General features: G+C 36.9%; 2 protein-coding genes and 1 non-coding gene across 3 annotated transcripts; all 3 read left to right on the plus strand.

The window, feature by feature from the left end:
- The first annotated feature begins 12,350 nt into the window (after nucleotides 1-12,350).
- On the plus strand, nucleotides 12,351-13,730 carry LOC136232894 (tropinone reductase homolog At5g06060-like). The gene is made up of 5 exons (XM_066022363.1): nucleotides 12,351-12,502; nucleotides 12,581-12,788; nucleotides 12,867-13,083; nucleotides 13,161-13,267; nucleotides 13,366-13,730. The coding sequence occupies exons 1-5, from the start codon at nucleotides 12,438-12,440 to the stop codon at nucleotides 13,552-13,554; spliced, it is 786 nt and encodes a 261-aa protein (XP_065878435.1). The 5' UTR covers nucleotides 12,351-12,437; the 3' UTR covers nucleotides 13,555-13,730.
- A 13,969-nt stretch (nucleotides 13,731-27,699) lies between these two features.
- Nucleotides 27,700-29,255, plus strand: LOC136232893 (tropinone reductase homolog At2g29170-like). The gene is made up of 5 exons (XM_066022362.1): nucleotides 27,700-27,857; nucleotides 28,053-28,260; nucleotides 28,335-28,554; nucleotides 28,635-28,741; nucleotides 28,889-29,255. The coding sequence occupies exons 1-5, from the start codon at nucleotides 27,766-27,768 to the stop codon at nucleotides 29,123-29,125; spliced, it is 864 nt and encodes a 287-aa protein (XP_065878434.1). The 5' UTR covers nucleotides 27,700-27,765; the 3' UTR covers nucleotides 29,126-29,255.
- Nucleotides 29,256-45,910: 16,655 nt separating this feature from the next.
- Nucleotides 45,911-46,017, plus strand: LOC136234444 (small nucleolar RNA R71). Its single transcript, XR_010691328.1, has one exon. It is a non-coding gene; the product is annotated as a small nucleolar RNA R71 (small nucleolar RNA).
- The last annotated feature ends 26,072 nt before the right edge of the window (nucleotides 46,018-72,089 follow it).

Here is a 72,089-nt window from a genome sequence, read left to right on the forward strand (position 1 = left end):
ACTAAAATCTCTCTAATTCTCTGCATATCTATATCTAAAAGTTCTACAGAATCTAAATTAATCCCTAAAATCTCTCTAATTCTCTGCATATCTATATATAATATAAAACAGTAACGATGGAGCTGAGGTGTCACTTCCTCCATTTTTACTGATAAAAAACGTAATATAATATATAATATTTTAATTTTAATTATATTATTATATTTATCTATAAAAAGATTATTTTATCCGTACTATATCTAAGAGTTCTACATAATTAAAATTAATCCATAAAATCTATCTAATTCTCTCCATATCTATATCTAAAAGTTATACAGAAACTAAATTAATCCCTAAAATCTCTCTAATTCTCTGCATATCTATATATAATATAAAACAGTAACGATGGAACTGAGGTGTCACTTCCTCCTTTTTCATTGATAAAAAACATAATATAATATATAATATTTTAATTTTAATTATATTATTATATTTATCTACAAAAAGATTATTTTATCCGTACTATATCTAAGAGTTCCACAGAATTAAAATTAATCCATAAAATCTATCTAATTCTCTCCATATCTATATCTCAAAGTTGTACAGAAACTAAATTAATCCCTAAAATCTCTCTAATTCTCTGCATATCTATATATAATATAAAACAGTAACGATGGAGTTGAGGTGTCACTTCCTCCTTTTTTATTGATAAAAAATATAATATAAAATATAATATTTTAATTTTAATTATATTATTATATTTATCTATAAAAAGATTACTTTATCCGTACTACATCTAAACCCTAAACCCTAAACCCTTAAATTAATTCCTAAAATCTCTCTAATTCTCTGCATATCTATATTTAAAAGTTCTACAGAATCTAAATTAATCCCTAAAATCTCTTTAATTCTCTGCATATCTATATATAATATAAAACAGTAACGATTGAGCTGATGTGTCACTTCCTCCTTTTTTACTGATAAAAAACATAATATAATATATAATATTTTAATTTTAACTATATTATTATATTTATCTATAAAAAGATTATTTTATCCGTACTATATCTAAGAGTTCTACAGAATTTAAATTAATCACTAAAATCTCTCTAATTCTCTGCATATCTATATCTAAAAGTTCTACAGAATCTAAATTAATCCCTAAAATCTCTCTAATTCTCTGCATATCTATATATAATATAAAAGAGTAACGATGGAGCTGAGGTGTCACTTCCTCCTTTTTTATTGAAAAAAAACATAATATAATATATAATATTTTAATTTTAATTATATTATTATATTTATCTACAAAAAGATTATTTTATCCGTACTATATCTAAGAGTTTTACAGAATTTAAATTAATCCATAAAATCACTCTAATTCTCTGCATATCTAAAAGTTCTACAAAATCTAAATTAATCCCTAAAATCTTCTAATTCTCTGCATATCTGTATATAATATAAAACAGTAACGATGGAGCTGAGATGTCACTTTCTCTTTTTTTTACTGATAAAAAACATAATATAATATATAATATTTTAATTTTAATTATATTATTATATTTATCTATAAAATGATTATTTTATCCGTACTATATCTAAGAGTTCTACAGAATTAAAATTAATCCATAAAATCTCTCTAATTCTCTGCATATCTATATCTAAAAGTTCTACAGAATCTAAATTAATCCCTAAAATCTCTCTTATTCTATGCATATCTATATATAATATAAAACAGTAACAATGGAGCTGAGGTGTCACTTCCTTCTTTTTTACTGATAAGAAATATAATATAATATAATATATAATATTTAAATTTTAATATTATATTTATCTATAAAAAAGATTATTTTATCCGTACTATATCTTGGAGTTCTATAGAATTTAAATTAATCCATAAAATCTCTCTAATTCTCTGTATATCTATACCTAAAAGTTCTACAGAATCTAAATTAATCCCTAAAATCTCTCTAATTCTCTGCATATCTATATATAATATAAAACAGTAACGATGGAGCTGAGATGTCACTTCCTCCTTTTTTACTGATAAAAAACATAATATATTATATAATATTTTAATTTTAATTATATTATTATATTTATCTATAAAAAGATTATTTTATCCGTACTATATCTAAGAGTTCTACAGAATTTAAATTAATCCATAAAATCTCTCTAATTCTCTGCATATCTATATCTAAAGGTTGTACAGAATCTAAATTAATCCCTAAAATCTCTCTAATTCTCTGCATATCTATATATAATATAAAACAGTAATGATGGAGCTGGGGTGTCACTTCCTCCTTTTTTACTGATAAAAAACATAATATAATATATAATATTTTAATTTTAATTATATTATTATATTTATCTATAAAAATATTATTTTATCCGTACTATATCTAAGAGTTCTACAGAATTTAAATTAATCCATAAAATCTCTCTAATTCTCTGCATATCTATATCTAAAAGTTGTACAGAAACTAAATTAATCCCTAAAATCTCTCTAATTCTCTGCATATCTATATATAATATAAAACAGTAATGATGGAGCTGGGGTGTCACTTCCTCATTTTTTACTGATAAAAAATATAATATAATATGTAATATTTTAATTTTAATTATATTATTATATTTATCTATAAAAAGATTATTTTATCCGTACTATATCTAAGAGTTCTACAGAATTTAAATTAATCTATAAAATCTCTCTAATTCTCTGCATATCTATATCTAAAAGTTCTACAGAATCTAAATTAATCCCTAAATTCTCTCTAATTCTCTGAATATCTATATATAATATAAAACAGTAACGATGGAGCCGAGGTGTCACTTCCTCCTTTTTTACTGATAAAAAACATAATATAATATATAATATTTTAATTTTAATTATATTATTATATTTATCTATAAAAAGATTATTTTATCCGTACTATTTCTAAGAGTTCTACATAATTTAAATTAATCCATAAAATCTCTTTAATTCTCAGCATATCTATATATATAATATAAAACAGTAACGGTGGAGCTGGGGTGTCACTTCATCCTTTTTTACCGATAAAAAATATAATATAATATATAATATATTAATTTTAATTATATTATTATATTTATCTATAAAAAGATTATTTAAATTAAATGTAAAAATAAAATAATAATATTTAATTGATATAGCACCTTTATATCATTAATTGTAATTATTAGATTATATTTTTTGTTAATATTTATGTATTAAGATGAATCCGTGCATCGGACGGATCAAAAACTAGTTAATTAGAATAATGGACTTATTATAGAATAAATAAATATTGGAATCAATAAATAAAGGGTAACAATGTCTTTTTTCTAATATCCTTAATTTCTATACAACTTTTTAAAAAGACATGTAATATGAAACGGAGGGAGTATTTACCTAAACAATTTTGATTATCATTATTTTTATCTAATTACTTAGTTATCTTTTTAATTAGTATTATCTATATCATCTACCTTTTTCATTTTCATATTATTAAGATACCTAACATGTAGGAATGGGAAAGTTATGGGCTAAAATAGAAAACAAAAAAATAAAATAATGAAAGGATGGAGAGTCAGATTCACGTGAAAGGCAAGAGGATAGAAGAAGGATTTCTCAATTTTTGGGGACAGCTCCATTATGAGCTGAATTTTTGGGACATTTGAAAGACAAAAAAAAAATGAAAAGAGAAGGGAGTGGGGAAGAGATCAAGAATGGGAGCTGTCCCATGATTTTGGAAAACCAAAACCAGAAAATAAAAAGAATGAAAAAGAGCAAACGGATAGGGAGAGAGCTTGAGTGAAACTAGCTGAAAGTGGGTGAAACTAAACCAAAGTGCGTGAAACTGAGTGATCTAAATTTGTTTTCTCTAAAACAAAACTCGATTTCCTCCTTGCTTCCGGGATTTGCATCTTCAACAACACCAAAAATGTTTTAAATCCTTCACCTTCATTTTATTTCCCCAAGAATAAACACCTTGTTCTAGGTTCACACAACAATATTTCAAAACACCTCCTTCTAGGTTCACAAGAACATCAATATCCCGTGAAACAACAAACCAAAAGGCATCAAAGTGTCTTTCCACCCATCTGGAATTCTCGACTCATGTTAATTTGTTCAGGGCTCCACACTCCAAAAAATTGCTGACACGTGACAAGGAGTCGATTCGTCGTTCGTGGGTTTCGATTGCCGGATCTCGTTCGTTGCGTTCATCGGAGTCTACCTCTACTCAAACGTTGGATCAAAGCTCGGAATGTAACTCTCTAAAGGGTATTAAACCCTCCTTGAGGTGTATACGTGCTTTTAATTTCGTTTGATTGCGCATCGACTTTAGAATCACATAATTTTAAAAATGGCCTGTATTACTTGATTGATCATCACTTGGGCTCTGAATCCTGGACATCAACCAAATCTGACTTCAATTGTTTTGTTGTCAACTCTACTGATGCTATTACTAATGAGTGTTCTGAATTGGAGTTATGGCACAATAGACTAGGGCATGCTTCTTTGAAAAAATTGCAACCTATAACTTATGTTAAGCCATTTGTGAAGTTGAATTCTAAAATCTGCCATTGATCATTTGAAAACTATGCTAGCTCAAACCTTTCACATGAAAGACCTTCGTCCTCTACACTATTTCCTTGGTATTAAAATCAACAGATCAACCTCTGGCTTCTTTTTTTTTCAACACAAATATACCAAAGACATTCTAGCTGAATTTGGTGCTCTCCATGCCTAACCACTTCTATTGCCCATGGATAGCCATGTTAAGCTCACACCTGATAAAGGTGAGCCTTTATGTGACCCAACACCTTATCAAAGGTTCATTGGTAAGCTTATCTTCTCACCATAACCAGACCAGACATCTGTTTTCCGGTTCAGCTTCTTACCCAATTCATGCACAAACCAACCACCGTTCATATGCAAGTGGCCAAAAGACTTCTCAGATATCTGGGTAAATTACATACGTGGTGTACAACATTTACCCGTAATCACACTTTAGTGTACAACCAAAATTTTGTCACACTAAACTGTATAACATTTCACTAAATTGTACATCAAATAAAAATGACTGGTCAATGCTCAGTCAATATGCAACCTCAGCTTTGACCGATCAAAAAGTCAAAAAAATTCAACCACTTAATATAAAATTACTTCTACACCCCTATCTCTCCATATCTTCATCTTCTTCCCTCTATTTCTTTCTCTCTCTTCAAATTTCTTTCTCTCTCTAACCTATCTCTTTGAATTTCTTTATCTCTCTAACCTCTCTCCATAAAATCAATACCATCAATTCTTTGTAGGAAACTTCAAATTTCTTTCTCTCTCTATCCTCTCTCTTCAAATTTCTCTCTCTCTCTAACCTCTCTCTCCATAATGGCAGGTTCAGAACTGAACCAAAAACATAACTATCATATACATTGATGTTACTTATTGTATTTGAAATTTACTTGAACCACATAGTGCATCCTAATCTGATCCACATTGTAGAAAATAATAATAAGACAATTAGAGAGGAAGCAATTTCAGTCATATATACGAGTGTAATTATAATCTGCAAACCTTGGGGGATTTTTACGCTTTTGGTTTCCCCAGGGGAACAACTACGCCATCGCCCAATATCTTGGCACCGGAAGGATCTGGAGCAGTAGCGCCAACTCCTTTTGTGCTACAGTAATTAGATTCAAATGTTTAGCCTTGCATCAACTTCGAAAAAACGATAATAGAAAAATACATCATTCTATCTCATAATTTGTGTGAAAGAGAAAGAAATTTCTGGTTTTGTCTTCATTACATATCACTATCACATTCAGAACCAGAAAAGGGAAGAACAAAGAAGAAGAAGGACCCATTTTGGCTAACAGTATTCGAATTCTATCCTTGGTATAAAAAACAGATTTGAATAATCTTAAGAAGAAGGATCCATTTTGGCTAACATGAATTGATTTTTTCTAGGAAAATTGGAATAAGAAAATGATTGAAGTCAATCATGGACGCACAAATTACGGACAGGGACCTACAAAGATTTGATGGTATTGATTTTATGGAGAGAGGTTAGAGAGAGAAAGAAATTCAAAGAGAGAGGTTAGAGAGAGAAAGAAATAGAGGGCATAAGAGAAGATATGGAGAGATATGGGTATAGAAGTAATTTTATATTAAGTGGTTGAATTTTTTTGACTTTTTGACCGGTCAAAGCTGAGGTGGCGCGTTGACTGAGAATTGATTAGTCATTTTTACCTGCTGTACACTTTAGTGGGAGGTCACTAAAAGGTTGTACAGTTTAGTGTGACAAAATTTTGGTTGTACATCAAAGTGTGATTACGGGTAAAGGTTGTACACTACGTATGTAATTTACCCCAGATATCTTGTAGGTACTATAAATCAGGGAATTCTTTTAACTGCAACATCTGTTGCTCAGCTTGTTGCTTACTGTGATAATGATTGGGCTAGTTGTCCCACTACTAGGAAATCAACCACTGGCTATTGTATATTTTTTGGTGATTCTCTGTTTCTTGGATGGCTAAGAAGCAATCTATTGTGGCTCATTCTTCTGCTAAAGCAGAGTATAGAGCAATGGCCTTGACTGCTTGTGAGGTTTCTTGGCTTAGCAGCTTATTGAAGGACATTGGTTTGAAGTTTCTTCCTATAACAACTTTGAATTGTGACAACCAGGCTGCATTGTCTCTTACTGCTAATCCAGTCCTTCATGAACGGACTAAACATATTGAAATAGATTATCACTATGTTCGTGATCAAGTCAAGACCGGTTCTATTCAGCCTGCATATGTTCCTTCTCATGCGCATGTAGCAAACATCTTCACCAAAATTTTGCCTGTCAAACAACATCAGCAACATCTCCACAAGCTGGGAGCTTCTTCTCATCATCACTCCTCCGCTTGAGGGGGAGTATATATTAAGGGATATAAATGTATTTATTATATTTCCATGAGTTGTTTTTATTTATTTACTATATTAGTTCTTTTTTATCCTTTATTAGCTTTGGTTAGTTACTTTACCATAGTTGGTATATTTTGTCCTGTAGCTTGCTTTGGCTCTTTAAAGGTGTAACGGTACTATCTTATTTTTCATTAATGAAATACGCCATTGAGCATTCATCATCATTTCAACATTCCTTTGTAGCATCCGAGTATTTTGCTCTTTAATAAATGAATTAATGCAATCTAATGGGACTTGAATAATAGAGTGATATGATTAATCTGAGTAATAGAATTCAAATGACGGCTATTGAATCTAAGTAACAATGATTCTATGATGGCTGATATCATTTTTATTCTAGATGAGATAGAAAAAAAATTAAGAAATATACTACTACTGTGATTCAAAGGACTCTATAATAGTCTCTAATGTTGATTCGAATAAGGACCTGGCAGCTATGTACGGGTAGTTGACAACACTGTTATTGCTGAATCTTTTCATATTGGTGGTGCTTGGAAGGATTCGGCAAGTCTGTGTGCGATTGCGATTTTTGTCTTTGATGAAAATTATTTCTTAGAACTGTTTTGGTGCAGGAGGACTTTTATTTCAACAGTCCCTCTGCCACTCGGTTAAATTACACAGGCCTGATATATTGATTCTTCTTGAACCAAGAGTACCGGGTCCTGATGCGTGTGCGGCGCCTAGTAGGACGGTCGGTAAACTACTATTGTTGCTATTGTGTGTGTTACGGTTATGATCTTTCTAGGTGCTTTAGTTCTACTAGACGCTACGTAGGGGCAAGTGTACCCCGTCGTATCAAGTAATAAATCTGGTTAAGACCGGGTATCGAATCCGCGGGATTTATATCTACAAGTATTAAACTACTCGGTTCTATTCGTTATCTAAGCGGTGAATACTTTAGTTTGGTTTGGGTGACAACTACAAACTACTCCTAAACTATGGTGAAATAGATTTATATAATTCAAACTCTAAGGAAGTGATACGGGTGACGATAAGTTATAATATATAAGAAACAATAATTCTGAACATATATGAATGATAAATTACTCTTGCTAAGACGACTATGTGTAGACCGATCGACTCTTGAAGTGCTTAGACTACGTGGTTCCTCCTAAAGGCGTGTCTAATGCAAGGGATCAGAAACTAGGGCCTGTAAGTTCTGTGGCTTATCAATTCCTACGGTTTCCGAGTTGTCAATTCTGGTAAGGCAACTCATATATGGCTCCCAAAAGGTTTTGGGATTCGCATCCCCCTACACAATAATCAATTACGAGTATCAAAACAAGCAATAAATATCAACATGTATAGAGAAACGGAAATTGCAAATCATATATTATAAATATGGAACGCGTAAATGCGGAATACAACCAAGCCTAGTACATAGAAAGAGTGCAAGCTAATTAGCAAGTAGAAAGGGAAGAAGAATCAGCAATTGGAACTAGCTAACCGGACTCAAGGCCGTCTCGTAGGACTTGGACGTGGAACTCTCGAGCTTGGTGGAAGAGGATGGAACGAAACTTCGATGGAGTGATAGAATAAATGTACAAGCTCTCAAGGTGGTAGAGTTTTATTACATAAATTCTGAATGAATGAAATGAGTGCTAATCACTCTTATTTATACACATCAAGTTCGGGGGTGAAATCGTAAATACACAAGTCACTTGTAGGATTTCACAATGTTGATGCAGGTTTCACATGGCACGCCCCGCGTGCTAGGGAGTGTGCCCCGCGTGTCTGGCAATTGCCCATTCCGTTGAAGATTTCTCTTACGCGTGGATTGGATGTAGAAGAGTTGACTCAACCACGCCACGCGTAGATCAGGGTACGCCCTGCGTGGTTGAGTCTCTGGAACTCAAGGTTGAACCTTTGCTCCTTCACGCTCCGCACAAATCTGGGGACGCCCCGCGTGGTTGAGTCTCTGAGATTTTATTCACTATTTCACACTTTGCACACGTGGCGTGCTACGGGGTACGCTCCACGTGGTTTTTGTTGACTTGTGGGAATGCATAGGTTGACTACCGTGGATCATTGGGAATTGTACAGTGCTGACGTGTCACACGTGGAATGGTGTGTTTTACGCCCTGATAGGGGTCAAAAACCCATATCTTTAGGTACGGTTTTTAGGTTAGTTTAGTCTAGTTTTCCTACAATAAGCGAGCAATTCTCGCGTTTTTATGCATGTGTGTGTGATAGTTGTGCTTTGTATGCATCATGTTCACCTTTTGTAGTTTGAGGTCGTTTTCTAGTTGTTTTTGGGCAAATATGGCCAAAATAGCACATATGTTAACTTTCAATTATTTATTATGGCTAATTGATCCACCAAAAGTCTCACCAAACAGAGTTTTCACTCAAATCTAACGACTGGTGGGTCAATTTAGCCTTTGGACTAACATTGTTTGGATTTTATGTGCGTGTGCAGGTTAAAACGGAATCAATTTCGGTCAAAAATCGCATCTCGGGGACCCTCCGACAGTCGCTCGGCGAATTGGGCATGTCCGGAGCGCAAAAAACTGCCCTTTGTAGGCCAGCTCGGCGAGCTGCGCCTCGGGAATCAGTCTTTTGATTGATTCCCGACCCCACGACTCCATGATTGCGTCCCGACTCTCCCACCCGCAACAGAAAACAAATCCAATTAGCATCGGGATTCAAACACAACTATAAATAGGACCTTTTTATTGTAAATTAGATATCTTTCATTCTTGTAATTTTCCTTAGCTTTCACCCTTGAAGAATCCTCTCCACCTCCTCCATCTCCTTCAACCTCTATTGAAGAACTTCTGAAGCTCCGTGCACCGAGGATTATTCAAGGTCCGTCCTTAAGTCCTAGAAAGTCAGCTGCAGGGTAGACAGGTTCCCTGAAAGGGATTTTCTCATCTCTTTAATCTAATTATGTTTTTTCCCCTTGATACAGTCTATGAATCCTAGGCTAATTGTATCTGCGTAACAATGTTCTTCACCTTTAATAATATTTTAGCTCTTATTTTGTTCAATGATTTATTTGTTTAATCTTTGTCTTACACTTTATTTAATTGGTTTAACTCATTCAAAAGCCCAAAAATCTAGTTGGCACATATTGTGAGCTGAATCTGACCTAGTCAGAGCCTAGGAGATTGACGACCTCTTAGTTGATTAAGCCCAAATTGCTGAGCGTTAGACCTAGTTTCGGTCTTACAAGGGAATCACGCACTAGGGACTTCAGAAGGGTAAGTAGGGTTAATCGCCTTGAATACAAGTGACTTAGATTAAGTTTTTAATCAATTGACCTAATAATCTATCTTCATTATTATCGTTTCACACCATGTTTCCTCGGGTAATTGCATTAGTGAAAGATCACATAGGAGTAGTTTAACTTAATTAGGCGTAGTTTAACTTAATTAGAATTAGAATAACTTAGCTAGGAGTAGAGTAATTCAACTAGGAGTAGATTCATTTAATCCAAACAAACTCAAAACCCACACAGCTTAGATAACACCTGAGACCCAGTAGTTCGATACTTGCAGGAATAAATCATGTGGATTCGATACATGGACTTGTCCATATTATTACTTGATAACGACGGGGTACACTTATCCCATAGTGAGCCTTCAACGGGAGGCGCATCACGCCCCGCATGGCTTAAATCCCAATGCTTCATTTGTCCGTTTTATCCCGTACCTGCAAAATACGACTTACGAACACCGAATTAACTTGGTGTTTTATTTTTCTGAAATTAATCAAAAGGTAGGAAAATTTACCAAAAGTACAAGTTTTATTTTTATTTTATTATTTCTTCGAAAACACGCTTATTTTTGTAATTAAACTTAATCATTAGCTCAAAATAAACCGTAAATCACGCTAAAAGATATGAACAAAATGTCCTTATCATGTGCACAGGCAGACATCCTACGAAGGAAGATGGGTTTCTCTTCTATTGAAATTATTGAGTCTAACAGTTTTCGTGGAGGTATTTGGATGTTTTGGGATTCCACGAGAGCCTTGATTGAGGTTCTATTCAGAATGAGCAATTTATTCACTCCAATATTACTGTCTTGAGTGGCCGTCAAAATGGTGTTGTTTTTGAGCTGTCTACAATTTATGTTCGACCTCAAGGTAGTGCTAAAAGAAAATTCATGGAGGATCTTTCATGTGTGGCTTCAGCTACTAGGAAACCTTGGGTTATTCGGGGACTTCAATTGTATCAAGTCTGCTGATGAGAAACTTGGGGGGTCGCGCCTTGTATCCTCCAGGTGTTCGATGTTCTTTAATTGGATCAATTCTCTTCATTTAATTGACCTCGGGTTTGTTGGTCCGCCCTTTACATGGTTCCGGGGTCGAATGTCGTGCACTAGGGTTGTTTGCTAGGGCTCTCTGTGATGTGTCGTGGCGTCATACCTTTCCCAATGCGGTGATTCATCACCTCCCGCAGCGTAATTCTGATCACTCTCCCATATTACTGGATTTTCTGGATGATTATGTTAGGGGTGGGAGATTCCAGTTTCGTTTTCAAGCTGCGTGGTTTGACCAACAATAGAATACCAAAACATTTGGCAATATATTCTATCGGAAGAAACGGCTGCTTGCACGTCTTGCGAGTGTACAGCGACGAATCTGTCAGGTTGCCAACGGTGGCCTCTTCAAACTTGTATGAAAGCTCTCGAATGAACTGTCTGCCGTTTTATTACAGGAGAAGTTATTGTGGTGTCAGAAATCCCGAATTTAGTGGATTCGATGTGGGGATCGCAACATAAGTTTTTTTCATATGTCAACTGTAATACGACGAAGATGTAATAGAATTGACGGCCTCCAGAATGATCAGGGAATCTGGATTTGAGATGCAGCTTCTCTGAAAGAACTCGGAATTTTAATATAGCAATGCTGTAAAATTGGGTTGGCGGATTTTGTTGGAGGATTCAACTTTTTGGACTGAGTAGAGGTGAAAACAGAGTAGAGATAAAAAAAAAAAAAAAAAAAAGACAGGCCTGAGTATTTGACGTGGTGCATACCATACCATTTGTCCTCTCTAAATCAGAAAAATAGTAACCTCAAAAAGTTTTAACCAAATTTCACAAAGAACTATCCAAACCGTAAGTTTAATTTGTGTAATTAAAATTGGTTCAATTTTAATAATTAATGAATAGAAATCTACGTGGGTATAGTTTAACAGAGAAAGCAATTATCCAAGTAAACCTTTAAACATTGATTACAATCACATCTCATGACATCCCTTTCGCACTAACATTAATCTATTTTCAATACCACACTTTATATATGGTGTATCTATCTTGGAATTGATGAAACAACGTACGAAAGATAATTGTATGAATTTCCTATTTAATTAATTATATGAATGTCATATATTTTTTCGTACATATAATAATGTGTTTATCACAATTGGGTAAAAAATGTGAGGCCTTGCTGCTCTATTCTTTTGTGTACTCTCATACTTGTACTGTAAGTCTATAAATGTTTGTTTGGTTTCCAAGGAAAAAGCACACTCTTAAGGAAAATGGATGGAAGATGGTCTCTTCAAGGAAAGACTGCTCTTGTTACTGGCGGCACTAGAGGACTCGGGTCTTTTCTTTTATTTATTACTCCTATTACATTACATAATATTATTCTTTAGAGCTTCCTTGACATGATATGATATAGGTATGCAATTGTTGAAGAACTAGCTGGGTTTGGGGCCACCATACACACCTGCTCCATAGATGAAACAGAGCTAAACAATTGTTTAAATGAATGGAATATTAAAGGGTTTCAAGTCAGTGGTTCAGTCTGTGATGTAACCTCTAAACCTGCAAGACACAAACTCATGGATACGGTTTCTTCTGAGTTTAATGGCAAACTTAATATCCTTGTTAGATTCTTAATCTTCTCTTCTCTTTCAACTTATTAACTTTTTTGCTAACTCACTTATTTTATTCGTTGAAATTAGATAAACAATGTAGGGGTTAACATATGCAAGCCAACTCTGGACTTCACAGCTGAAGATTACTCATTTCTCATGTCAACAAATCTTGAATCTGCTTTTCACTTGTCGCAACTTGGACATCCTCTTCTCAAAGCTTCTGCTGCAGGAAACATTGTTTTCATGGCTTCCTCAGCTGGCCTCGTCTCCATATCTGTGGGATCAATATACTCTGCCACAAAAGGTACAAATTTTATGCTCTAGATAAAAGGAGAGGAGAGGAGAGGATTGTCGATGTTTGAATATTGAATTGCATTGCAGGGGCGATGGTTCAGCTGACAAAGAATCTGGCATGTGAGTGGGCTAAGGATAATATTAGGACTAATTGTGTTGCACCTTGGTTCATCAAAACTCAACTTACTGAATCTGTAATAAACTTCATCCCTCTCAACCCAACCTTCTAATACACTTGCTTTTTGTTAAAATAATTTGGGGTTTAAGGTTAATTACTTGGATTGCATTGCAGTACTTTAGGAACGACCAGTTCTCGGAGGCAGTAATAGCTCAAAATCCGATGGGACGAGCAGGAAACCCAGAGGAGGTATCAGCATTGGTTGCATTCTTATGTCTACCAGCAGCCTCTTATATAAATGGCCAAACTATTGCTGTTGATGGTGCTTCTACTGTTAATGCCTTCTTTTTCAACTGGAATTAAACAACAAAAGACCTTCCTTCCTCACTACACAAATCCTATCTTCACCTATTGAATCCTTTCTAATAAATGCATCATCCAAAATTTCTGTATGTCTTAGTGAGGAGCAGGAAGGAATTATAATTGTATTTATTTCAGTAATACATTTTTAATTGGTTATGCCAATTGAATTTCAGTAAGCCATGTTTCTTATGATAAGGATTGAATATCTTGGCCACAGGTTAACATATATCTTCTTCTTTTTTCCAATTGGACCAATTATTATAGATCTTACCACAACAAAACATCCAATCAGGTCCAGGATAAAATAATAAATAAAACAAAAAAGTTGATCCTGATCTCACATGAATCAAGGAAAATGAGTATAGGATTACATGCAAATATGGAACGTGGATCATCATATATATGAATTAATGCATTGTGGTAGAGAGAAAATGGGGACTTCAATAATAGAGTGATAGGATTGAATACGAGTGATAGTGTTACAACCATTTTTGGAATGACCATTGAATCAAAATGATAGTGTTCGGACCATGGCAATAATAAAGGGCCATTGACCCTCCACCCTCTACAAGGTTGTAAAAATGCTAAGCGCTACTTAGGTGGATAGAGCTTTTGAGAACGGATGAAACTCATTCACTAAATGGATTGTTATATAATTGGAAGACTTAATTTTAATAAAATAAAATTTATTGAGGATAACTCTTCACAACTCTCATCAAAATGCACTCACTCACATCATTTAATTATATAACTTTAACTCAATTTTTCTACATACATCACATCTCTTCATGCTCCTATATTTATAGGTGGGTTCACTCATTTTAAACCACACTTTATGTTGGGAGTGGAGAGACTTTATTAGCCGCAAATCTTATTGCTAGAAAACCAACCATAAAACATACAAAAAACCTAAGATATTTATTTTAGAATATCTAATAGTTTAGTCTAGATAATTCTAGTTAGTTGGTGGTGAACATTTTCTTTTAATACTCCCCATCAACACCGACTTCATTTAATCTCGTACTTACTTAACATTTCAAGTTGCCTTCTTAACTGTTCGAATTTTGCACCGTTAAGTCCTTTTGTAAATATATCAGCAACTTGGTCTTCAGTCTTCACGTACTGCATCTTGATATCTCCACGTAAGACCTTCTCTCTTATGAAGTGATAATGAACCTCGACATGTTTGGTTCTGGCGTGGAACATTACATTTTCAGTCAAGTGAATAGCTGACCGATTATCACAATATAACAGTACCGAGTAATCTACTGGCTGATGAAGATCATTCATAAGTTGTATCAGCCAAGTACTTTCTTGAGCTGCTGTTGTTGCTGCTCTGTACTTTGCTTCGGTACTTGATAATGAAACTGTAGGTTGTCTCTTGCTGCACCAGGATATAGGTTCTGATCCGAGACTAAACACATAACCTATAGTCGAACGTCTTGTGTCATGATTGATATCTCCCTAATTTTTAGTGTTTTTATTAGTAATTTAGATTGTTTTAATTTAGCTTTTGGTTAATTTTGGTGTTAATTTGGTAGTTTAGAGCTAATTTCGATATTTTACCCTTCTCATGGCATGATTAGTGTTTTCAGGGACCTTGGGGGATCATTCGAGCATTTTCGGACTAGACTAGGGACCATTGGAGCAACTCTTGGACTCACCAGGGTTTTCTCCTAAACTCTATAGGGAGATATCTCTTTTGTATTGGCATCAGTTATTCACAATGTAGATCATTATTAATTTTAGCTCAGTTTTTAGAATAGATTTCAGATACATTTTTATTTTAGCTTTTCCAGCTTTTTATTAGCTTTCAATTCTGCTTTTCTTTCCTTTGAAGAACAATTGACGGGTGGAGGCCAACCTTTATATTTTGTAATCGGATCTGATAAAACGAGTTTTAGATTTCTCTTCCCCTATTTATCCTTTACTATTATATTTGATTGAGGATGTTTTCATTTAATCATATTTACCTTGCCTATCTGATTGGTTTGTCTATGAACTAATCACCATCTAATCTGGGATAGGGATGAGACTGATTGTATGATTATGTATGTTTAGGGATTTAGGGTTTATATGATTGTTATTGATTGATTCATTTATGCATGCTTAATGTCTTGAGACCGACAGGATATAGGATTATAGACAGATATGAGACCGATAGGAGATTATCTAGTCTGAATTTGTATGAATTGATCTCGCTAAGACACTAGGAGTGCGGCTTCGTGTCTGGACTACGGCTTTAGTCTTAATCACCAGAGAACCTAATGCTTTACAAGAATATATAACTCTTCACATCTCTCATCAAGATGCACTCACTCACATCATTTAATTATATAACTTTAACTCAATTTTTCTACTACATACATCACATCTCTCCATGCTCCTATATTTATAGGTAGGTTCACTCATTTTGAACCACATTTATGTCGGTGGTGGAGAAGCTTTATTAGCGACAAATCTTATTGCTAAAAAACCAACCATAAAACATACAAAAAAAATCTAAAATATTTATTTTAGAATATCTAATAGTTTAGTCTAGATAATTCTAGTTAGTCGGTGGTGAACATTTTCTTTTAATATGGACCACTGGAGAAAAACAAGCTCAGAGTTGTTATGAATGACATTGAACCATCCCATAAAGTCCGAGTCACTAAGGATAAGATGCTGCAATTGTTTGTTTATCTTTTAGTACAATGGTAGCTATCATTACTTTTCTTGATGAGCACACATTGATTCCGTATTGATAACTTGTCGGATCCGATTTGATATTCTCTGTCAGAGTTACCTGCAAAACAGAACCGGAGACAGGATCTCCGGGAAAACTCTCCGACGATCAAGTCAGTTTTTGTAAGAAGGTTGGTAATTTGACAATAGTATTGCGGGGAAAATTGTGAGCCTACCTCCCCCCTTATTCTTAAGACCTTTTATAGGTGTTTTTTGGGTAACCGCCGAGGGCGGTTACTCCTTAGTGGGCCACGTTCTGAGGGCGGTTACCCCTTTTTAGGCCATGTCCCTTTCGTGGCTTTCATGGCAACGAACGTGGTTCTGAGTGGGAGTCTTGACGCTCCGTTTAGGAATTCGGGGCGGTTTACTCGCTGTGCCCGCTTCCTTCATTCGGGTCCCGTCCAATCTTAGCCCATGGGGCTTTAATATGGGCTGGGCTTGCGAAATGAATATAACCCGTTTTGGGCTTCACGGATTATCACATGCCTCCCCCTTGGTCTAGCAAGAGCCCTTTTAGGGTCTTTTTATAGGGGACGCTTCGTCTTTGTCCGATTATTTCAAAGTTTTGAATTTGTGCATTTCCCCTCTTTCGTTTTCTCCGGCGTCAACCTTTTAATTCCATTACTTCTTTTCCGGCGTTGACCTCTTAATCCCGTCACTTCACTGTGTTGTCTTTTTCATGTAAGTTTTTCTTTTCACATTTGTTCCTTGTTCGGCTTTTTGCTTCTGTTTTCCTTTTATCGATCATGTCAGACCTCGACTTCGCGCCGTTTGACGACGATTATGTCCGCGAGGTCTCTAACGAGGTCGAAGAGATGGTTGAGGAAGCTTCAACCAGCTCTCCTGGGTGTAATTTTCATCCCACCGACTTCCTTCATCTGGCGAATACAACCGACGAGGGTTTAGGTTTTGACCCCAAAAAGTTGATTCCGCCACCTGTCCCAACCCCTCGTTTGTTACCAAAGAAGGACAGGTCGGGAAGTCTGGTTTGTCAAGAGACAATCGATGATTTGCGGGAGCATTATCCCTGGCTCCGAGGTCTCGAGACTATCATTCCTGGGGAGGATAGGGGACCGGGCGATTACCCAAAGGGGTACTTCACTATTTTCGTGGCCCAGATTATCTGCGGCTTCACTTATCCGCTGGCGGATGAGATTGCTTCCGTCCTAGGCGGTTACGGAATCGCGCCCGGGCAATTGCATCCTAACGGCTGGGCCGATTTGACTCTGGACAAATTCTTGGCGGATTGTTTGGAGGTTCCCTTTTCGCCCAAAATCTTCTCCAAGCTCCACCATTTCAAAAGCTCGGCGGGGTATTTCACTTTCATCCGCCAGAGCGGATACTATGGTTTTGACGAGAAGCTGAACAAGATCCGCGAGTGGGATCGATCTTACTTTTTTATCAAGTTTAATGAGGAAAACCTGAACTTCCTTCGTTGCTGGAGCCGACCCAACGTAAAGAGTTTGAACTTCGGGTATCCCAGCAAGGAAGAATCCGTCGTTATCAAGTTCCTGAAGAGCACTCCTCCTTTTGTATGGACATACAATCATGCCTTTCATATACTAAGGAGCCGAGTAGCGATTGCATACCGCGAGGGGGATCGCGTTGTCTATATTCCTTATCGCGTTTTTGTGTAAGGTACTTTTTATTTCCAAGTTGATGGTTTCTTTTAACCCTTTGCAGGGGTGATCCTTTATCTCAAATTGCTGCAGATCGGGAGGCTAAAGCCCTGGCGAGAAGAAAGAAGCGGATGACGGAAACCGCTTCCGTTGTAGGGGCGGATCCTTCTGGAGGGACGATTCCTTCTATTGGGGCGGCTTCCCCGGTTAGGGCTTCCGCTTCACAAGGTCCCGCTTCTGCCTCCGAGGATCTTCCTTTAACCAGGAAGCGGAAGATAAGTGCGGATACAGAGTCTTCTCGTTCTAAAAAGAAGAACGCTTCTGTGTCCCTTACTGTTGGCGGCGCACCTGTATCCGCCTCGTCTAAAGGAAAGAGCAGTACCCCCATTCACGAGGTATCTTGATCTACTCCCTCTCGTATTGCTACTTTTTCCTCATGAGCTATCTGCCGTTCTCTTGATATTTTTCTTTATGCTTTTGCAGCCAATCCCCGATATTAGCGGATGGTGGACTAGGACTTTCGGCCTGGCCGTGAACTTCTCTTGCAAGGATATTGTATCTTCCATATGCAATGTCCTCGGGCGACTTCCCTCTGCCTCCCGTGTGCGTGAGCAAGTACCGCTCCCTACTGCTGTGGAAGGGATCGAGAAGCGTTCTATAGAGGTATATTATTGCTTTGTCCTTTCGCTTTCAAATATCTTGTGTTCATTGTAACCGCATATTTCTATTCGCCCATTTTTATTTGTGAGACGTGTTATATGCAGATTATCAATTTCGCTGAGGGCATTCTCCGAAGGGATGCAAAGCGAGCCAAGGAGTTGGAAAGTCTTGGTACGGAATTGGCGACTCAGAAGTCGCTTTATGATGATGTCCAAGGGAAGGTGAAGGTCCTAGAGGGCACCTGTCAGAAGGCCGTGGGCGAGAAGGAGGAGGCCCTTAAATCCCTTCAGGCCAAGTCCGATGAACTGCAAAAAGCCCTCGACGACCTAGCTGCTTTCAAGGAGGCCCAACAGAAGAGGGTTGAGGAGATTTTGGCTGAAGATGGCGCCCGCATCTACTGGTATGGGGAGCGGATTCATGCGGCTTATGAGCACGGGCATTAGGGTCTAGTACTTAACCGCCCCAAAGTTCCCATCCCTGAAAAGGATTTAACTGGGGAGTGGGATAAGCTGGAAGCCGAGGATGCTGATATGGATGAGGTACTCTTCTTAGATTGGAAGAGTCTTCAGGATCCTCCGATTAGCTGCGAGATCCCTATTCAGCCCGCAGAAGGAGAGGCACCCCAAGCCGTTTCTCAACCTGTGCAAGAGGTACCTCTCACCGAAGAGGTTACTGAAGCGGTTACCGATTCAAGGGTTGAGGATTCGCTTGAAGTAGATCCTCCTACCGGAGGAGATGAGGGAGTCGCCGCAGTCCAGGAGGGCATTAGGGGCGAAGGAGAGGAAGCTGTAGCATAGCTTAACTTATATTTGGACTTTTGTATGTAAAAACCATGTAACAAACCGCTCTGATATATATATTTTCTTTCGGTTGTTGCTTTTCATATGTGTGTGATTGTCACTTTTTTGCCCTTTTATATGTGCCCTTTGTCCTTTTGCCGACTCCATATTTGTGTTTCTTCATAGCTAGGGTGGCCAGACCCTTTTTGCAATTTTGAGTACTCGTTTATTCGCTTAATTTTATGCCTTAACTTATAATTCTTCTTTCGAAAATAATCATAAGTTTTGATCATAAGGTTTTGCGAGTGATGCGTAATCATGCATCCGCCTTTCTTTAACAGGCAACACATTTATGTGTTTTTGATTTTAACCCTAAGGTTTTTTGCGAGTGATACGTAATCAAGCATCCGCCTTTCTTTAACAGGCAACACATTTATGTGTTTTTGATTTTAACCCTAAGGTTTTTTGCGAGTGATGTGTAATCATGCATCCGCCTTTCTTTAAGAGGCAACACATTTATGTGTTTTTGATTTTAACCCTAAGGTTTTTTGCGAGTGATGCGTAATCATGCATCCGCCTTTCTTTAAGAGGCAACACATTTTTATGTGTTTTTGTAAAGAATCCGCATTTTGTTGTAACATACTGAGTGAATGTAATAACTTTTATTGATGACGAGAAAAAGTTTATTACATATGTACACCAATTGTGCGGGATCGAAGCCTCATTAAAACCTTTTATCAGAAAACCCAGTGGGAAAAACTCATAAAAGGAAAAAGAGTACTCGTCATTTCCTCGAACTACTCGGCCTTTCTATATAGGCGTAGATTCTCGAGATTCCAGGTGCGCGGGAGCTTCTTTCCACTCATTTTTTCTATTTCGAAAGTGGCCGATCCCATCTTCTTGGATACTTTGTATGGCCCGATCCAGTTGACGCCTAGCTTGCCTTTGCCATCTCTAGACTGTATTTTATCTGCTTTTTTCAAGACCAAGTCGTTTTCGTTGATCATTACTTTTCGCACTCTTCTGTCATGGTATTTCTTGATTCTATTGCGGTACATTGCCATTCGCATGTAAGCTTTTTCTCTTCGTTCCTCCACAGAATCCAAAGCATCTCTGATGTTGATAGGATTTTGTGTGTCGCAATAATAAATTGTCCGATCTGTGGGCGACTTGATTTCAACAGGTAGGACTGCTTCGGCTCCATAAACTAGCGAGAAAGGTGTTTCGCCTGTTGCTGCCTTTACAGAGGTTCTGTATGCCCACAACATATGGGGTATCTCATCCGCCCAACCTGTTTTTTTGTCACCTAGCCGCTTCTTGATGCCTTGAACCATGGCCCTGTTGGTAACCTCCGTCATACCATTTGATTGGGGATGGTTTACAGAAGAAAAATGATTCTTGATTCCCATGCTTTCGCAGTATGTTTTGAACTTGGCACAGTTGAACTGGGTGCCATTGTCGGTTATAAGCTTCTGCGGGATCCCAAATCGCATGATAATGTTCTCTCGTAAGAACTCGATCATTCGCTCAGGTGTTTGTGCGGTTACTGCCTCCGCTTCTACCCATTTGCTGAAGTGGTCCACTGCGACTATCAAATACTTCCTTTTCTTTGTTGTTTCTGGGAATGGACCCACTATATCAATTCCCCATGTTGCGAATGGCCACGCCGTCATTATAGTGATTTGTTCAGCTCCGGGAACATGCTTCTCATTCGCATGGATTTGACAGTTGTGACATTCCGCAACCATCTTCTGGGAATCTTCCACCACCTTGGGCCAGTAGTATCCCATCAGTTTGACCTTTCTTGCCAATGCCGCCGAAGCTTCGTGCGCGCCACAAATTCCTTCGTGTAGTTCTCGCAGCATATAGTCTCCTTCATTGCGACTAACGCATTTCAACCATGGACATGTGTACGATTTCCGATACAAAGTTCCATCCCGCATTGAGTATCGTGCCGACTGCCCAATTATTTTTCTGGCTAAGCTCTTATCAACCGGCAAATCTCCATGCTCCAGATATTGACGGATTGGCATCCGCCAATCTTCATCGTCTTCCAGTTCCTCGATGATCATAATCTGATCAACCTCGAATGCTGGTGCCGATTTTATTTCCAAGCTGCATGCTTTTTGACTCCATGGTTCTCTACTTGCCGCTGCTTTTGCCAATTCGTCAGCTTTTGCATTTTGGCCTCGTGGAACATGCACCATCTCCCAAACGACTCCCTTGTGCGTTAACTCTTGTGTCAATCGGCCGACTACCTGATGGTATTTTACGAGCTCCTCCTGTTTCACCAGATAATTTTTTGTGATCTGGTTTATCATGAGTTTGGAATCGCTGTAGATTACCACTCTTTCTGGGGTGAGTTCATTGAGCAACTTCAATCCGCATATCATTGCTTCATACTCTGCGGCATTATTGGTAGTTTTGAAAGTTAATTTTGCTGCATAGCACAGGCGAATAACCTCCGGGCCCTTGATGACGACTCCCAGGTGAATTCGTTCACGAAATCGGCGAGTACTTGGCTCTTTAGCGCTGGTCTCCCTTCATAGCGAATATCGAATTCTCCCAGGCGAATTGACCATTCCATCAACCGGCCGAATGCGTCAGGTTTCTGTAATACCTTTCGCATTGGGATGCCAGTTCTCACAATGATATTATGCGCCTGAAAGTATGGTTCAATCTAGCCGCCGTGGTTATCACTGCGAGGGCCATTTTGTCCAACTTCGAATACCGGAGTTCTGCATCCTTCAGGACTTTGCTCACGTAGTACACTGGATATTGTTGCCCTTCTTCTTCTCACACCATCACAGTGCATATCGCCATATTGGTGACGGATACGTAGAGAAATAAATCTTCTCCATCCTCCGGCCTACTCATTAAGGGCGGATAACACAGTAATCGCTTTATCCCCTCGAATGCTTCTTGACAATCCGGCGTCCATTCAAAGGACTTGGATTTTTTGATGGCATTGTAGAAAGGTAGACATCTCCTAGCTGAGCATGATATGAATCGCCCTAATGCCACCAACCGCCCATTTAGTCTCTGTACTTCTCTTATGCTCCTCGGTGTTTTCATCTCCATTACTGCTTTAACCTTCTCGGGATTCGCCTCAACTCCCTTGCCGCTAACAATGAAACCCAGGAACTTTCCCGCTCTTGCTCCGAATGTGCATTTCTCTGGGTTCAATTTGAGGCCATATTTGATTAGCACTTCCAGGATTTCTTTGATATCCTGCGGGTGGTCTTGCATTTTCTTGCTTTTGATGATCATGTCATCAACGTAGATCGAGAAGTTCTCGCCGGATTTGTCTGAAAATATCTTGTTCATCATCCTCTGGTATGTTGCTCCCGCATTTTTCAATCCAAAGGGCATCACCTTGAAGCAATAAGTCGCCTGGTGAGTTATGAACGATGTTTTGATTTCATCCGCCTTCTCCATGGGTATCTGATGGTAACTGGATTTCACGTCGGTGAATGATAAAGCTTCATATCCTGCAGTTCCATCTACCAATATATCAATGTTAGGAAGCGGATACATATCCTTCGGACATGCCTTGTTCAGATCTTTGAAGTCGACGCACATTCTGTACGTTCCATTTGGCTTTTTGACTAGCACCACATTGGCTAACCACTCCGGATAGGTGACTTCTCGAATTGCATCTGACTTTAGCAAATCCGCCACTGCTTTTTCAATCGCCCTTTGCCGCTCAGGAGCATGTCCTCTCTTTTTCTGTCGCACTGGGGTTGCACCTTTGTCTACATTCAAACGATGGGTTGCTACGTCTGGACTTATTCCTTTCAGTATTTCATTTGGGGCGGCAAATGCCGACTCACACTGGACCAGCACCTCGGCAATGGCTTTCTTCGTTTCTTCGGGGAGGCCCGTCGCTATTCGCACATTTTTGTCGCTTGAGATGGCGAATAGTTCCGTTTCTCCCAATGCTTCCGCTGACAACTTCTCCTCTACCCTATCTTCCTCGTCTGGCTTTGGTTCAAGTGACAATGTATAGGCCTGTTGAGATACAAGTTGATCACCTTCAATTATGACTCGCCCTTGGTGTGTTGGTAAATGTAATGTTAAATGCTTCATTGAGATGAGCGACTCCGTTTCTGACAGGAATGGGCGTCCCAGAATTATGTTGTAGGCCAATGGGAGATCAACAATTGCGAATTCTAAATCACCTCGCCATTTTAGCTTTTTATCGCCCATTTCTGCCTCCAACACCACCTGTCCATTTGTTTGAGAGGATTGACCCCCAAAACCTGTTACATCCATGAATGTATGTTCCACTCGCTCGTCATTAATTCCCAACTTGTTGAATGCAGTCCGAGTAATAACATTACAAGAACTGCCAGTATCAATAAGGACCCGCTTGACGTCCCATCCTTCTACAGCCATTGTAATCACCAAAGCATCCGCATGCGGCTCCGTGATTCGCGTGAATGAGTAATTGAGGGCATCCCCCTATGAGTGTTGCTTTTTTCGCTGTTCACGGCGAGCTCTTTTTGTTGGAGGCTCATAGATCCCTCCGGCTATCACGTTTATCACTCCTTTTTTCTGCTTCTTTTCGGGTCTTGCCTCTTCTTGATGTGGTAACGTTGCTTTCTCGTCACTAGTCTTCTTTCGTACAAATTGATTCAGCTTGCCCCTTTCGATCAGCCTTTCAATCTCCTTCTTCAATTCATAGCAATCGTTCGTGTCGTGGCCGTTCAGTCTGTGGAACCTGCAATATTTGTTAGGATGTCGCCCCAAACTGGTTCAACCTTTTACCTCGGGGAACCGCACATCATTCTTCAGGGGGCTCTTTTCGATCCAAAGTAACACCTCCTGGCGAGTCGTGTTTAATGGTGTCTGATATCCGCCACTTTGAAAGGGGCGATCGCCTCTTCGAACAAAATTACTTTTGGACTGGGTCTGGCGCCGATTGTCCGAAGTGGATCTAGCGGCATCTCTTTCTCGCCGGGTTTGAGCCCTATGTTCCCTGTTGACATCATCCACTTCCATGAATTCCTTTGCTATTTTCATGAGTTCGGCCACTGTGCGCGGCTTGTTGTGGATGATTTCCTCCCGCATACTCCAATCTGTGGTTCCATCTGCCATGATGTTGCGGATGCTCACGATATCCGGGTTTTGCAATCGCACCAGAATATCGTTGAATGCGACAACAAATTCCCTTAGGGAATTATAGTTCCTCTGTTTGATCTCCTTCAGCTGCCTATCCGTCACATCCGCTGCTTTACAGCCCACAAATTTCGCACATAAATCCCGACTATATTGATGCCAATTGTGAATAGATTCTGCGGGTAAAGATCGAAACCAATCAGATGCGGCTCCGCCCAAAGTTGTCGAGAATAACCTGCAAATGATGCTTTCACTCGCTCCTGCAACATCCATTAGTTCTCTGTAGTTCCTGACATGAGCCTCAGGATCAGAATTTGGATCCCCATAGTATTTAGGTATCGCGGGCGCTTTGATTCTATGATCTGGAATGAATTCCCGCAACGAAGGGGCAAAAGGTGAATCGCTCTGGACCTCTGCTCTCGGCCTAGGCGAGTACCCCATTCGCTCCATCATGCTTCGTAATTGATCTTCTAAGTCAATATCGGGTATTCGCCGGACTTCTTCCATCCGCTGCTGGTGAATTCTGGGTGGCATCCATCCGCCCATCGGTGTTGAGACGTGTGCCTGTTGGGGGACTAACCGCTGTCCCGTTATAGGATCAAAGTTCCATGTGTGCTCTCGCCCAGGAGTCATCAACTCCGAATGTCTGTGAGGAAAAGGTTCCACTTGCTGTAGCGGAAGAGTGCCTTGCACTCCTGGCAACGGTTGGGATGGCTGCCAGGTCGGATGTATCGTCGTAATGAGATCTGGGTGCGAGTAGTTGCTCGGGTGGCTGTGTGGGTTTGTGCGACTACTCTGGCCCACTTGATTTGGCGCCTGAGATGGCTGCGGGAGGGCCGATATGACAGGGATAGTCGGTGATTGTGTTGAGATAACCACAGGTTCTTAAGGAGCAGCCGCCACGGCGTTATTGTGTTCGGCGAGGGCAGTTAGTAAATTAATCATTCGATCTCCAGCCGCCTGGCTCATGTTCGAAGCCAAGACTTGTCCTGCCATCTGCACGAAATCACTATTGGACATTTCCATCTCAGTTTGCACTTGGACTTCCAATAAGGGACTCAATTGTCCCGAAGGACCCGATGAGCTAGGCACCACAGGCTGTGTACTTGCAGGTTGCGAATTCACAATCCGTGGTCCCCTAGAGTTCACACTGGTTGATCTAGTAGTAACGCCGGTCGTTCGTGATGGTTCTGACATGTTCTTCGCGTACCTTTAACCAAATATTGGTAAAAAAAGGTCCACGTTCACCGCACCAATGATAATTTGCCGGATCCGATTTGATATTCTCTGCCAGAGTTACCTGCAAAACAGAACCGGAGACAGGATCTCCGGAAAAACTCTCCGACGATCAAGTCAGTTTTTGTAAGAAGGTTGGTAATTTGACAATAGTATTGCGGGAAAAATTGTGAGCGTACCTCCCCCCTTATTCTTAAGGCCTTTTATAGGTGTTTTTTGGGTAACCGCCGAGGGCGGTTACTCCTTAGTGGGCCACGTTCTGAGGGCGGTTACCCCTTTTTAGGCCATGTCCCTTTCGTGGCTTTCATGGCAACGAACGTGGTTCTGAGTGGGAGTCTTGACGCTCCGTTTAGGAATTCGGGGCGGTTTACTCGATGTGCCCGCTTCCTTCATTCGGGTCCCGTCCAATCTTAGCCCATGGGGCTTTAATATGGGCTGGGCTTGTGAAAAGAATATAACCCGTTTTGGGCTTCGCGGGTTATCACGTATATATAACAAATAGTGTTGTAAGTTTTCTTTTGAGATAGAAATACAATTTCTAATTTCCAAACATCTCTTTTATGATGGTATAAAGGAATATAAACTCTAACTTTTATTTTACAAGCTTAAAAGTGACTTTTATTTTGTATTTCTTTTGAAATAGAAATACAATTTCTAATTTCCAACCCATGTTTGATTTTTTTAGATTGGGTTTGTGTTTACTCTTTTCAACACGAACTCGAAAATGACACGACTCAAACATTAAATTGTCAGGTCTACATGGCACAGATTAGCCATGTTTGATAATGAGTTTTTTAGTGTAAAATTAGAGATTTAAGCCACTGTGGAGGTTTTAACTAATCAAATCTCTAGTGGTAGTGTTTGGTGAAGAAATGTTTAAAAAAACTCATTGGGTCTAAAAAGTTAATTTTGAAAATGTTGGTTTTATGAGTTTTTCATTTAGCTTATTGCACCATCTTTTTCTAAATACATTTTTACCTCTAAGTATTATTCTTTAACTCCAAATAAAGATTTTACAATTTAGTTTTATCAAACAAGCTTATATAATCAGATAGTCAATTCAGCTAATAAAAAAGGAAATCAACTAACAGTTAATATAATTAGTTAACGGCTAACAACTATTAGTTAAACATGACCATAACAAACAGTAAACAAAGGAAGGGAATGAACGCAATGTAAAAAATAGAAATGAAAATAGCATTAATAGTTATAGAGCTAAATTTACGTTATTCGTACATTTAGATTAAATCCACATTTCCAAAAATATATATATATATATATACATTAGGGTTAAATTTTTCGTTTACCCATTATTATATGATTATATGTGCAGGTGTAATTAGGGATGGCAACGGGTACCCTACCCGTGGGTACCCGGCACTACCCGACCCTAATGGGACTATTCGTACCCTGTATAAAAGGGTATGGAACGGGTACGGGATCAAAATCATTACCCATTAGGGTAATGGGACGGGTATGGGAAGACCCCCTAGGGTACCCGTTACCCGTCATAATTTTTTTATATATTAAAAAATATTATTGCGTTTTAGATGTGAGATTTGAACACCAACTTTTTATTTTTCGACCATTAAGTGAGACCACTAAGCTATTTTATTTTTATTGATTAAGGTTTAATTTGTTCAATTTCTAGATGGATGATTTATTAAATTTATATTTGTTAAATTTGTAAATTTTTTGTTTTATTTATTGATTTTTAACGGATAAGGGTACTCGTGGGTACCCGTGAATTAAATGGGACGGGTATGGGATGCAAAACATATACCCGTTAGGGTAATGGGAAGGGTACGGGTAATTAAAAAATAAACGGGTAAGGGTTTGGGATTGACACTACCCGCGGGTACCCTACCCGTTGCCATCCTAGGTGTAATACTACCCTATATCTGGCTGTCCCTGGATGATGATGCCAACATTGAAGTGGTAACCGATAGAACCAGTAGCCGGTCATCACGCACAACGACTTGTATGACCAATTGAGTTTAGTTGTTGATGCTATTATTTCACTTCATTTACTCTGCTCAGCAAAGGGCTTTTTTCTCTTGTCTTTCCTTATGGAGTTAGATAGCAGCAGAAGCAGAAGCCGATGCCGATGGTCTCTTCAAGGGATGACAGCTCTTGTTACTGGTGGAACCAAAGGAATTGGGTACTTTACTTTTTCCTTCTTTATTTTCGTTTCTTCTCAGTCTTCTACTTTTAACAATAAATTGTTGGATTTTCTCTTATTTGAATTGACTTAATTTATTGATGGCGATTTCGAAATTGGTTAATCGGAAATATGTGTTTTCAGTTTTGTTTATATAAGAAAGAAAGTTTGACGAATTTGGGGGAATTCATTCAGGCATGCAATTGTGGAGGAATTGGCAGGACTAGGGGCAAAAGTGCACACATGCTCTCGCAATGAAAAACTGCTCAATGAGTGCTTACATGAATGGGAAAGTAAGGGTTTTAAAGTGACAGGTTCAACATGTGATGTATCTTCTAGATCTAACAGAGAAGACCTAATCAACACTGTCTCCTCTTTGTTCAATGGGAAGCTCAACATTCTTGTGAGTGAGTCTCACTTCCATTTTGTTTTATTTCTAAATTCTAATTCACTGAAACTCATCAATTGTGGGTTCAGATAAACAATGTGGGAACAAACATAGGGGGAAAACCTACAGTGAATTACACAGCTGAGGATTTCTCATATCTAATGGGCGTGAATTTTGAGTCAGCATACAACTTGTGCCAACTTTCACAACCTATTCTTAAAGCTTCTGGACAAGGGAGCATAGTTTTCATATCTTCACTTAGTGGAATTCTATCAGTAAATGTAGGATCCATATATGGAGCTACCAAAGGTAATTTTATAAACAAATTGCCCCTTCTTCCTACTGATAATTGTAGATTCTTAATGAGTTGTAAACATGTATGAATGCAGCTGCCATGAACCAGTTTACTAAGAATTTGGCATGTGAATGGGCAAAACACAATATAAGGGCTAATTCTGTTGCTCCTTGGTTCATCAGAACTCCTCTTACTCAACTTGTAATATCCTTTCCTAATGCTTATGCAGTTTATGTTTGGTTTGTGCTATTTCTAGCCAAGTTTTTTGTTCAATTTAGTGACATCTATCAAAGTTAGAAAAAGACTTGTTTAAAGCAATTGATCTTAGTTTTTCCATATTGATTGTAGGATTTAGATCATGAACCATTATTGAAGGCGATAACCTCGCGGACTCCAATGGGACGGGTAGGAGAGGCAGAGGAAGTGTCTTCAATGGTGGCATTCTTGTGTCTGCCTGAAGCATCATATATAACAGGACAGACTATTTGTGTTGATGGAGGGACGGCAGTTAATGCATTCTACTTCCCATTCCCAACAATAGAATCACTACAACCCAACTTTGAAACACCTCAAGACACTGTGTAAAATACTTTTTCTTGTTTTCTTTTTCTGCTGAGGAAGGAGGATACAATTTTATTAAAATAAATACAGAATACATGAAAAAGCTCCTTACAATTCTTAAATAATAAAATACTAGTACAACTTATTGGGATAAATTTACAACTAAACCATTATAAATTCCTACAACACTAGTAAGGGCCTTAGCTTGTCTATATTAGAGATTTTGAGTTCTGCATCGTTCTAGTGGACTTCAAATGAGGGAATGAAAAAAAATTAAAGGGTGTCTAACCGATAAAATGGAGCCAATAAAAAAAAATGGGATCTAGACTTTATTTTTGTGACTTTCTCAAAATACCTCAATCTTTCATTTTCTTCTTTCTCTTTCTCTTTCAAATGCACGATTTTTGTGGGTTCACCCAAAATGGCTTCTCCTCCTTCCACGGAGATCTAACCTGCAAAATCTTCAACACGTTTTCCCCACCTCTTTCTCCATTCTCGACTAAGACAGCATCATCTACAGCCAATCCATTAGACCACTATCTTACTCACACAATTCATTTGGAGAAATTAAGGCGGGCTTAGTTATGTTGTAATCTTTAATAATAAGCTGTGGAAATATATAAGTCATAAAAATCAAAAGAGGGAAAAATGAAAAAATAAAAGGAAACACAATAAAAATATAAAAATTAGGAAAATTAGAGTATAAAAAATAAAAAATAATAGAAAAAAAAATTTTTGGGGGAAATAGAACGGAGAAAACTGAAAAAGAAAATATGAAAAAAAAGGGAAAATCGAAAATCTCCATCCTAGGATTTAAATGAGAAGTACTGTATTAATCTATCAAAGGTATTTTAGTGGAATTGAAAATATTGTGTATTAAAGTTAGACACATGGAGGAACAGGAATATATTACTAGAGCAGAGCATTAGCATACCCTGATTGATTTTGACAAGGACCACTAACAAGCCCATAAGACTTTTGAGACTCATTTCGGCCGAAAGCTTTAACCCCCTTATTAAGGCGAGATGGTCATTTTATAACAGTAAGGGATAAAATTATAGAGGCAATTCTCTTTTCGTTATTAGTATTCTAACTTTAATGTTAGAGAAGCCCACCTCAACAGAGATCCAACACCTCGTAATTCAACATTGTCGGATATTTTTATAATGTGACAGTGGAGCTTACTCAATGAAAGCACCGCCCAAAATTCTTAGCTTAATAAATCTTCCAATGTCATGGAGGAAAAATTGCTCCAGAACTCTGATCGAGGTAATCTTAATCCTCCCTTTGTGAATTCAGAAACCAACCCACATTCTTTACTAAACTTAAGCGGAGATTGTGGAAACACCCCTAAGAATAATGACCACGACTTGGAGTGGTAAATTGCACCAATATCAGTCAAGTTTGGGATTAGATAAAAAAAAAAAAAAAAGTCATTCAATCTTATTTCAAACTGGTCATTTCACACCCATTTAGACAGAAAAAGTCAGTGACGTAATAATCACGCTGGAAAGAATTTTGTGATGTATAATATTACAATCATGTGGCAATCACATGTATGTCAAGTGGCATCTAAAAAATAATAAAAATATATATTTTTTTATGATATCACGTCATAGTTTTAAAAAGTTAAATTAAGTAAATAATAAATATAATTTTTATTTTTTCTTGTTATCTCATTGTCATCTCATACCTAAAAATCAATCATTTCCAATGTGAATGTTCTAGTACAATTCAAGTCATTTTTTCTATCTGAAATGGTCGCCTTAACTTTATTATATATGATTTCAGGACATACCTCCTTTCAAAACAAATAGGATTAACTTAAAATTACCTTTTCAGTAATCAATTAATGCACCATCACATAACCTTTCAGGATCGAAATTCTCAGCCTCATTCCAATATTTTTGGATCTTTTCTTATAGCTCAAGCATTAACAAGTACTTTACTGTATTTTGGAATATGAAATCCATAGATCTCCTATTCATCTTGTGATTCTCTTGAAAGTAAGACAGGAAGAGAGCTTCTTTGATTACCAATTTCAAGTAATTTACTTCTCCAAGTTTTGCTTCATGAACATATCTTTTTTCTCTGAAAACTTATCTTAAATCTGCTTGTACCTTTTTCATCACTCTTGGATTTTTTAGCATTTTTTCCATTGTTCCTTCTACTTATGTAGATGAAGTCTCACTTCTAGCAATGAAAATATCCTGAAACTTAATAGAACACCCAAATATTGCATAAAATTAAGGGTAAATAATGTTAATTTCAAGTGCCTTCACCAAAGACATAGGTTAATTGTTTCTATAGTTAATGAAGTTTGAAGTTAATTTCGAACAGGTTACTGAATTTTATTTTGTTTTAATAAAGTCAGTGAACTTTTTTAAAGAAACTAACACTTTATTAACTCAAATAAAAAAGAATAACATCGCTAAGAAAATGAGGCAGACAGGCCCACTCTCCACAAGCAGACATGGAACTAATCGTCCAAGCTAAATAATGAGTAGCAGAGTTTGCTGAAAGTTTAACAAAAGAAATTGAAACATTATCTAGCTATCTAATAATAGAAACACAATCTGTGACAACATCAGCCGGGTATGATAGGTGAAGTGAAGGCTTACTAATTGCTTGCACCATAGAGTGAGAATCTGAAAAAATAATGACATTGTTATTGTTTGTAGACTTAATCCACGATAGAACTTTCCGAACGACAATAGCTTCGGCCAAATAGGCTAAAAACACCCATCCACAGTAGCATGATAAGAAAAACCACACGAACCCTTATAGTCATGTAGCAGAAAACCTATCGAACAATACTCCACCTCCTTAAAAATCCCTACATCGACATTATATAAAAATGATTAACTGTAGACACTGCCAACGTGAAGGACCTGAAATCATGGAGCTCGAGCTGAAAATACGAAGCGACTACGTGAACTGCTAGTCCACCAAATCTCGTCTAGCAAGCTGAACGAGCTCGGCAAGCTGAATCTTTTTCTTATCCCACGCAATACAGTTCCTATTCTTCCATAAAGTCCAAATAACCTTAGCTATTTCAGTAAGCACATGCGCCGAAACCATATACAAAAAATTATTAAGCCAGACCATGAAATCACCAATCATATCCACACGATTGGCCCCAAATTTAGAAACCAGACTCCTTTGGCCACCGGACAATCGAAAAACACAGGACCCTCATCCTCCCCAACCGAATTGCATAACGGGAAAGGTTCATTTGAGCACTACACCTTTTAGAAAGATTAGCCATCGTAGGAAGAAAAGAAGAAAATAATCGCCAAATGCAATTTTAACCTTAGTAGCCTCGTTGAGATCCCGAATACGAGACCAATTAATCGAGCCAGCAAGAAGAGTTCCTTTCGGCTTGAAATCTATGTTGGTCCATTGTGATATGAGAAAAAGTTCCTAAGTACGGGTTAAAGGAACTATTTAAAATTTTAAGTATTTAGGCTGACTTGTTACCATTATGAGTTATAGTTTTTCACTTGATTCTTAGGACATTGATATTGGGTATGGTCAGAGGCAACTTTAGTTGATCAACAACTAAAGTTGTATCTAACGTTGAGTCAGGAAATAGCACTTGGAAGTTGTTGGTGTGCCCTAGTTCATAGGCATTGGTTCTTATAAAATGTATTTGTGTCACATTAATAAAGGCATTAATCTAGTTCATTTATATCTTGTGCTATAATATGAATAGAGAATCCATTGATTGATAATCGTAAAACCATATCCCAAGTCCATTCTATCATAGGAATGATTAGGAACACATTCTTGTATATTCGACGACTGTATGGTAGTAATTGATACTAGCCATAGCACTTGATAAGTCAGTTGTGAATATGGGTACATGTGACTGGATCGATCCGCTCGAGAAAACTACATGGTGGTTGTGTCATTAGTTTTCTTAAGTACGTCTCTAACTGTCTTTAGACTAGATTTCATTATAATATCAATGTGGGATCCGGTTCACTTTGACATACGCCTAACAGGTCTGTAACAGGATGCCAAATATGGGTATGATTGGGTGAACAGGTGAACACATTAGTATTGATAGTGAAGTGATGGAATTACCACTCACATAACAGTGAGATGATATCACAGGCCACTTGATAAGTGAGATTGATAAGTGTGTGGCCACACCCTGATAAGTAGTTTACTTATCTGATTCATTAATCTACTTAAGATCAAGAAATATCATAAACATTAGAGAGGATGACAGCCGTCATGCCTCTAGTTTATAATATCGATATCAAATGGTAAAAGACGTTAAGAGATAACTACAGGGTCTTTGCATCTTTAGACTGCTGAAACTCTGTCTTAGTTAGGGGCAGTAATGGTTTGCTAGAACCCACTTACTGTCTGTGAGCCATAAGCCCACTGCTAGCTAAGGACAGACCCATAGGATCGTGCACATCGAACATCTGAGTTAGAACTTATAGAACGGTACATTGGAGAGATAGAATTTATTAATTGATTAGCAATAAAATGTCAAGGTAATTAATTAGTGGTTGATTAATTGATTAATTGATACTTTGTATCAATGTAATTAATTAATGGTTTTAGGAGTTGAGTATTTAATTGATTAATTAATTTGCGGAATGTAATTAATTAATTTGTAAATTAATAATATTGCATTCGGTGAATAATTAATTAAACTAATACGTTAATTTATTAATTAGTGTTGTTTGTTTAATTGGGGTAATTAAATTTAATCTAATCATAATTAATTGCATAGAATAAATATTATTGGTATTTATTTATGTAATTAGATTAGGATTGGATTAGTTTTGTAATTAACCAATTAACCCTAAACTAATTAGGTTTAGGAATACACTATATATATAAATTAAAACACTCTAAACCTAATTAACCCTAATATACTAATTCGGCCACCACCAAGATTGAGAAAGAAAATCAAATTGATTTTCGGCAGCACCACTATGATTCATATAGTGGGATTTTGGTAAAATTACACAATCTCTCCAGTTGTTCTTCCGTTCTTCGGCTAGCACCGGTTCTGGCTCGATAGCTGTTCGTGCACCTCACTACGGAGATCTTACTACTTTGTGGATTCTTCAGCCGTCTCTAAAAGAGACAATCCGGGTAAGTTTTCACCCTTAAACGGATCCAAAAGGTTTTATTCAATCAATGGTTAACGGACATAGATCAAACTCAAAGGGATTAGAAATAAATTTTAAACCGTAATTCCGCTGCGCTACAGTTGATTAACTTGCAATAATCCCTAACAGTAGTATCAAAGCTATGGTTTAGTCCTTGATTGAAATATTAACATGATTTGGTTTTATTATTTTTCCAAATCAAGTTTTTGAAATTTCCTATTAATTCCTCGTGTAGAAATTGTTCTAGGAAGTTTTCAATTTTATTTATGTCTATATTTTTGGTGTGTTTGGTTAAGAAATTGTTTTTAGAATAATTTAAAATTAAATAAAAAAATACAGCAGCGTTTTTTGTTTAAAAAAAGGAAAAAAAATAGTTTCGGACACGGAATAGCAGCCCCGTCGCTGTCCCGGGTCCATCAAAAATTCAGGATTAGCCTAATTTTGGATTTAACGAGACTGATTTTAATCTTTAAAATTTTTCACGTGTAATTTCAATAAAATCAAGGTCCTAATACCGTTTAATTTATTAAACGTGTTTTGAATGAAAATTAATTGGTATTAAAACGTTTTGATTGGCATGCATATTTAATTTTAATCGAATTGACAATTTCTGTAAAATTGAATATGGTTAATTTGTGAAATTGGCCCAATACACCGTGACACCGGTTTAAATTGGGAGGGCTAAATTTTAGATATGTGACGACCCTAAAATTCAGTGGGAGCAAAATTATAATTTTGCATACAAATGGATGTTAACCGTTTGGGCTTTTATGGGTCTTAGTCACATGTGGTAAAATTGGCGATTTCACCCTAAGTAACGCGGCTTAACTTTATTAGATGATTTTGGAATGCCATGATCATGCATTATATTTATATGTCTTACCGTGGCAGCAATGTGTTATAGAGTTCTATGGGCCCTAAATTAAAGTTGGTTTGTAATTTAATTTATTTTGGGAAATATGGCCTGCGTGCCATTCTTTCATTAATGTAATTTTAGAATAGGTTCTATTCATAAAATTGTAATTGGTCGTGAAGAAGCCCAGATGGTCCAAGCCCATGGTGGGAGCCCAAGGAGACTTGAAGCAAGCCCGTGAAGATTAGATAGTATATCTAGTTTCACTAGGATGTATTATAAGGCCCATAGAGTCTTTATGTTTATTTTGATTATACAATTGCTTAGTATAACATGAAATATAAGTAGCAACGATCACCAGATCATCACCCGCGATAATTATATGTTGAAGTCGTATCACTTAATTAATCCGGATATTGAAATATTGAGTCGTTTAAAAGTGCTTTCCAGATTCACACCTCTTCCTCCCAGGTAGTGCTACAGTGTATGACGTGCCCTAGCAGGTATGCTGTAGTAATTAGTGGGCCGTCGAGGGTTAGGATACTTCGGTATGGCTAACACGTGTATGGTGGTTGGACTCAACGTGGGTAGCATTAGCTCAGAGCAGGCCCTAAGCACAAATGGGCTAAGTGTCACAAAGCCCATCAAACCAAGAGTCCTTGTGGAGGATTGGATAGTCTATCCTACCAAATCGTTAATGGTCGATGGCGGAGCCCTAGCTCGGTCGATTATTGATAGATTGTGGATCTTGGTCAAGACAGCTAAATAAATATCATCAATAACGAATTAAAATGGATTATTAATTTGATCTTTGGCTTAAGCCCTTTATTCTAACTCTAATGTAATTTTTCCACGTAGATTAAACTCCATATCAGAATTACACGAAAAGAAAATTAAATGGCTGCAACAAGCAACAACTCACTCAGACCACTCCTGGAAAAGGAAAAGCTTTCAGGGAATAATTTCCTTGACTGGTCCATGAACTTGCAAATAGTTCTTAGACACGAGTCGAAGGAATATGTGCTGACTGCTGCCTTACCAGCAGCTCGTCCTGCAGGTCGGGGCGTAACCGCTGATCAAATGGCGGAGTACGACTGACATGTTAAGGATGACAGAGATGTGTCATGCATTATGCTGGGTACCATGGTTCATGATCTTCAGAAACAGTTCATGGAGCAGCACGCCTTCGAGATCATGGATCAACTCAAAAGGATGTTCCAAGATCAAGCTCGTCAGGAAATATACTTGACAACAAAGGTGTTATGCAGCACTACGATGCAAGCCGGGACTTCTGTTAGCACACACGTGCTAAAGTTGAAGGGTTTTATTGACACATTATCAAGGCTTGGCTCACCAGTGCCTGCACAACTAGCATTCGACATCATTCTTGGATCACTTCTGGCATCCTACAATCAGTTTATCATGCACTACCACATGCAGGGCATTGATAAGTCTGTAGTAGAATTGCATGGCATGTTGAAACTTGCTGAGCAATCCTGCAAGAGGACTCCAGAAGTGTTGCTGGTTAACAAAGGGAACGCACCTAAGGGAAAGGCCAAGTCTAAGTCCAAAGCGAAGGCCCAAAAGGACAAGCCCAAGGCTAGGAAGGCGGCAGCTTCTAAAGGTAGGTTGGCCTCAGCAGATGATATCTGCCATGAATGTAATGAGAAGGGACACTGGAAAAATGTGTCCAAAGCTAAGGGAGAAACAGAAGAACGAAGCTTCTGGTTCAGGTATTTATGTTGTTGAATTTAATCTGGCTATTTCTACATCTTGGGTTGTAAACACTAGATGTGGTACTCACATTTGCTCAAATGTGTAGGGACAAAGAAATAGGAGATTGTTGGGATCTGGTGAAGTGGATCTTCGAGTCGACAATGGTGCTCATGTAGAGGCCTTAAAGATCGAAGATTATTCTTAGAGATACCTAGTGGATTAGTTTTAGAAATTAGAAATTGATATCTTGCACCTGCAATGCGCAGGAATATTATTTCAGTTTCTATGTTGGATATTTATGGTTTTAATTTTAATATTGGACGTGGTATGATTTCTATACATCGTGGCAATATTGTTTATGGAACAACATTTCTAGAAAATGGTTTGTATATCCTTGATCTAAAACGTAGTGAATCAATCTATAACATAAAAGCTAAAAGGATTAAGACTAATGAACTGAATCCTACATATATCTGGCACTGTCATCTTAGCCACATGAATGACAAACACATAACTAGGCTTCACTCTAGTGGAGCGCTAGGGTCATTTGACATGCAGTCTTATGACACGTGTGAATCTTGTTTAAGAGGGAAGATGACAAAGGCGCCTTTCACCAAAACTGGTGTAAGGGCCACGGAGCTGTTGGAGCTGATACACTCAGATGTATGCGATCCAATGAGCACTAGTGCTAGATCTGGTTTTCTGTACTTTGTTACATTCACAGATGACTATAGCCGGTATGGGTATGTGTATCTGATGAAACATAAATCTGAAACTCTTTTGAGATTCAAAGATTTCAAAATGAAGTAGAAAATCAACTTGGAAAGAAAGTAAAAGCGCTTCGGTCTGATAGAGGAGCGAATACTTGAGCCAAGAGTTTGTCTTATTCTTAAGAGAGTGTGGGATTGTATCCCAACTCACTCCTCCTGGTACACCCCAATGGAATAGAGTGTTAGAAAGGAGGAATAGGACCCTGTTCGACATGGTCCGCTCAATAATGAGTCAAGCTTCTCTCCCTATCTCCTTTTGGGGATTTGCTTTGGAAACTGCTACTCATATAATTAACAATACACCGAGCAAGGCAGTTGAAGGAACGCCGTATGAATTATGGACGGGCCGAAAGCCCAATGTTTCCTTCATGAAGATTTTGGGCTTTGATGCACACGTCAAGAAATTGATAAGTGGCAAACTAGAGTCCAGATCAGTTAAATGCCAGTTCATGGATTACCCTAAGGAAACTAAGGGTTATTACTTCTACAACCCAACTGAGAATAAAACATTCGTGGCTAGGTTTGCAATCTTTTTGGAAAAGGAATTCCTTTCCAAAGTAGAAAGTGGGAGTGATATTGATCTCGTCGAGATTCAAGACTCACAAACTCCTGCAGCTTATGCTGAGGATGCTTTTGGAACCGATGTAGATCCTCAAAACATTGAGGAGGCTAAACCGGTTATACAAGTGGTGTTTCAAGTAGATTCGTACAGAATTCTGATGAACCTTGTGTGTATATGAAATTCAGTGGGAGCATATCCACTTTCCTAATATTGTATATCGATGACATACTGCTCATTGGAGGCAATATATTAACACTGCAAGATCAAGCAGTGGTTCAGTAAATGCTTCACAATGAAAGACTTAGGAGAAGCCGATCAAGATCTACAAGGATAGATCCAACCGACTTCTAGGCTTGAGTTAGGCATCGTACATAGACAAGAATCCATCATGTACTCTATGTTGTGTACAAGGCCAGATGTTGCGTGTTGCATGAAAACATGACTAGTCGGTGCCAGTCAGATCCTGATAAGGAACACTGGAAGATAGTCAAGGTAATCCTGAAGTACCTCAACCGTACCAAGGATGTTTTTCTTAGTATTTGATGGGTAGGAGGAATGGCAATATCGGGTTACACTGACCGAGGTTTTAAGGATGATAACCAGTCACATACTGGGTATGGATTTCTCCTGAATGGCGATGCCATTAGTTGGAGATCCTTAAAGTAGCCAACCATTGCCAATTCTATGACGGAAGCTAAGTACATCATTGCATGCGATGATGCAGAGGAAGAAGTTTGGATTAAGAAGTTCATAACTGATTTAGGAGTAGGTCAAACTCTCTTAAGATCGGTTGATGTTTTCTGTGACAATAATGGGGTCATAGCACAAGCACTGGATCCCATGTCACACAAGAGATCCAAATGCGTACTTAGATAGTAACACCTTACCCGGTGACATTACATTATAGAGGGTTGACACTGAGAACAATGTCGCTGATCAGTTTACCAAGGCAATTGGTAGTACTAGATCTATAGTATTTAGGGCAATACCCGCTTGGAACTAGTTCAAGTGGGAGACTGTTGGTGTGCCCTAGTTCATAGGCATTGGTTCTTATAAAATGTATTTGTGTCATATTAATAAAGGTATTAATCTAGTTCATTTATATCTTGTGCTATAATATGAATAGAGAATCCATTGATTGATAATCGTAAAACCATATCCCAAGTCCATTCTATCATGGGAATGATTAGGACCACAGACTTGTATATTCGACGACTGTATGGTAGTAATTGATACTAGCCATAGAACTTGATAAGTCAGTTGTGAATATAGGTACATGTTGTATACATGTGACTGGATCGATCCGCTCGAGAAAACTACATGGTGGTTGTGTCATTAGTTTTCTTAAGTAGGTCTTTAACTGTCTTCTGATAGCTCCCATGTATATGAGGATTTTAGGATCATTTGGGGTCGTTTTTGCCTTATTTCTGCTTAACCGCATACCAATCTGTTATTTTTTAGCTAGAAGTAATGATTTCCGTTATTTACGGCATTCTCTGTATTTTCAGGTGCTTTTTAGGACGTTTTGAGCATTTCAGGACATTTCAAGGGCCACCAGATCAACTGCTGGAAAGTCCACGAACCCCTCTTGGACTCATCTGTTTCGGTCCTTGCTTCCAGCAGTTGATCTGGTGGCCCTTGAAATGTCCTGAAATGCTCAAAACGTCCTAAAAAGCACCTGAAAATACAGAGAATGTCGTAAGTAACGGAAATCATTACTTCTAGCTAAAAGATAACAGATTGGTATGCGGTTAAGCAGAAATAAGGCAAAAACGACCCCAAATGATCCTAAAATCCTCATATACATGGGAGCTATCAACCCCCCCACAGTTGAGTCTTGCTTGGCCTCAAGCAAGAAGGAGTCAAAGGCAGCGAAATTTCAACGATCAGCTCCCATACATAAACAAGGTTCTATTGTGCATTAATAATCCATACGGTTTCAGACTACTCTAGTTGCAATGTAAGAACAGAGTGAACCTCATATAAATTCCCCGAAAATGATCAATTAGTTTTATCGACTAACACTTTGCGAAGGTGAAAGGCGAGGACTAAGGTTGCTAGCTCACAGGTGGCCGCTCTTACACTCAAGTGTTTGGGTGTCATAAGAATTTGGTGAGCTCTCTACAGTGGTATTGCACAAAATGGTCAAGTTGGAATTGCATCATCCATCCGGTTAAAATTACGCATCACAAGTAAATAAGATCCGAGGTCTTTACAGGGTTGTACAGTAGGTTAAGGTTTGGGGGTAGTAAGGAGGTAATTTAGGCAAAGAGTTAGTGACTCAGCTCAAATATTGGCACTGTTTCCGCTATGTGCTGGTTAGAAGCTCAAGGTTGTTTTATGTTAGTTCTGGAAGCAATTGGAGTATGCCTTTTGTTCTTTCCTCTACAACTTCTTTGGTTCAATTTTTTTTTTTTTTTCTTTGGAACCAGGAGTCAATATGAATAGGCTACTGCTTCACTTTTAGGATTACAACCTTTAGTGATAGCCGGGTGATGGCTAATGGAAATTGAAGGATATGTGCATAATGATTCAAGTTAAGTCACTTACTCGGGAAAAGAAAGGTATTTAGGAAGGCTAAGGGCTTGTAACGAGGTGATCAAAGGAAATGGGACACTGAAGCTCAAAGGGGCTTATCCAATGGAGTTTGTTAAGGGATTTTGGTCTGAGCAAAGACTGGGCTATATTCATAAATGGCTAATCCTAGGTGCCTCATCATTTCAAGTTCACTTATAACACAACATTCAATCAGTATTGGATGCAATTCCCATGAGCATAATGACAATAACTGTAATCCCACACCTAAGAGGTCGATAGATCCTACAAATGAGTCTAACATGACGACCTTCGGCTCTAGCTCACAATTTCATGGTTATTGACAACAATCCTAGCCTCGCCTAACGCCACGTTCCATGTCAATCTTAGCTAAATACCCTCTTAGGGGACTCACATGTTGTTCACAAGTTTTATACATGCAACGATTTCACTGAACTTTTAGACTTTCAAGCACACTTTCACTTGTAATGTTAGGAATACTAGACGCCTCAAAAATCAACCGCCTGAGATTCCCCCCCTTTAGACAAACACAAAGCATAAATGTACAAAAACAAAGCAGAGCAAAAACAAACACAAAGCAGTGCAAAAACAAACACAAAGCATGCAAATGATAAATGTACAAAATACCTATCCTATTTTGTCTCCCCCCCCCCCCACACTAAATTATGCATAAATGTTCCAAAATATGCATATGAGAAAGCAAGGTAAAAGCAAGGAGAGATATAGGATAGTATAAACTCCCTTAGTGGGCGTCCGTGTAACGCAGTGTCTCCACTGCGCCCAAGTCATCTTCGTAGATTTTAAGCCGCTGCCCATTGACCTTAAACGGGGGACTGTTCCCGTTTGTGATTTCCACTGCTCCTGAGGCAAATAACTGGGTGACCTCGAATGGCCCATACCACCTTGATTTCAACTTGCCCGGAAATAATCGTTGTCTAGTGTTGTATAGCAACACCTTATCCCCTACCTCAAAGTGACGTTTGATTATTCTCTTGTCGTGCCATCTTTTTGTTTTCTCCTTGTAGATCCGGGAACTCTCATAGGCACCAAGCCTAAACTCTTCCAAAGCATCCAACTGTAGTAAACGGTTTTGTCCTGCAACTCTTGCATCAAAATTTAGAAAACGTGTAGCCCAGTAGGCTCTATGTTCGAGTTCGACAGGGAGATGACATGCTTTACCATACACTAGCCTAAATGGGGACATCCCAATTGGTGTTTTAAATACGGTTCTGTATGCCCATAGTGCATCATCCAATTTGAGAGACCAATTATTTCTAGAGGAATTCACAGTTTTTTCGAGGATGGCTTTGATTTCTCTATTAGAAACTTCTACTTGCCCACTGGTCTGAGGGTGATACGGGGTTGCCACTTTATGAGTGACCCCGTATTTATGCAAGACCTGTCTAAAAGCCTGGTTGCAAAAATGTGATCCGCCGTCACTGATAATGGTGCGGGGGGTGCCGAACCGTGTAAAAATGTTCTTTTGCAAGAACCGGATGACAGCCCGCGCATCATTATTAGGTAAGGCTATAGCCTCCACCCATTTAGAGACGTAGTCTACGGCTACAAGGATGTACTCGTTATTGAATGACTTTGGGAAAGGACCCATAAAGTCTATTCCCCAAACATCAAAAATTTCACAAACTAAAATGGGTTTCATAGGCATGGCATGTCGTTGTGAAATGTTCCCAGTACATTGGCATTTATCATAATTTTTAACAAAATCAAAAGCGTCACGAAAAATGGTGGGCCAATATAGCCCACTCTGAAGTACCTTAGCTGCAGTCCTATCTGCCCCGTGGTGTCCACCTACCTCTTTGGAGTGGCAGAATGCAAGGACAGAGGCAGTCTCCGCTTCTGGTATGCATCGGCGAATAATATTGTCACCACAGACTTTGAACAAATAGGGGTCATCCCAAAAATATTGTTTCACATCATGCAGGAATTTTTTCCGCTGTTGGTAGGAAAACTCGGGTGGGACCACCTTTCCTACTAGGAAGTTAGCAAAATCAGCGAACCAAGGTACGTGTTGTATTGCCAACAGGTGTTCATCGGGGAACTTTTCCTGGATGTCTGCAGTCGTTTCCTCATTCTCTTCCTCCTTTTCCACTCGGGAGAGATGATCAGCAACCACGTTCTCCACTCCCTTCTTATCTCGTATCTCCAAGTCAAACTCCTGCAGCAACAAGATCCACCTAAGGAGCCTCGGTTTCGCATCCTGCTTAGAAAACAAATACCTCAATGCGGCATGATCAGTGTAAACAATGACTTTGGACAGCACTAAATATGAACGAAATTTCTCGAGGGCAAAAATCACAGCTAATAATTCCCTCTCCGTGGTTGTATAATTTACTTGGGCATCATTAAGGGTTTTACTAGCATAAGAAATTGGTTGGCAAATTTTGTCCACTCTCTGCCCTAAGCATGCCCCTACGGCTGTGTCGCTGGCATCACACATTAATTCGAAGGGTAAGTCCCAATTGGGGCTAACCATAATGGGAGCTTTGGTTAATTTACTCTTCAATGTATTGAAAGACTCTAGGCATTCGGGTGTGAAAACGAAATTGGCATCCTTCATTAGTAATTGGGTCATAGGCTTGGAAATTTTCGAAAAATCTTTTATGAAATGTCTGTAAAAACCAGCGTGGCCTAAAAAACTCCTTACTGCTTTGACGTTGGAGGGAGGGGGCAGTTTTTCAATGACCTCAATTTTAGCAGGGTCTACCTCAATACCTTTTCGCGACACCTTATGGCCTAAAACGATACATTCGGTGACCATAAACTGACATTTTTCCCAGTTTAGAACTAGATCAGTCTCTTCACATCTTTGCAGCATTAAATCTAGGTTATGCAAACAGCTATCAAAGGTTGTTCCAAAAATAGAAAAATCATCCATAAAAACCTCCTTGAAAATTTTCTATCATGTCAGAAAATATAGCTGTCATGCACCTCTGAAACGTAGCAGGTGCATTGCATAGCCCAAAGGGCATCCGTCTATATGCAAAAGTCCCAAAAGGGCATGTGAAAGTGGTCTTTTCCTGATCATCAGGATCCACCGAGATTTGCATGTAGCCCGAATACCCATCCACACAACAGAAAAAGAAATTACCTGCCATGCGTTCAAGCATTTGATCGATGAACGGAAGGGGGAAATGGTCCTTTCGGGTAGCATCGTTCAATTTCCTGAAATCAACGCACATTCGCCACCCTGTCGTTTTCCGCACCGGGATCAACTCATTTTTTTCGTTCAGCGTCACTGTTGTGCCTCCCTTCTTTGGCACCATATGCACGGGACTCACCCACTGGTTGTCGGAGATTGGAAAGATCATCCCTGCATCAAGCAGCTTAATCACCTCAGCCTTAACCACCTCCTTCATTTTTGGGTTAAGCCTCCTCTGCGGTTGAGCAGTCGGCTTCACTCTATCTTCCATATAGATCTGATGTTCGCAAAGTGATGGGCTGATCCCTTTTATCTCAGACATTTGCCACCCAAAGGCCTCCTTATGCTTCCTCAGCACCTCCACCAAACGATCTTCCTCATGACCTGTCAGTTTTGCAGAAATAATTACGGGTAAGTGTACAGGTGGTGCTAAGAATACATATTTCAAATGTGCAGGCAAAGGTTTTAGATCGAGTGTTGGTGGTTCTTCGATTGAAGTTTTAGGCCTTGTTTTGGTTTCCCTCTCTAAGAGTTCATCGTGTCGGGCCCAATTACATTCTTCTTTACTGCTGTCCCCAACCTCTTCATCTGACAGTTCTTCCTTCTCTAGTTCGATGCTCAGATTCTTTACCTCGTTCTCCTGAAAAGTGCTCTCAACCAAAGTGTCAGTAAGGCTCAAGAAATTACAACATTCGTCATCGATGGGAAATTTCATAGATTTCAGAATGTTGAATTCCACTTCTTCGTTCTGTAAACGAAGAATTAATTTTCCTCCTTCGACGTCAATCAGAGTCCGTCCTGTCGTGAGAAAAGGTCTCCCTAATAAGATCGGCACCTGATCGTCCTCCTCTATGTCCATTATCACGAAGTCAGCTTGAAAAATGAACTGGTCTACCTTCACCAAAAGGTCTTCTACCACTCCCACTGGTCGTCTTATCGATCTGTCCGCCAGCTGTATGGTGACTGATGTTGGTTTTGGATCTCCCATTCCCAATTTCCTGTAAACAGATAAAGGCATTAAGTTAATGCTTGCCCCTAGATCACACAAGGCACGTTTAAAATGCACTTTTCCTATTGTACAAGGTATGCTGAAACTACCAGGGTCCTTAGATTTTTTGGGGAGTGGGTTTGTGAGCATCGCAGAGCATTCCTGGCTCAGCATTACGGTTTCATGATCTCCTATTCTTTTCTTTTTAGAGATTAATTCTTTCAAAAACTTTCCATACACAGGCATATTCTCAATAAGTTCTAGGAACGGGAGATTAATCTCTATTTTCTTAAACACATCAAGCATCTTTGAATAATCCTTATCTAATTTAGCTCTTCTAGCAGTAGGGTAAGGTAATGTTACATGTGTCGGTTGTTCAGAAGTGTCAGTTATCGGAACCTGATCAGAAATACTTACTTGGGACGGAGATGGGTCCGATGAGACATTACCAGTGACTGGGTCTAACCCTTCGTCATGTGGAGGCACGAACGTTGGTCCTTTGACCTGTGTTCCACTCCTGAGCGTGATTGCCCGTGCTTCCTCTTCTGCCATCTTACTCACTTGCTTCTGAAGTCTTTGATAGAATGCTTCATTGTTTGCCAATCTTCTCTCTACTGTGCTCACACTTTCTCTTAGGGCGTCCATGTCTCTCTCCAGGTTGAATGTAGAACTAGACCTCCTCTGATCGTCCTGCCTTGAATAGATGATCTGTTCGAGCACCACTGGACATGCCACACTATTGTGCCCTCCGCTGCAAACCTCACACTTCGCTACTGCCCCTGGTGAGCTCAAAAGATTTCCCAGCAGAGCTACCTTTTCCGCGAGTGCTGTTATTTGAGGGTTGGATTTTTGCCACACCCCACTGCACTCCTCTGATGCAGTGGCCCTGCTCTGAGGCGGCTTTGCATCTTGCCAACATGCACTCCGTTCGGCCAATTCTTTCACCAGATTATAAGCCTGTAGTGCGGTTTTGTTGAACAGATTCCCTCCTGTCGCCGTATCTAGAAAAGCGAGGTTGACAGGAGATATTCCCGAGTAGAACATATCAACAAGCTGGTACCGCTGGTAATCATGGTGGGGGCACCTTCTCAACAATCTCTGGAATCTCTCCCAAGCTAGATGCAGGTTCTCACTCTCGGACTGCTTAAACGATGCAATTTCGCTTCTGAACTGGGCAGTCTTTGATGGGGGGAAAATACTTTGCTAGGAAAGCTGATACTGTATTATCCCAGCCGGTGAGAGAGCCTGGCTCCACTGAATGTAACCATTCTGCAGCTTCTTCTTTTAAAGAAAATCTGAATAACTTCTTGTAGATTTGCTCAGATGTCACTCCCTCGTACTTGAAAGTGCTGCAATATTCTACGAATTTGTCAAGGTGTGAATTGGGATCTTCGTAGTAATCCCCCTTGAACTGCCCCGAGCTCTGGATCATCTGGATCATCGCTGGTCTGATTTCGAATGATGCTACTGTTATTGACGGCTCTAGGATACCGGAGGTGCTTGTTGACCGTCTCGCCTTAAGCAGCTCCATCACGGACATATCTTCGGCCATTGTTTTCTCAACTCAGCACCTACAAGAACAGTTTTAGCTTATGAAATCAGATAAGAGTACGACTGATTATCAGTCCTCGGTTGGAAAAATCCCAAACAATTGTTTAAGCTTCGAGATGAATGAAGTAATTGTAAACAAAATTAGTCCCCGGCAACGGTGCTAAAAACTTGATGCTGCTAAAGTGTATAGCGATAAACAGGAGAAGTGAATCCTATCTCAACAAGTAGTACAATGCTTAAGCACGAGATCGAACCACAAGGACTAGTTGTTACAATTAATTATTCAGCTAACAAAGACTAGCAATTGTTCAGGATGTTGCGTAAATGTCTGAGAATTAATGAACAAACTGTTTTAAAACTTAACATAAAAGAAACTTACTGTGAGAGGAAATAGTATAATTGATGAAGCAATCCGGGATGAGGGTTCCCCTTGATTGGCTCCCTAGTATGGCTTACGGGATTCAGGTTTATATCCTAATGATAATTGACGGTAATCACAGAATTTACCACTTCAAGTCTGTCAATCTTAAGTGGTCCTTTCGCTCAACCTTGGTTATTGCAAATCCTAGGTCATGCAAAAGGTAAGGTTCAATAGTGATCAAGGCTAGAGCCGTAGCCCAGCCACAAATCCGCACTCCTAGTGGCCTCTAGCGAGGTCAGATCATTCCGGTTTCGGATAAGCGATTCCTTGGTCAGGGATCACCTATCCACCATCCTAAACTTGTCAACTTCGAAGAGCTTGTTGTTCTTAATTTCAGGTTAGTTGATTATCATCGATTCTCATTCTAACATCCATTCCTAAGACTGACAAATTTGAGGCATTAAGCTCGAATAATCTGATCAATCGGGAATAACTCCCATAAACCCAAATCTCTACCATTCTAGGTCACACAATCAATTCCATCCCCATCCCAGATTGGATGGGGGTTAGTTCATGGTCAAACTAAACAACTTGCAGATAAATCATCAATATGAAGCATATTAACTTAAGAAGCGAAAAGTAAAAGACAGAGTTATGAGTTTAGAAATCTAAAACCCGATTTGTCTGATTCTGATTACAAATATCGAGAGAACTCTCTTTCCTAATCTTCAAATCAACAACTACGATCTTTAAAACTCTCCATTCCTCTCAAAGCAAGAAAGAAGAAGAAGAAAAATTTAACAATGCCGCTAGAGAAAAATAAAAAGAAGAAGTAACCCTCACAAAGGAGGCATCATGTTCTATTTATAGCAGTAGGTGCTTCGGGGGTATTTTGGGCATTATTTTGGCCAAAATTCGCGCCCTAGAGGTGAGAAGGCGCTGGGAAAATGATCCTAGCGTCTCGTCTCATCGAGACCTGACGTGTCTCGGCGAGACAAGTTGGTGTCTCGACGAGACACTGGTCATCTCGTCGAGACACCACGCGATGGCCTCTTCTGGAAACCGTCGGGCCGCCTCGTCTCGTCGAGACTAACAGTGTCCCGGATTGCTTCATCAATTATACTATTTCCTCTCACAGTAAGTTTCTTTTATGTTAAGTTTTAAAACAGTTTGTTCATTAATTCTCAAACATTTACACAACATCCTGAACAATTGCTAGTCTTTGTTAGCTGAATAATTAATTGTGACAACTAGTCCTTGTGGTTCGATCTCGTGCTTAAGCACTGTACTACTTGTTGAGATAGGATTCACTTCTCCTGTTTATCGCTATACACTTTAGCAGCATCATCTTCAGACTAGATTTCATTATAATATCAATGTGGGACCCGGTTCACTTTGACATACGCCTAACAGGTCTATAACAGGATGCCAAATATGGGTATGATTGGGTGAACAGGTGAACACATTAGTATTGATAGTGAAGTGATGGAATTACCACTCACATAACAATGAGATGATATCACAGGCCACTTGATAAGTGTGTGGCCACACCCTGATAAGTAGTTTACTTATCTGATTCATTAATCTACTTAAGATCAAGAAATATCATAAACATCAGAGAGGATGACAGCAGCCATGCCTCTAGTTTATAATATCGATATCAAATGGTAAAAGACGTTAAGAGATAACTACAGGGTCTCTGCATCTTTAGACTGCTGAAACTCTGTCTTAGTTAGGGGCAGTAATGGTTTGCTAGAACCCACTTACTGTCCGTGAGCCATAAGCCCACTGCTAGCTAAGGATAGACCCATAGGATCGTGCACATCGAACATCTGAGTTAGAACTTATAGAACGGTACATTGGAGAGATAGAATTTATTAATTGATTAACAATAAAATGTCAATGTAATTAATTAGTGGTTGATTAATCTTACCAAAAAAAATTAGTGGTTGATTAATTGATTAATTGATACTTTGTATCAATGTAATTAATTAATGGTTTTAGGAGTTGAGTATTTAATTGATTAATTAATTTGCGGAATGTAATTAATTAATTTGTAAATTAATAATATTGCATTCGGTGAATAATTAATTAAACTAATACGTTAATTTATTAATTTGTGTTGTTTATTTAATTGGGGTAATTAAATTTAATCTAATCATAATTTTTTTTGACAACAATCTAATCATAATTAATTGCATAGAATAAATATTATTGGTATTTATTTATGTAATTAGATTAGGATTGGATTAATTTTGTAATTAACCAATTAACCCTAAACCAATTAGGTTTAGGAATACACTATATATATAAATTAAAACACTCTAAACCTAATTAACCCTAATATACTAATTCGTCCACCACCAAGATTGAGAAAGAAAATCAAATTGATTTTCGACAGCAACACTATGATTCATATAGTGGGATTTTGGTAAAATTACACAATCTCTCCAGTTGTTCTTCCGTTCTTTGGCTAGCACCGGTTCTGGCTCGATAGCTGTTCGTGCACCTGACTACGGAGATCTTACTACTTTGTGGATTCTTCAGCCGTCTCTAAAAGAGACAATCCGAGTAAGTTTTTACCCTTAAACGGATCCAAAAGGTTTTATTCAATCAATGGTTAACGGACAAAAATCAAACTCAAAGGGATTAGAAATAAATTTTAAATCGCAATTCCGCTGCGCTACAGTTGATTAACTTGCAATAATCCCTAACAGAAGTCTATTCCTGAACTCGGCACCAAATCACACAATTCAGTATACTTTAAGTTAAGCGTTTACTAGGCAAAAATAAAAGCAAGCAGATAAAGGAGATAAGGGATAGAAAATGTTACTCAGTAGCTTTATCCTGGTTCGGCCTCCTGCCTACATCCAGTCCCTGGAATCTTTTCCAGCTTTAATCCACTACTGAGCTCTTTTGGATAGAGCACAAACCCCTTACAATAGTCAGCGAGTATTGTAGAGTACCGTCCTCTATAAACCTATACTTAACACTATCTACCTCTGAGTGCTAAAAACCGAGCAACTCAGAGTCTCCTAATAATTTGATAATTGATAAAGTTCTTGTTCTATAACAAAGAATACTTTGAACGATCTAATCTATTTGTTTACACAAAAAATAAGAGTTGGTGTAAAATAACTTTACTTTGCTTTTGCAGGGAACTTCAAGAATGAATTTGCTCAGAGTTTCGGCTTGTTGAAGATCCAGCTCGATTGAAGCAAATGATATGCCTTTTATAGTGACACTTAAAGCCATCGGTCATTTCAAATTTCGAAATAACCATTGGAGGGAAACGGCTCTGTTGTCCCTTTCGTCCTCAATGCTCAATGTCGCGGCTAATAGGAACATAGTCTTCTCTGTTGTTTAAGAAGTGCTTCAGTTGCTTTAGTCAGTAAACATCAGATTGTCTCTCTATTTTAGGCAAAGATTCCTAGACAGTAGAGCGACAGCTTCTCTATTGCGTCTGAACCTTTCCTCATTTGGATAGCCTTTGTCCCCAAGTTTATCAAGTCAACTTTCGCTTTGTTTGCGTGTCCGTTGAACTCAGCGGCTTCGTTGTGAAGGAGTTGGCTATCCTTCTGGATCCTTCTACCTGCTGGACTGAGTGGATCAAAATCCTTTTGATCTGTTTGACTTTGTTTGGGCCTTGACTTGGCTTATTGGACTTGGGCTTTGTCTTTGATATCTTTTGCACTTATATTTTTAATTACTCCAAAAATACTCAACAAACACGTTAGTGATAATAAATCAAAGTATTTAAATTTAATGTGTTGGAAATTTATCTTGGGGATTTAATTCTAATTTAAATAGATTTGTCAAATCAAAATTAGTGTGGAAATGTGTTTCAACAATCTATGCTTTGTACCCACTTCAAATTGTATAGGTGCCCTTCTTATCAAAAAACCAATACCAACCATCCCTCCTAGTCAAATCTCTATAAGGAGTTGAGAAAATGAGCCTCTAATCTCGATCATTAGAAATTGCCTCCACTAATTGTCTATTCATGCCCCCATTAGCTTCCAACAGATCCTAAACGTTACTAGTTGGTAACAAGACATTAAGCAAACTTGACGGCTGAGGAAGATCACCATCTAGCAACCATGGACCCCAAACATCAATATTCACTCCATTGCCTACTTTGCACCTCAACTCCTTATAGAGAAGATCACGACCGTCCAAAATACTTTGCCAAATTTATGAGGGATTATGCCCAAGTTCAATGGAAATTAATTTGGAAGACTGGAAGTACATAGCCTGAAGAACCCTGGCAACTAGTTAGCTCTAGTCCTGTAAAATGCGCTAACCTTGTTTCGCCAAAAAAGCTAAATTAAAATATGACGAAAACTCATTCCACCTTGCACTTTATCCTAACCTTGTCAATGAATACTAGAAACTATACTGTTGAAACACATTTTCACATGATTTTGATTTGACAAAATTATTCCCATGATTAAAACAATTAAATTTAAGTGCTTTGATTTAATTGTACTAATGAGTTTGTTTAATGTTGAGCAAGTTCACTAACGAGAACAGGAACTGAAAGTGTGTAAAAGAAAGACTGAACAAAGTCAGCATAAGCAAACCACACAGCAGACGCTGAGTAAGAACGCAACTCAACTTTAAGAAAAGAAATGTCTTCTTCAGTAAAGCTTGAAGGCGAAGCCGCTGAGTCAATCTGAGTAATAATCAAGTCAGTGTCAATGATCCGTCAACTTGGGAGACAAGGTCTGACACAAATCAGAAGCCTCGAAAATCCATCTTAAGGACCTTTTCGAGATGCATGGACCGTCTGACTTTTGGCTAGAAGACAAACCTTGCGCAAGAAGACAAACCTGGCGCAAGAAGATGAAACTGGCAAACCTGGCGTCTGGTAAAAACAGAAGACATGACTGGCCTTCAGTTCTGGAAGCTGACCACGTGATGACGAAGAAGACCGTTGTTCCCACAACGGCTATGTCGGGATTCAAATCATTGAAGCCCAAAGATTGCTATAAATAGGCCAAATCATCACTTGGATACATACAAGACATATACATACAGACAAGCAAAATCTCCACCGAGTGATAATCCAAAATAGAAGCTGTCTGAAAAGAAAAAGCAAGTTCTTACACCAAATTCCAATCTTTGTGTAAAAGTCTAGATTGATTCTGTCATCTAAAGTGTTCTTTGTTGTATTCAAGAACAATTTCTTATCATTTGTAAAAGGTTAGAAGAGTGAAGCTGAGTACTCGGTTATAGTACTCAGTGGTAGAGAAAATCTGAATACTCGATTATAGTGTTTAGTGGTAGATAGGATTGAGTAGACGAATAGAGGACAGTACTCTTGCATACTCAGTTGCTATTGTAAACGGTTTGTGCTCTACCTTTAAAGAGCTCAGTAGAGACTTGAAAAACCTCGGAGGGATTCCGGGGACTGGACGTAGGAGGAGAGGCCGAACCAGGATAAGTCTACCGAGTAAACTCTAACCCTTTCTCTTGATATATATGTATGTGTTGTTTACTTAAGATTACTCAGTAAATAATCTGTATAAGCTGAAGCTGAGTAATCTGAGTGCTGAGTTGGAAACTGACTTAAGTGTTATTTCCCAACTCACAACTGAAACAACTCTAGTCAGCATCTGATTAAAGCTATCTCACATCACACTCAGCCTTGCTGACGTAAAAACTAAGTCAAACTATCAAACATTCCATTAAGTCAGCGCTATTAAGCGAAAAAGTTATATTAGTTCCTACCCCCCCCCCCCACTTGGAACTAATCCTATTACGTTACACGAGACCAACATATACCACCCAAATATTTTCACCAAAAGCGATTAAGCATTTTATTCACATCATAGATTGGTCAGGCATAAGGAAGACGCTCATTAACTTTTTATTTTATTTCAATAAACAAAAATGAGAAAAAAAAATATTTATACATATGTGATTATATACACTTCTACATACAAGCTCAAATCTTATATATAATACACACACATAGAGGTTTTTACCGGCAAAAAAAGTTCTTTAAAATTTTGCAGCTTATCCGCGATTAGTGACGGCATCAAAAAGATACAAATATATCCATTTTATGAAAATGTCACTATTTTGAAGGAAAAAAAATCGTAATTGTTTCACTCTAAAAAGACATTTTGATTGTGTTTATAGTTAGTAGCACGAGATGAAAATTGGATGAGCATACAAATTCATTAAAGTTGGTGCTTTTATCGGAATTGATCGTAAACATGGTACTCTAAAACTTGAGTGAATAGAGTGCATTTTCGAAGGTGCTTCAAATTGGTTTAATTTATTCAACATTAGAAAAAAATGTCTACTTTGTAGAATGGTGTAAATTTATAAAGCCATTCTTGTTTTGAGATAGTTCAGTATTTAAATTGAGACTTTTTGTGTAAAGCGAAATAATTCATGTCAATGATTAATTATTCCACGATTTTTTTAATTCTATTTCGAATTTAATTTGCTTGAACACTCTCAAAGTTTAACTTGTGGGTTGTGTTTATCATTTATTTTTATCGTTAAATCTAGATTAATGTAGGGTTGATTTTAATTCTTTATTATAATTGTCGTATATACTTTATATGTTTTTGTTATTTTAGCGTTTAAAGATATTTTCAGGTGTTTTCGCAAAGTTTTTGTGGAAAATAGTTAAAGTTGGAAAATTGGATCAAAGATTTAATAGCTGGCATCTCTTTTAGGGATGAAAATAGATATCTCACTGAGATGCTTCTCGGCGAGATTGATGTAGAAATGTAGGCTGATTCTTTCACCATTACATGCGTTTTGACCTCCCAATTCGTCAAAGTTTGCTGCAAACCCTTTTTAAATCACATTTTGATAGATTAAAGGGTTGAGGAACATCAGTAAACTCGGGTTTTGGTGTCATATTTGTGATGCTTTGAAGACGCCTTTGTAATTGCATTCTTTATAGGGAAAATTACAAAATTGGATCAAATGGGAGACTCATTTACATATTTAACCCATTTACTCAACCTACTACATATATAGATTATGTTTCTGTGACTTTCTCAAAATACCCTCAATATGTTTGTAATTTTACGGCGCGGCCGTCTCCCTCCCGTTTGACTTCGCGAATCGATGCTTTCGTGATGTATGTGAAACTAATGTTTGGTTTAGTTGATGATTTTAATCGACATATGCGAAATCTCGATGTGTTTTTAAGAGTATTCGTGAAGTGGTATATAACAAAAAATGCCAAACAACAAGGGATTCTAACATTAAAATCATAACATTATCAAAATTTACAACAAGATTGCCACAATAAAATCCTAACAAATCACTTCAAAGTGAACGTGATGAATCTCGACGGAAATTTTTCCCTGTACTGGAAGTCCAAACTTTTTGGGATGACAAATGGAAGTCCAGACTTTTTGAGATGGACGTTTCCCATGGTGCACACCAAGATTGGCACAATCTCTCTTAACCAATCATTTTAAAGTAAATGTGGCCAATCTTGAGGGAAATTTCTCCCTATGCAGGAAGGAAAGTCATCTCCCCTGCACCCCATTCCAGAAAGGGATGTTATTTATTCAACCACCTTAAGAAAAATTTAATCGTGTTAGGCAGAAAAAATGACGATTTGGCTTCGCGAAATGAGGATTGGCGAAGCATGCGAATATAAATGTGCAGGGAAGATGATGATTTTACTTAGCGAATTGATGCTTTCGCGAAGTTTGCGAGGTCTGAAACGTGATGATCTACGTCGCATATCGATGATTTCGCGAAGTCTGCGAGTGAAAAATCATGAACTTTTCTACTCGCAGACTTCACAAAATAATCGATTCGCTAAGTATATCGTCACGTTCTAGGATCTTTCTCATCGCAGATCTTTGCGAAATCATCGACTACGCAAAGTGATTTTCTGGAAAAACGCAGAGAAAAGAGTAGATACTTACATTATATGCGCCTTTCACCCTTAAAATCGACAATAACAATATGATAAACTGTAAAAAATGATGAAAATAACGTAGAATAACCATTTCTTCGATGGTCACAAGAAGAAAGAAACCAAGGAACAAGCGGGAACAGGAAGATGAAGAACCATGGCTTCGTTTTCTAGGATTAGGAAGATGAAGAGAGGAACAAGAGAAATACATGGTGATGTGGAGAAATGGTGCAGATTTCGCGAAATTTAAACAAAGAGAGGAAGATCAAACGTCTGGGAATCATTTATGGAAGAGCAACCGTTCTCGTAACCAGTACGGGGAAGGGGGAAGATGAAAAGGTAATGGTATTTTGGGAAAGTCACGGAAACATAGTCTAGATATGTAGTAGGTTGAGTAAATGAGTTAAATATATAAATGAGTCTCCTATTTAACCCAATTTTGTACTTTTCCCTTCTTTATATAGTTTCTTTCTTCCTTTGTTTATAATTTCTGATTCTTCTCTGTTTCAGAATATGAAATTAAGTTTAAGTTATTGTAATTTTAAGTAGTATTTTTGTTCAAGGCTCCGTTTCAGAGTTCGATTAATAAAAGTAAGTATTCATTCAAAGCAAGAAGGTTTCGTTCTTTCATCGACATCAATTCGATTTCTTCTAAATTTTGTTCTTATTGTTGTTATTATAAACTCCATTATTTATCTTATCAAATCATTTTTTAGTTTAGAAAGAGGGGCGGAGCTAGGGGGCAGGGAGGGTCGGCTGACCCTCCGGCCCCGTCGGAAACCCCATGAGAGGGGGTTCTAATCCTGACTCCGTCAGGGAGCCGCCATGGCTGGAGCCCCTCCAGCCATGGCGGCGGAAGAAGAAGACATGGTGTCTTCTTCTTCGATGCTGCATCAATGAAGAGGGGAAAGGGAGAAATTGCGATTTTCACCTCTTTATTTTTTTTAAACCCTTAATGCCAAAACGACCATTTTGGCATTAAGGGTTTTAAAAAAATAAAGAGGTAGAAAGGACAATTTCGCCCTCTCCACCCTTTATTGGTTTGGGCCCCTTTATTTTTACGCAGCAGGGAGAGAAGAGAAAAGAGATAATTTGGAGAAAAGTTCCAATTTGCTCCATAATTGGGAAAGTTTTCCAAATTGCTCTATTTAAATTTTTGGTTAAGATGCAAAAATATCCTTAATATTTTTTGTTATGAAAATTTTTACCCCTAACGCCTAAGATGATGCAATTTTACCCCTAACGTTGATAAATTGAGTCAATTTGAAAAATAATTCTTCAAACTGTCTTTTCGGTCATAAATTAGACAAAAAAATTCAAAAATTCACAAAATTTATAAATAATAATCTCAATTCTATTATCAAATTATAAAAAACATGAAATATTTTTTTAGAACGAATTGTTGCAGAATAAGGAACAAAAATATTGTGTTTTATAATTATTTCTCAAATTGACCTAATTTATCAATGTTATGGGTAAAATTCCACTTGGCTTTCAATGTTAGAGGTAAAGTTGCACCATTTTAGACGTTAGAATAAAATTTCTCCTGACCCAAAATGTTAGGGGTATTTTTGCACCTTAACCCTAAATTTTTTTTTCTTTGGCCTAACCCCTCCGACCTATATGTCCTGCTCCGCCACTGTTTTGAAAATGAACTAAATCATCCTAACTAGAGCCAAAGACAATTTTAAATTAATGAATGTAAATTTGTAAAATAAGAATCTGAATTCTATTTATTAAAAGAAATTAGTTAAACATGTTTAATGTGTTATTAAGGTGGATAATCTAATAATTTATTTTAGTTAATTAAGATACCGAATAGGTGATTAATTAATGAAATTTGTTTAACTAAACTTGAATCCTAACCAGATTAGTGTGGTTTATGGGGTCGCCAAGGTTTTTCATAAAGATTAATAATTTCCAATCTATTTAACTTGAGACTGGATGATTAGAAGTTCTTACGCCCTTGTTGGCCTATAAAATAAATTTTATTTTTTTATGTAAATAAAAAGCATGTAGTTTTTTTTTTTTTGGTAAGAATAAAAAGCATGTAGTTAATTTTTAGATTAAAGTTTTAAAAAAAAATAAAAGAAAAGAAAAATTGAATAATATATATACATATATATATTATTGTGTAGGTTTCGGTTCGGTTCGGTTTACTAATATTATTCGGTTAGGTTCGGTTCTCATTTTAGGTGTTATTCGGTTTTCGGTTATTTCGGTTCGGTTCGGTTTTTAGACTGAACCGACCGATGAACACGGCGAGTCGCCGAGACCTACCCCTAGTACTTAGTTCTAGGATTTCGTTCGGTCCACACGGCTTCTTCGACGTGCACCGAACTGCACCAGAAGCTAATCCACAAAACTTAAACTCCCTACTCACACCCATACCTATCCATATACTATCTCTAACCATAAATTAGTTGGGTGATGTGGTATAGAAGTTGTGGAAGTTGAGGAAAGTTAGAAAGATGTTAGTAGTGATTAGTAGAAGTTATGGAGGTTATACACTTGTCAATTTGTGGTGAAAACTTGAGAGAAAAATAAGGAGTAGTGGGTTTATTAATTACCTCAAATGTCATCACAAAATGCTATAAATAAAGCTCTAATCCTTCATTAAAAATCACTCCTTCAAACATCAAAACCCTCTTCCTCAAGGACTCTTCCAATGCTCTCTCTTTGAGTTTTTAGTTCTTAGTTCTTAAGTTCTCAGCTTTTTCTTTCAAGTTCTTAGTTCTAATTCCTTTTTCTAACTTGTTTTAGCTTCAATTCAAGTTTTAATAGCTCATTTTTTAGTTTTTTCTGTTTAATTTAGCATTCCTAAACCTAAAGTTCTCAATTCCTGCTAGAATCATTTTCAAAATTAATTTTTCCAGCTCTTTTTATAATTCGTCCAGTTATTTTTCAAGACCAATTTCATCTACTTAAAGTCAGATTAGCCTTCGATCCCTTCTAATTATTTGTTTCTGACTTCCTGAAGTTAAATTTAGCTTTTTATTTTGCCCAATTTCGTGTTCAGAAACTCCGTTTACAAGCCAATCTTTGCACCTCAAATCTTTTTAGATATTCTGTTTCCAGCTTTTAGTATAATCTTCCTAGAGATTTTCAAAGCCCATTTTAGACCATTTAAAATCCATTTTAGCCTTCGATCTCTTCTAAACATTTGTTCTTGGCTTCCTGAAGTTAAATTTATTCTTTTACTTTGCTTGATTTCGTGATCGTAAACACTCATATGGTCCCTCCAAAGTTGAAGGTCAAATTTGTTCCATATTTGTCTACTACAAATAAGAAATTTGCTAGATCAATTTTACTCTTGCCAATCGACCGCGGTGCTCTGAGTACCTCAAGCCGACACCAAATTCAATGTCTAGCCGAGATAGCTATTGTGGCACCGAGTTTATCGTTGAATTTTAATTTATTGTTATTGCATTTCAATTCCTTGTATTGATTTGATTTTTCCCAATTCAATTGATTTATCTATACGTTTAGTATAGAAATATTTAACTTGTAATCACTTTCGTTTTTTTTTACTTTAAACACATGTACTCAAACCTATATTCATATCAATAAATACTCATTTTCTCCAAATCTCATGTCAACCTCGCACTTTCATTTTCTTTATTTTACCCGTCTTTAATTTACTCGCATTAGCTTAAATAAAATCAATTTATCTAGCAAAGTTGTTATAACGGCGCTAGAGGCCCAAGAGAAAATTTTTCAATCCTTGCGTCCCTCGTCAATTGCTTCGTTTAGATTTCAAGTTTTGGTGCGCAATTCCATAAACTTAACCGTCCATTTTAATTGAGAAATAATTTCTCTGACACGCTTGCGCCCTAACCACACGTGACAAGGTTGAAAATTAGCAATATTCGCAAAATATCGCTAACAGCCATGTTCTTTTTTACTGAAATTAAATTAAATTACCTGAACTGGACTGAACTCAACTGAATGTTACTGAACTTAACTTAACTGAACTTAACTTAATACTACTAAACTTAAATTAAATTAACGTAACTTAACTACACCAAATAATTATGATAACATTGTGATATTATCCCAAGGATCAAAAGAGATATTCGCCGAAGAACGCCACGTGTTGATCAACTGATACGGGAATACCACGGCGTATTGAAACAAAGAGATCCGACGGGCGGATCACCAAGGTCTCACCAAAAGAGACCCGCGAGCGAACCTGTGAGGCGAATCTCCATAAACACTCAATCCGCCATTAGAACGGCTGGGCCGATCCGGCTATAAAGACCATTAATGAGCTATCAATTGGCTAACAGCCAACTTAAAGGAAACCAGTAACCGCCATTAATGGAACATTAATGGAGACTTTCTAGTTACTGAAAGTTACGGCTTCATGACTATATATAGCCTATGTCTCAGGCTATCAAAGGTACACATTCACTTGCTCTTTGTCAATTCAGTTTGCTCTCTTATTCTTCCATACTGACTTTGGCATCGGAGCTTTCCCCCGTCGAACCCAACGACGCCCCCACAGAGACGGAAGTTCCTCGGAAATTCTCCACGAGTCATCAAATTATAATTACAATAAATTATATATATATATATATATATATATATATATATATATAATGATAAATTATATATATATAATGATAAATGATATATTATATATAAATAATTATAATTATAAGAAAAAAAATTATAAATTATATATAAATAATTATAGTTATAATAAATGATGAATAATTGTATATAAATAATACTAAATTATAAATTATATATAAATAATTATAATTATAATAAATAATGTTGAATTAAATTATAAATTATATATAAATAGTTATAATTACAATAAATAATGATGAATTATATATAAATAATATTAAAATACAAACTATATATAATAATAATTATTATAATAAATAATGATAAATTACTGAACTGAAATTAAATTAATAAACTGAACTAAATTAAATGCTACTGAACTTAACTTAACTTAATTTAACTGAATTTACTTATACCAATTTTGTAAAAAAACAGGGTCTTAGTGTTGAAAATAATATTAATAAAATCTAGTCGGCTTATTATTTAAGGAAAAACTATTGTTTCCTTGTTAACAAATATTTGTCTAATGTTATTTGTGAGTGTTGTGATTTATTACGAGATTTGAACACTTGTTCTATCTCTTTTGTGAGACGATCAGCGAATTTAGCAGCCCATAGTCTTACTAAGATTGTTACTTCTAATTTTGTTCATGGTGAGTGGGCTTGTCCACCATCGTTTATTCTTGATGTTCTATCTTCTGATTTAAGATAATAATAAGTTATGTTTTATTAAAAAAAAAATAAAATCAGAAGTTATCTTCTTTTTAAAAAAAATCATACGAATTAATTAAGTGAACTAAACATCACTATGATTGAAGAATCAAACATATTTATTTTTTATCTGATTGTTCTTTTATTTTGAAAACCAAACATCTTGATTAATGATTGCTTACAAAATATATATTTTATTAGAATCGGTATTCGTGTTATAGTCCTTATAGAATCGGTATTCTTGTCCTAGATATGTTTCACGGGCATCAACAGACCCTTTAGTGAGAGTGGCACACGTCTAGAAACAATTATTTTTAAAAAATAGTGTCTTAAGACAATTTTGGTGTCGTTTACACCGAAAATAGTCCCAAAAAAAATATTTCGACTCGCAGAAAAATCAAAGCCTTTTTCTAATAATTATCATGCATTCGAAATTTCATTTTACTCAAACAAACAGGTCAAAATCGACAGAATGCACATTTAAAGTCTTTAATATCAATAAAGGGATTATCACATATATAATCTGAATACAAGAACATGTTCTCGGATTACCTTTTATAGTGCAGAATCCATTGAAATTGTTTACATTGAAAGAACGAACCCCGATCATCATTCACATATCAACTATATCGAGACATATCAAGAAAAGATGTGAAGATCCATAAACTAAGAACAAATAAACAGGACAGAGAGAGATGTGGGGGGGGGGGGGGGGGGAGCACAAAGAAAGAGGAGGAATAGAGAGTATGTCTCTTTCTTTCTCGGTTAGGTTAACTTATAATTTTTTGTATAGGGTTTTGAATTAAGTATGTTTATATCCTTAAATTAGTGGGTCAACCCAAACTCATTAAATTTGACCCGTTCGATATCTATCTTAGACGAACTATTTGACCCATGTCAAACTTTCTACATGTTTAAGGAACATTTTAATTTGAAGCTTCCAAAACAATGCAAATAATTAATCGTGCTCCTTTTACTCCATCTCTTAACCATACGTTTGTCACACTAATTACAAAGGTCAAAAATCCGAGTACTCTAAAAGATCTTCGTCCTATTAGTCTATGTAATGTTGTTTACAAGCTTATATCTAAGACTTTAGCTAGTCGACTTAAACATTGTTTGTCTTCTATTATTCATCCTGCTCAAAGTGCCTTTGTTCCGAATCATTTAATAACTGATAATGCTTTAATTGTTTTTGAATTATTTCACTCAATGAAGCATAGAATTAGTGGGAAGAAGGGTGTGTGTGTTATGAAGTTGGATATGAGTAAGGCGTATGATAGAGTGGAATGGTGTTTTGTTAAAGATATGATGTCTGCAATGGGTTTTTCAAATTGTTGGGTCGAGTTAATACAAATTTGTCTTTCTTCAGTTTCCTTTTCTTTCCTTATAAATGGGGTGCCAAAAGGCTTTGTTAAGCCAAGTAGAGGTCTTCGTCAAGGGGATCCACTTTCACCTTATTTGTTTTTAATTTGTGTGGAAGGGCTATCAGTATTGATTAGGAAATTTGAGAGTAACAGGGCTTTGCATGGAATTCGGGTTAGCAATTCTGGTCCCTCTATTTCACATCTCTTATTTGCAGACGATTCTCTTATCTTTTTTAGAGCTACAACAACTGAATGTATTGTTGTTTGGGATTTATTGAGAGTATATGCAGAAGCTTCTGGCCAGTGTATTAATTTTGATAAGACTGATATCACTTTTAGTAGGGGTGTGAGAGTTGATGGTCGTAATCGATGTGCCGAATTGTTAGGGGTGAGAGAGGTGTCATCCTTTGGAAAATATTTAGGTTTACCATCTGTAATTGGTAGATCTAAGAAAGCTGTGTTTCAGTATCTGAAAGAACGACCGTTGAAAATAGTTGGGGGTTGGCAGGAGAAATGTTTGTCACGAGGTGGTAAAGAGATTCTTATTAAGTCAATTGCATAAGCTGTTCCACAGTATATAATAAGTTGTTTTTTATTACCTAAATCTTTCTATGATGAATTGCAGCAGATAATGGCTAAGTTTTGGTGGAATAGTTCAGGTGATCGGAAAAGGATTCATTGAGTGAGTTGGGAAAAACTGTGTTTGCCTAAGGAAGAAGGAGGATTGAGATTCAGGAATGTATTTGCATTTAATCTTACTCTTCTTGCAAAGCAAGTGTGGAGGATGATTAAATTTCCTGAATCTCTGTGTGCTCAGGCTTTTAAACACAAATATTTCCCTAGGGTGGGTGTTTTGGAAGCTACGGTGGTCCCAGCCATGTTTGGAGAAGTCTAATTAAGGCAAGACATGTCATTATGGATGGTAGTTGTTGGAGGATAGGTGAAGGTAGGTCTGTTAATTTGATGGTGTCTATATGGATTCCTGATGTTCCATGCAATCGCCCTCTTTATTGATTAAATCCTGTTCCATCTCACAATGTCTGTTGTCTGATTGATTTTGATTCTTTTCGATGGAAAACTGAGTTGATTAATTTCTGCTTCTCATCTAATGTTGCAACAGCTATTTTGAAAATTCTGTTAAGTCGCCCCCTTGTTAATGATTTTCTTTTTTGGGTTCATTCTACAAATGGGGATTATTTGGTGAAGTCAGGGTATAAAGTAGCTTGTGCATCGATGGAGTCTATGACCACTTTAGCCTCTTCTTCAATTGGGGAGCATCAATTTTGGTGTTCACTCTGGAAGGTTAGAGCTCCTGCTAAGTTTATCCATACTGTTTGGTGTGCTGCTAAAAATATTCTACCTAACTGTGATAACCTTTTTGAGGAAAGGTATTATTTTACAGGGTTATTGCTGGGTTTATAGGTATCATTCGAAGACTCTAATTCATCTGTTTAAAAATTGTCCAAGAACAAGATTACATTGGAAGCAGGGGAATTTGATTTACCCTGTATATCAAATTGATGGGATGGAGTGTTTGGAGTGGTTTTATAATGTACTGAAGGCTTTATCTAAGGAGGAGTTTGCCTTTTTTCTGTGGAATGGTTTGTTTTATTTGGTTTGAAAGAAACCAATCGGCACATGGGAAGCAGTGTATTGGCGAGATTAAATCGGTAGCGACAATCTCGGATTCAATTTTGGGTTTTGGGGGGAGGTTGTCGGTTTTAGAGAGTGGGTTACATGATGTCAAAAGTGGAAAATATTATGATGTAGTAGATGGTGATTTTGATGCTGCTGGTTCAATTTCTATGGCTGCTAGAGGAACGTGTTTTCCTGCTCAATGGAGTTTACCGAGTTTCGCCGCATCTGATGCTGGTCATGATGATGGTGCGGGCTTATTTACAGGTGGAGAAGTACCTAGTGATTATTCTATTTTTTTGTAGGTGATAGACGTGTTCCTGGAGCTGTTACTGGTGTTTTTGTGCATTCATCTTCTGGCGCAAATTTTAATGGAACAAATGCTGTGGTGGAGGCTGCTCATCAATTTGGTGATAATCAAAGTTCTTCAAATTTAAGTGGGATGGATTGCTGGAGAGATGTAGGTGCTATGGAAGAAATTGTACCAGCAGATTTGGTTTCTAATGATGCTGCTCTTTTGGATTTAATGGATAGGGAACTTGGTTTTAATTGGTTACCTCCTCCTGAAAATATTTATAAACTAAATTGCGATGCCGCATTTTCTCTCAAAACAAATATTGGGTCATTTGGAATGATTGTTCGAGATAGTAATGGCTTGGTATCTATATCGGGTGGAGGTCCAATTGGGTCTACTTTGTCGGTGCTTCATGCGGAATTATTTGTGATTCTATATTCATTGCGTGTGGTTCGGAATTGTGGGTTCAATTCAATTGTGGTAGCATCTGATTCAGCCTCGGCTATCCAAATAATTAAAGGTGATTTAGCTCTGTCAAATTGGCTAGAGGTCATTGTAGGTGATATTAGGTGGCAAATTCTTTTGCATTAATTGAGTTCGTGCATGAAAGGCGTCAAGCAAATGCTGATGCACACATTTTAGCTGTTTGGGCACGATCTCTTTCTGAGTTGGAAATTTTTATTAAAGATTTCCCTAATTGTGTTTCTTCTTATGTTCAGAATGATGTAAATTCATTTGTTTCATAATATATATGGTTTGGTTTATCCAAAAAAAAATGCAAATAATGAACTACCATAAGTTTTCACTTCAATCTAATCTCCACCGTTTATTATAGAATCAATAACTTACAAGGCCTTTTAAGGGTTACAACGGGATTAAGATTAAAGGTATGAAAAAGGAAAATTTAGGTTTATAATGAAAAGAAATTAGCAAATGAATTTGAACCTCATAATATTTGTCGAATGAGTAAATTCATTCCACTTTATGAGTGATTCTAATAGGTTGAGTTTTTTCTCAAATATATGTCGTTATAAATTTTTATCTTAGATCCATATGATTTTTAACATTCCAAACTTTATTCTACAATCATTATATAATTAAGAATTATTTTTAATTAACTAATATAAATTTATTAATTTAACTTTATATTAATTATATTTCTTAATTTGTGTGAAATATTCTATAATTACTTAAAATGGGATGGATAGAGTAATATTTTTCTTTTCCAATTCAGCACGGTATCTTTTTTTTCCACTAAGGAGTTGTTTGTGTATTCTATGTATTCATCATGTTTGCCTTTTGGATTCGGATCCTCTCCTGTCAACAAAAAACAGGAGAGGATCAGTTAATTAAATCCCACCCCTTCATTAAACTTGTAGGGCTGGGATTTAAATTAATAAAATAACTCTAATTTTTTACCTTAAAACTTAAAAATAATATCAGGTCCCACTTAATAATTATGTATTTATCTCACAGTTAAAAAATAATAACGAATTTACTTGAATTGAAACTAAGTGATAGGTTTTGTTTTGAACTCTGAAACTCATTCTTTCAAACAAAAACTGCGGCAAAAATAGAAATCGATCTTTAGCTTTCTTTTAGGTGATTAATGGCGGCTTCTCCTTCATGGTTGTACTCTCCATCAATTGAAAGGTATTTACTTTGATTATATATTCATTACTTATTATTATTTGCTTGCATATTCATTATAAAAGAGCAAACCATTATTTTGTCCATGGTTTGATGCATATGTTTTTTTTATTAAATTCTGATGCTTTTTTGTTCGAAACAAAGCAAGACCTGATGCTTTTTTTTTTTTTATTAATTAGTAATCTAAAGGCATTTTCATCCATATGGTTTCAAAATATACATGAACTGAAACTAATTGTTAATAAGATAAAACTTACTAAATGTTCTTATTTAATTTTGGTTTAATTTATCTTCATTATCTTCAATTTATTTTTTCTTTGTTATTAAAATTAGTTATTTAATTCTAAGTTATATATAGCTTTTAGTAATTAGTTATGTAATTATAGTATAATTTATTTTATTTTGTGTAGTCATGCTCAGTTGGAAGATTATTGGATTCCAAAGATTGGCATGGAGTTTGACACCGTTGAAAATGCATGGGAATTTTGGATGAAATATGGTGCCCGGACGGGATTTGATGTTCGTAGGCAATGGCTTAATAAGGATAAAAAAGATGGAAAGATATCCTCAGCAAGATTTGTATGTAACAAGGAGGGTTGTCGAAAAAAAGACAAACGAGATCGTTTAACAAAACAATCTCGAGCTGAGACTAGAACCAATTGTCTTGCACGTATGAGGATTAGTTACATAAACGAAATTAGGAAATATAGATTGCATGATTTTGTTCATGAACATAATCACCCACTTCATCTTTCTGAAACTATTCATATGATGTCATCTCAGAGAAAAATTTTAGAAGTACAAACAGCTGAAATTGAGATGGCTTATGACTCAGGAATACAGTCAAAAGCAACATATCAGCTTATGAGTAGACATTGTGGAGGAAGGGAAAATATTGGTTATACTTTGGTGGATCAAAAAAATTATCTTCGAAGTAAACGACAACGAGACTTGATATATGGAGAAGCAGGTACGTTGTTGAGATATTTCCAACAACAATCAATTGATAATCCATCTTTTTATTCTGCAGTGCAATTAGATAATGAAGAACAAATAACCAATATTTTTTGGGCAGATGCTAGAATGCTTATTGATTATGCTTATTTTGGAGACGTGATGACTTTTGATACAACTTATAGGACAAATAAAGAATTTCGCCCTTTTGGTGTATTTGTTGGCTTAAATCATCATAGGCAACTTGTAATTTTTGGAGCTGCTCTTTTATATGATGAGACTAGTGAATCTTTTGAATGGTTGTTTAGAATATTTTTGGAGGCACATAAGGAGAAGAAGCCAAAATGTATTTTCACTGATCAAGATCATGCAATGGCAAGTGCATTATTTAAAGTGATGCCAGATGTATATCATGGATTGTGTACTTGGCATATAATGCAAAATGCTATAAAAAATCTAGGAACTTTGTTAAAGGATGGATCTCATCTTCTCAGAGACTTTAAAGCATGCATGTATGAGTATGAGGAAGAGGATACATTCCAAATAGCATGGGATCAAATGGTATCTCATTATCAAGTTGAAGGAAATTCTTGGTTGAAAAGTATCTATAAAGTAAAAGAAAAATGGGCAAAATGTTATATGAAAAATGTGTACACTTTGGGAGTGAGAAGTACACAACTTAGTGAAAGTCTGAATGGGGATTTGAAAGATTATCTAAAGTCAGATTTGGATATAATTCAATTTTTCAAGCATTTTGAACGAGTTGTTGAAGACAAGCGTTACAATGAGTTAAAGGCGGAGTATGATTCTCGACAAAAGTTGCCGAAAATGAGGATGCAAAAATCTCTTTTATTACAACAAGCAGGTAAGATTTATACCCCAACAATATTTGAATTATTTCATGATGAGTATGATTGGTCATTGGCAGCTTTAATAAAAGATAGAAAGGAAGGGCAGGATTTGAATGAGTATGTTGTTGGAATATTTGATCATGATGGAGAATATAAGGTCCAAGGGAATATTTTAGAAAAATTAGTTTCTTGTAGCTGCAAAAAGTTTGAGACATATGGTATTTTATGTTGTCATGCTTTGAAAGTTTTAGATGTGATGGACATTAAATTAATTCCTGATCAATATATTGCAAAGAGGTGGACAAGAGAGGCAAAGATTGAAAATATAGAAGATGCAAATGGAAGAATTATTCATGGAGATATGAAGTTGGACAATACTCAACGTTATAGATTTCTTTGCTCCAAACTAGTTAAGTTAGCATCTCGAGCATCTGAAAGTGAAGACTCATACATAATGCTAGATAAAGCAATTGACGAGTTAACAAGTAAGATCACAACATTATTGAACACGAATAACTCTATGTTTGATGGAGATGATCAAGCAACATGTTCCTCCTTAGCAAATAATGAGAAAAGTGTTGAGTTACAGAATCTATCTGAAAGGGTAAAGGGTTTGAAGAAAAAAACAGGTCAAAAGGGCAGAAAACGGTTAAAGAGTTGGGTTGAAAAGCAAAAGAAGAAGAAAACTAATGTTGTTCGAATAAATAATTCTGAAACCAACCTATCAAAGGTTTGTTACATTATATTTTCGTTCAATTTATAACTTAAATAATTCATCTTACTTGAATTATATAAAATCTCATTGTGTACTGTATAGGACCTTTTGGAAGCAAATTCAGCAAATTGGATGAACAACAATGCAATTGTTGCTAATCAGGTTTCTCAAACTCTCTTTCTCTCTCTCTCTCTATATATATATACACATCTAAATACATCTTTTTGTTCTACTTTATTATTTCTATCCTTAATTGATATAATTTATAATTATTATTTCATGGTTATACTTTGATATACAGAGATCAAATGAGTTTCTAGCACCTCCTCAGACAATTGACCAAGTACATTATAACCAGGTAAAATATAAAATTATCTATGACACTTGATATGTTTTTTTTAATTGAACTCTTATATTGAGTTTGTTAAAAAAATTTGGTCTAATTGCTTATAGGGAATAAATGATGCGTCAATACCAATTGGAGGATACAGTGAACTCCTAATGGTAATAATTTGTTTTTCCTTTTTCTAATATATTATATGTCAACTAATAACTTATAAGAATATTTAGAAATCTAATATAAATGTAACTTTTTTTTTTGTATTCTGACAGGCAATGGATAATGAAAGACAAGTATCAACGTCAAATTATATGCATCATGTGCAAAACTTTAGTGGTTTAATTCAACGCAATATTTTTGAATGAGTTTGGTTTTTTATGCTAAATTAGAAATAGGAATGGACAAAATGTTCAAAGTTATTATACTTTCTATCTTTTGGATCTGATCAACAATAAGAATTTGTGCTTGTGTTTTTTAATACTATTGATCTCAGTTCTTGTGTTTTGTAAATGGGTAACAGGTTTAGTAAAATTAAATCATATGAAACATGAATAAAAAGATAAAGCTCCATCCTTGAGGTATCAAAATTGCTAGACAGCTTTTTAGAGACTAAAATTAATTGAAGATTGATATCAGTGGAATAAATAATTTCTATCTCCGCATTCTAATTGAATTGCTGCTCTCAATAGCATAAAACTACACGGAACACTATCTAATTGAAATGGCCGACCAGTTTTAATAATTATTGAGTCTTTCTGGCTAAGGAAGATGTTAGAACTAAAGAAGACTTCAATTTTGTAGACAGTATTCACTTCCTCAATAGTTTCATATATCTCAAGGTATTCTACAACACACTGAAGCCACTACAATCTTGTATGCATTAAGAGGGACACTCATACCATAACAGGACTTTGCACATATCGCAAAAGCACTAGATCTGCAAGGAAAGTTCTAAATGTGAATTTCATCACTTTGGCCATTAATTGTGGCTATTAATACAAGCTTACTCAATCTGTACTAGTTAATGATATAGAAAGACAATTATCAAGTTAAGTTTCAGTGGCATATTGAAGGAAACTATTGTTGAAATACAATAAAGGTTTGCTAAGATTGATTGATAATAAACAAGTATTTGAATTTATTAAATACTATTTGGTTGACTTATTTACGTTTTGCATCTCTTAAAGGATCTGTATAAGACTTAAATATCTGTTAATGCCAGTTGGAAGAAAGGAAAAGGTGGAACAAGCTAATGCAGTAATTAGTAGAAATACTCCAATCGGCCAGAAAAATGCTCCACCATAGATGGGTATTTTTTGAATCTCAAGTTTCTTTCAATTTTTTTCCTTTTGGCAGTAAAGATAAAGATTCATTCACAATTAGTAGAAATTACAATAATGATAAGAAATGGGAGAGTAAACTACCCACATATTAGATTGAGAGTCAAATACACGAACATAAGAAAGGCTGTCCGGTTCACCGGCCAATTACACAAAGATACCTGCTGAAAGTATCAGAAATAAGCAATGATCAGAAAGAAAGGAAGAACAGTAATATAAATTGATGCAAGTTGAAACCTGACAGATTAAGGATGAATATTCATAGATTTTCCATGATTTTCCATCAATTTATGAGAAATTGAGAGAGAGAGAGAGGAGAGATGAAGAAGAGAGATGAGGAAGAGAAAGTGATGACGCAACACAGCAAAAAAGAATTGGAATATACCGTAAAAAAAATTCTAACAATTTCACTTGTTTTTTTTACTGGGACTGTTATTATTTTTAAGTTTTAAGGTAAGAAATTAGAGTTATTTTATTAATTTAAATCCCAGCCCTACAAGTTTAATGAAGGGGTGGGATTTAATTAACTGATCCTCTTCTGTTTTTTTGTTGACAGGAGAGGATTGGAATCCTTGCCTTTTGTTATATTAAAAATGTCAATTTTAGGCGTTTGGTATACATAAAAAAAATAGCTTTTTTAAAAAAAAAAGAAAAGTATTGAATCTATGCTTTTACAATAGTAAACAATAATAAACAACATATAAACCAAACGGACTCTAAATATTACTCACTCAAATACATTCAATTTTCTTAATAATTTAAATGTTAGAATATATGTTTATGAAAACAAACATTTTTTTTCCCTCTCTAAACTTCTTTTATCTCACTTGTAAATATTTGGTTGCAAAAATTTATGAAAAACAATGGACGACTCAAACGAAGATTACTGGAAACATTTGTTTAGCAAAAATAAAATTAACTTGCTTATTAGTTTTAGGGTAAATAATTTGTTAATCTTCATTCTTTTATGTAACACATTGTTTAGTTCCGTATTTTGAATAAACACGTTTTAGATAAAATAGAAAGTTAGATAATTAATAGACCTTGAAAGTATAAATTAGATACCTAATTATATTTTAAGCAAAATAGAAACTACAGTAAAAAAAAATAGAAACAAGAAAAGGAGAAAAGAATTATATAAAAAGAAAAAGAAAAGGAATTATAAATTTGAACAGAAGTCATTCCCCCCATTCTCAACGTGTCCTTTGCCTCCTCCCACGTTTCCATTTTCTTCCTTTCAATACCAGACATTTTGTGCTGCTAAAAGTAACCATAGTTAACGTTAGCCCTAGTTTGTCACGTGGCAGTTATATTTCGCCACCTGTCAACTTCATGCACCGGATAGGAGTGTAACTGCTTGCCAGCCTGATTTTACACGTGGCGCTTCTTCAATTACTTTTATACTACATTTTCCGCTTAAACTTAAAGCCCCTTCCCGTACTGTCCTCCTATCTGTCTCTCTATACGTTGTCTACTTATTTTATTCCACGTGTATTCCGTATCTATCTTTCTATTTTCTCATCATTAACCTTTTTTTTTTCAAATTATATATATTTCTCCGCATGCCCTTTGTTTTTTTTTAAAGAAGCTAAGGAATAGAATCATTCTAAATAGATAAACAAACCTATAAAAGAAAATCTTTAATCACAATTTTTAACAAAATTTTCATATTCAAAAGAGATTGTGCCCGATCAGTTAAAATATGGGTAGTAGTGTTGGCTTATCATTTATCGTGCACAAACTTAATTGATTTATAGGTACGTGTCACTTCAAAAATGTTGTCCATAATAACATCCAACCAATTTAATAAAATTAAATCACCTTCAAGCAATTGAATCGCTGAAACTGAATCAGATGCTATCGAAATAGTATGATATCCACAATCACGAACCACAACGTTGTAATAAAGAATCGCTAATAGCTTTGCATGTAGAACTAACAATGTTGAACCAATTAGACCACCATCAGATATAAAGACTAACCTATTACAATCCATGTCCACCATATACCAAATGAACCAACAAATGTTAGTTAAGTTTATAGATACTGAAACTAGGAAGCAACCAAATACACTTGTCTAAATTTATCCCATGACCACTATAACCATTTGAACCAGCAATTCCCAACAGAACGCTAGAAGTCTGAGCAGGACGTGAACTTTTAGCAACATGTCGAACTGAACATGAACCAACCGTATCAATCTGAGAAGCCCATGATTCATCATATGCATCCTAAATAGAAAATGAAGAACCATCGAAAACTCTGAAGACACAACAAACACCATTTCCATATTTGATACATTCCGCAGTAGTCCACCATGAGCATTACCCAACACATGATTCATCACCTGCAGCCTGAACAGAAAATGAAAAACCATCAAACTCTGAAGACACAACATCATTTCCATATTTGATACATTCCGATTCAGACCACCATTACCCAGCACATCCGTGTTGAAACCCAATTTTGATGAAGTTTTGATTATGATAAAAAAAAATTTAAGGATTTAGATCCCTCAAGGTATTAAAATTTAGAATCAATTTAATGTCCTTATATACTAACAATTTTATCTAAGTGGTTCTTATTGAATAAGGCATTAAGGACTAAATACAAAAGTTAGCTAAAAAGCCTTAAAAGGAATTAAAGGTCCAAGCCGAAAAGCACAAAACCAGAAGCCCACACTAAAAGTCGGACAAAAGACTTCCCGATCTAGCAAATATTTAAAAGATATAAGACTGTCAGAATCCTAACTCTTTCTGCAATCATCGATTTGGAAACGCCAAGTCTATCAGAAGCATGACTCAGAAGACAATCATTCCCGAAGATCTCAACGGCCAACTATCCTCTAAAGAAAGAAACAACTAGTTTCCTTAATTGGCAAAACATGTGCACAAGTCAGAAGCTCCAAAGAAGACTAGAAGTTGTTTCTTCTCAACGACCGTCTTCTGATTCAAACGACTAGTTTGAATGCTCCACCCATAAAAGTCAAGTCCAA

The sequence above is a fragment of the Euphorbia lathyris genome, chromosome 6 (assembly GCF_963576675.1).
Source record: "Euphorbia lathyris chromosome 6, ddEupLath1.1, whole genome shotgun sequence".
In the NCBI taxonomy this organism is placed as follows: domain Eukaryota; kingdom Viridiplantae; phylum Streptophyta; class Magnoliopsida; order Malpighiales; family Euphorbiaceae; genus Euphorbia; species Euphorbia lathyris.

Excerpts from the sequence above, each read along its gene's own strand:
- LOC136232894 (XM_066022363.1), top strand. The coding sequence starts at position 12,438 with ATGGATGGAAGATGGTCTCTTCAAGGAAAGACTGCTCTTGTTACTGGC. Across the intron at positions 12,503-12,580 it reads GGCGGCACTAGAGGACTCGG|GTATGCAATTGTTGAAGAAC; the intron begins GTCTTTTCTTTT and ends GATATGATATAG. Across the intron at positions 12,789-12,866 it reads ATGGCAAACTTAATATCCTT|ATAAACAATGTAGGGGTTAA; the intron begins GTTAGATTCTTA and ends CGTTGAAATTAG.
- LOC136232893 (XM_066022362.1), top strand. The coding sequence starts at position 27,766 with ATGGAGTTAGATAGCAGCAGAAGCAGAAGCCGATGCCGATGGTCTCTT. Across the intron at positions 28,261-28,334 it reads ATGGGAAGCTCAACATTCTT|ATAAACAATGTGGGAACAAA; the intron begins GTGAGTGAGTCT and ends TTGTGGGTTCAG. Across the intron at positions 28,742-28,888 it reads GAACTCCTCTTACTCAACTT|GATTTAGATCATGAACCATT; the intron begins GTAATATCCTTT and ends TATTGATTGTAG.